At 36.6% G+C, this 60,948-nt stretch overlaps 3 protein-coding genes across 7 annotated transcripts; 2 read left to right on the top strand and 1 right to left on the bottom strand.

Annotated features, from left to right (window-relative positions):
- The first annotated feature begins 4,195 nt into the window (after nt 1-4,195).
- On the top strand, nt 4,196-27,804 carry LOC149846570 (protein RAE1-like). Of its 4 annotated transcripts, none has more exons than XM_089998075.1 (12): nt 4,196-4,234; nt 4,432-4,527; nt 5,138-5,224; nt 5,364-5,432; nt 5,536-5,729; nt 7,184-7,325; nt 11,413-11,493; nt 14,133-14,261; nt 15,432-15,509; nt 17,203-17,274; nt 27,085-27,165; nt 27,396-27,804. In XM_089998075.1, exons 2-12 carry the CDS (start codon nt 4,471-4,473, stop codon nt 27,444-27,446), a joined length of 1,041 nt encoding a protein of 346 aa, XP_089854201.1. In that variant the 5' UTR covers nt 4,196-4,234; nt 4,432-4,470; the 3' UTR covers nt 27,447-27,804. The 4 variants fall into 4 exon arrangements, with proteins under 4 accessions (XP_089854201.1, XP_089854199.1, XP_089854202.1 ...); XM_089998073.1 differs by having other exon boundaries at nt 4,207-4,284; XM_089998076.1 differs by lacking the exon at nt 14,133-14,261 and having other exon boundaries at nt 4,207-4,284.
- A 10,488-nt stretch (nt 27,805-38,292) lies between these two features.
- LOC149846569 (uncharacterized) lies at nt 38,293-42,876 on the top strand. Of its 2 annotated transcripts, XM_089996414.1 has the most exons (6): nt 38,301-38,678; nt 39,629-39,703; nt 39,981-40,120; nt 41,270-41,407; nt 42,086-42,224; nt 42,374-42,476. In XM_089996414.1, the coding sequence occupies exons 1-6, from the start codon at nt 38,402-38,404 to the stop codon at nt 42,376-42,378; spliced, it is 774 nt and encodes a 257-aa protein (XP_089852540.1). In that variant the 5' UTR covers nt 38,301-38,401; the 3' UTR covers nt 42,379-42,476. The 2 variants fall into 2 exon arrangements, with proteins under 2 accessions (XP_089852538.1, XP_089852540.1); XM_089996412.1 differs by lacking the exon at nt 42,086-42,224 and having other exon boundaries at nt 38,293-38,678; nt 42,374-42,876.
- A 3,354-nt stretch (nt 42,877-46,230) lies between these two features.
- On the bottom strand, nt 46,231-56,904 carry LOC149846568 (pentatricopeptide repeat-containing protein At4g39620, chloroplastic-like). The gene is given in 7 exon segments (XM_089991641.1): nt 46,231-46,315; nt 46,317-46,392; nt 46,395-46,666; nt 46,961-47,262; nt 48,237-48,400; nt 54,100-54,155; nt 56,879-56,904. Coding segments are annotated over 7 exon segments (981 nt in total).
- Nucleotides 56,905-60,948: the final 4,044 nt, after the last annotated feature.

The following is a 60,948-nucleotide window of genomic DNA, read 5'->3' as shown; positions in this document are numbered from 1 at the left end:
AGACTTTTGGGCAGAAGCTGCCTTAACTGCCACCTATCTCATTAATAGGATGCCATCTTCTTCGTTACAAAATATCACTCCCATTGAAAAACTTATGAACATTTCTCCAGACTACTCTAGACTAAGAATATTTGGGTGCAAATATTTCATATTTACTGACAAAAATGATAAACTTTCCCCTCGTGCGATTCCCTGTGCCTTTTTAGGATATGCTGAAAACCAGAAAGGTTATAGATGTTTTGACTTCAAAAATAATAAACTATATGTGTCTAGAAATGTTTCCTTTCTTGAAAAGGAGAGCTTCTTTGATTTTAGAAAATTAAAAGACGTCACTGAGTACTCCTTTTTGCTAGATCTAACATCAACATCTGATGAATATGACCTTGACTGTAACTTTGATGATGATCAAAGAATTATTGATCTTAATGTTGAAAATGAAGAAGTTCATAGAGATACTAGTATTCAATATTCCAGGCGACAAGAGTCTAATCCTCCATGTGCACTTGAGAAATATTCTAACATTCCAACTAGACAATCATCCCGAATCTCGAGGCCTCCAGGAAAGTTTGTATCATACGAGTCTTTCTCACCCACATACAGGGCAGTTATTGTATTAATTCACTCATATGAAGAACCATCCACATATTTTCAAGCAAAAAATGATATTAAATGGATAGAAGCCATGAAAGCTGAATTAGATGCACTTGAAAAGGCTTCTACATGGAATATTCAAGATCTTCCTCTAGGGAAGAAAACTATAGGATGTCGATGGGTTTATAAAATTAAAACCAAGAGTGATGGTACTCTTGAAAGATATAAAGCTCGTTTAGTAGCCAAAGGTTATGCCCAAGAATATGGGATTGATTATGAAGAAACCTTTGCTCCGGTGGCTCGTATGACTACTGTCCGAATCTTAATTGCCTTAGCTTCTATCAAAAAATGGTTTATTTTTCAAATGGATGTCAAAAATGTTTTTTTAAATGGAAAGCTAGTTGAAGAAGTATATATGGAACCTCCTCCTGGTCTAAGTATTCCTAAGGGTAAAGTCCTTCGCTTAGAAAAAACTCTTTATGGACTTAAACAAGCACCAAAAGCTTGGTATGATAGGTTTAGTCGTGTTATGATTGATATTGGTTTTCAATTCTGTTTAACTGACACTGCTTTGTTTATTAAGAATTCTGATGCAGGGATCATTGTGCTTCTTCTCTATGTGGATGATATGATCATCACCGGAAGCGATAAACAGGGAGTTGAAACAATCAAAACACTTCTTAAATCTCATTTTGAAATGACTAATTTGGGCTTGTTGAGATATTTTTTAGGCATTGAAGTTGCTTATTCTCCTAGAGGATATTTATTATCTCAGACTAAATTTGCTTTTGATATTGTTTTCAGGTCTGGTATTACTGATGATAAGAAAGTTGACACTCCAGAAGTTGTTAATGTTAAAATGAAGATTGATGATGGAGAACTTCTTGCAGACCCTACTCCTTACAGACAGCTTGTCGGGGCACTTTCCTATCTATCCATTACCAGACCAGATATAGCACATGCTGTTCATACAGCAAGTCAATTTCAACATGCTCCTACTTCTGTTCATATGGGAGCAGTCATGCGTATTATCAGATACATCAAGTCCTCTCTTTCACGAGGACTTTTCTTATCTTCCTCCTCTTCTCTTGATTTAATTGCATATACTGATGCTGATTGGGGAGGTGATCCCAATAACAGACACTCAACCACTGGCTTTTGTGTCTTTTTAGGAGAATCATTAATCTCGTGGAGGTGTAAAAAGCAGCATAAGGTATCTTTCTCATCCACCGAAGCTGAATACAGAGCCATGGCAACCACGACCATGGAAGTAGTTTGGCTCCGACGACTGCTTGCTGACATGGGAGCTGAAGCAACAAAGGCTTCACAAATGTGTTGTGACAACAAAAGTGCGATCTACATTGCCAGTAACAGAACATTCCACGAACGCACCAAACACATCGAAATGGATTGTCACTACGTCAGAGAGGAATATCTACACGGGATAATTGATCTGCCATATGTCACTTCAGAATATCAGTTAGCAGACTTCTTTACAAAGCCTCTCGCTGCTCCCCGATTTCACTTTCTCTTAGACAAACTTTCGCTCATTGTACCGTAAGTTTGAGGGGGAGTGTTAAAATGTAAAATTGTACATATATGTATATATAATAATATTATATTATTATTATATATATATAAATACATTTTTTTATTTCTTTCTTTTCTGTAATTTTTTTCCTTTATTTTTATTTTTTGTCTTTATGTCATCTAGTTCAGTTTGAACTAGAATGACTGTTGCTAGTCAAGTCCTATCCAGACTTGACTAGCAATAGAGCTGTTGGACTGACACATTCCAACAGCTCTAAATAGAGCTGTTGGACTGTGCCCTACAGCTCTATTGAGTCCTCTTTCAGCTGTGTATATAAAGGGGTGCAGCTCCTCTTGTATTTCATTCCAATGCTTCTTAAGCAATTGGTTTTTCATATCAATAAATAAACATTTTTATTTTTATTTTGTTTCCAGTTGTACCCTTTTTAAGGGTTATGCTTTAGTGTCATTCTTGACACTTGCCCTTGTTAATCTAAGCTCGTGTTTCGAAGATCCCCATTTCATTTCATCCAATTCGTCTTTAAAACTTGGATCTTCAGAATGCTATGCATCACCATCCTTGGCGATTCTAAGCATAACAATGCACACTTCAGCCCACCAAATCTGTACTTTCGCATAATCAAGTTCCTATACAATCGAGTTCGACTAAGCTCAATTATGCTCGTAACTTTAGTATAATTTGTAATTAGGTTGCTTAAAAATCCAAGATGAAAGCCTGCCCAAATAGATAGGTTGTTGGGTGTCTATGTGTAAGGGGGTGAATTTGAGTCTTGCTTAATCAAAGTCAAATAAAATCTCTCTGTTTTTCTTTCAAATGAAAGCTCCAGCTCGAGCTGAGCCGGCCTCAAGCTCAGCTCAAGCTTCATCCAAGACTGTTCAAGCTTGGCTCGAGTGTTTTCATTTTTTATGAGCTGAGCTCCTTAAGCCCAAGTCTGAGCTTGGCTTGCCTGATGTAAATCCCTATATGTGCCTTAGTAGATTGGTCACAGTGCTAACTCACAATAGCTCATTGCCCAACTTCACTTGAATGAATGATATTCTTTTCATTTCTTTTGGACCTGGTCAGGTCTGCCTAACCTCAGCTTGCTTACTAAAAAAAAAAAGACGATTTGTATCAGTCCTATTCGATACATTAAGGCTTTTTGAAAAAAATACTGATAAGGATCCGATTCCGGTACTGACAACATTGGGCAAAACCAAAAAATCAAGATATATTCTGTACAAGATAAAAACGGTGTTTTCCTCGAGATTTTTGTATTTCTCGTGAAATTAACTTTTTTGACAAGCTCACTTGTCGCCCTTTGCCTCTTTCTAATTTCCTATGCTTGTCTCGAACCCTTGAGCAGAGGTTGGTGGTGGGTTTGGTGCAGGAGCAAGTGTTTGAGTTGGAGTTGGTGGAGGTGGAGGGATGATTCTTAGTTTATTTTATTTGTTTCACTGATAACATGGGTTGCTATCTCTATCTGCCCTACTTCAAATGCAATACATGCTTTATATATATATATATATATATATATATATATATATATATATAATTTAGGTAGGTGATTAAGCCATTAAGCATGTCTTAGTTTTTGGTTATGCTCTCAATTTTCATAATTTTTTTACAAGTTCCAATGTGTTATATAGTTGACATAAAGCTTGCTGTTTTATCTTATTGATGTAGTTGATAGTTGATACTTGTAGATATGATTATTTGGAGTTCAAAGTAGATTTTAATTTTTTTTCGCATGTAAATTTTAATTGTATAATTACTTTCATTTATTTGTTTTTGTAAATTTTTTATTTTTTGCTTTTTTATATATATATTTTTTAAATTTTAAAGATAAAAACTCGAGAAAAAATATTTTTTAAATCTTAAGAGAAATTTATAGTCGATAAATTGCCGTTTTAAACTTTTGTCATTATGGGCGAAACCCAAACCGGAACCCGACTCAAGTTAACTGCGGAAGAAATACGCTACGCTAAGAGAAACCGCCATAGAGTTCAAAAGCCACATCGCCTATAGCCCCACGCGACGCCACCTCTCTCTCTCTATAAAACGCCCCCTCCCTTCCCTTTGCTCCTTCCTCTCACTCTCAATCAATCAAAAGTAAGAATATCCATATTCACTCTCTACTCTCTCTTTTCCATAATTTCGAGGTATTTTAACCTGATTTCTTGCATGTTTTTGGGCCTTATAATTTCTCTAATCCTTTTTTTCTTTCCCTTCTCGGTCAAAACCGTTTGGTTTTGCGTATTTTGATCTTTAGGTTGAATTTCGTATGAATTGTGGTTTCTCTTGTTTAGGTTTCCTGATTTGATTGGGAGAGTGGGAGATTAGCGGGGATGTCTGCCGGTTTGAGTGCGGGTACTAACCCGAGCAATCCAAACAAGTCGTTCGAGGTAAGATATTTCTCTCTCTCTCTCTCTCCCTTATCTCTCTTTGTATTATTCTGCATTTTTCTTTGGTCATCGATTGATTCCTTTAATTTCATCTTTTACTTATCACTGGTTTTTTATGGAAAAGTACTGGAGGAAAGACAATGTAGTTCGAAGACTGCAATAGGGTTCAGGGTTTGACGAATAGAGACATTATACGATATAGGGAAAAGGGTGTATTCTGGATTTAAATGGGATGCAGGGTTGCATTTTTCTTCGAAGCCTGTTAGAACCTAACAAAAGAAGGAATATGGGTGTTTTATGAAGTACATATGAGCATGATACACTTATTAGCTAACGTTCTTTATGATTTTCGAGTTGGTTGGTGATCACTGGATACTGGAGAGGCAGGCTCCATAAATACTTGGTCAAAATCCTGTTTGTGGCTTCCTTGTTTGTAGTTTTTAGATTTGAAAACCAGCCTGTGTTCCAAACAAATTATCACTGGAAGGACTCTAAAAGTCTTGTTCTCGAAGTTCCTGTCACTTCCAGAGACATTATCGCGGCATATGCTGAAAGTTCATTTATCCAGAACTGTATTTTTTTTTAAATCAATATCTTCTTTCTGTTGCAGGTAGTTCAGCCCCCAACAGATGGTGTTTCCAGCCTTAGCTTCAGTCCTAAGGGCAATTTCCTTGTTGGTACCTCTTGGGACAACCAGGTGTTTCTCTTTTTTTGTTTTTTTTCTCTCCCTCTTTTTTGTTTCATAACTGGTTGAGCCATTGATGTCTTCGTTTGCAAAGCATGTTACGGTGTTCAATTTTTTTTAATGCCTTGGGTTGGCAATGAAAATTTACCAGGTAAGATGTTGGGAGGTAAACACTAGCGGAGGTAGTGTACCAAAAGCATCAATCTCACATGATCATCCGGTATGTTACTCTAAGGAATTTAGTTGATTGGGTGTTGCAAATTTTACATTTATAAGAATGAGCATTATCTTAAATTCTTAATAGTTTTTGGCCTTCATGATAGGTTCTTTGTTCGGCTTGGAAAGACGATGGGACCACTGTGTTTTCAGCAGGTTGTGATAAGCAAGCCAAAATGTGGCCACTCATGGCTGGTGGGCAGGCAACGACAGTTGCCATGCATGATGCTCCTATTAAAGAAATAGCATGGATTCCAGAAATGAATGTTCTTGTTACTGGAAGCTGGGACAAAACTCTCAGGCATGATAAGTTTGTTGGCTTTTCATTTAATAAATGATCATCTGATTGATGTGCTCTTTGTGTTGCTTACGTAACCTACCTTCATTGTTCTATGCTGCAACTTTTTATCCTTTTCATAAGAAACTGCACATAATTGCATTTCATTTACTTCTAATTATGCAGTCTTTAAGGGTTTGCTTTTGTGGCCAATGTAAAAAACAAACTCATGTAAGGTGATCATTTTTCTTGTGTCAATGTTAACAGCTCAAATATTTAAACCAACTCACTACCACCTCCACAAATGATGGCGCCATTTGTCCATATGGTAGTGCTCCATACGGATGAGACGACCATTTGAGCAATGATAATTCTATTTTGGAGATAATGTGCACGACCAACAGCTTCACATTTAAAACAAAGGGTAGTAAAAAAACAGGATGCCATCTATCATCATTTTGATTCATGTACGACAACAACTTTAGAGGCGAACACACCTGCTAATCGCATTTTGCAGGTCTACTTTAAGCTCTTCTCTTTCTTGCACAAGATGAAGAACAGGTAACTCATCTGCTGTTGGAAGACTGTGGCAGCATTTCAAACATCAATAGTAGATATGAAGAATAACAGTTCAGCGATAACCTATGTAGCTTGATCCAATAATATCCAAGAAATAAAACATAAAATTTGAAAGAAGTTTTAAGAAACTAGAAAATTTTAAAAATTACATATCATTGATTTTCTATTTAACACAATGTTAAAAATTAACCTTTTCTACTTGGATGCCACCTCCTACTCATTGCTTCTTCCTCCCAGCGTAAGGCCTACGTTATACAAGCCTGAACGAGAGTGGTGGTTAACCAGGAAGCTAAATGAACAAGGGATTGCCTGCTTCTCTGCTGTGCCTTGAATGAAGCTATCTGTACTTTCCTACCTTCATTCCTTTTGCATTTCTTGATTCAGTTTTGTTTATATTTTCTCTAGTGGCATCAACTTCATCTATACCATTTCACTCTTTTGGCATTTAATCTTTTCTTCTTTTTTTTAACATGATCTGGAAATGCTCATTATATCTGATTAGTTGTTTAAGTTTCTTTTTTCTTTCCCAAAAGAGAAAAGAAAGTCAAGAGTAAAATCTGGGAGCTCTCCTTTGTATTCAGTGAAGGCTTTTGGTTCTTCACTCGTATCCTTTAACCATTTCTGAGATAGTTGGTGTGATATTCCTTTCATTATTATGTACTTTTTTATCTTCTCCTTTTATCTTCTGTGGCTTGGTTGGTGATTTTTTTCTGAATTTCTTGTAGTTATCTACTCCATTTAAATTAGACATGCATATGCTGCCAGATTGAATGTTTAATGTCAACCTTGTTTTTAGTCCATCATTGCTGTTCTTTTTGAGTTTTATGGTTTAAGTTGCTTTCTTGAACTTGTGTTTTTCTGCATCTATTGTTATCATGGTGGTTGTGCTTGTTGATCAGGTATTGGGACACTAGGCAGTCAACTCCTGTGCACACTCAGCAGCTTCCAGACCGCTGCTATGCACTTACAGTTCGACATCCTTTGATGGTCGTTGGTACTGCAGATAGAAATCTTGTCGTTTTCAATTTGCAAAATCCACAGGTGATCTAGTATCTTATAGTTTAGATTTGTGGTGGTGGTAATATTTTGAATAAGGAGGTAGTTTTGTGCAACAAACAGATTTTAGTATCATTTTTTTTCTATGGTTTGAATTTTTTTTGGGTTGTGCTGCTGGATTTTGGGTTTTGCAGTTACTTCAGTTTGCTTATGCCTCATTAGCATTAACTCATGACTGTTCCATACTTTTGCTATTTTTGCTAGGAGACTTGCACCCTCTTTTCTTCTGGCCTCTTCAGGAATTGAATTGTTTTTTATATTTTTTTAATTTGATGAAGTTATCCTCCATTTGTCTATGATCTTGAATTTGAGCTATAACTTTTCAGTAATCATGGTTCTTTCAAGTTTAGTTATGTTTTGTAAGGTTCAAATTAAGAACATGATCACAAAGAGATGTAGGGTCAAAACCTGAAGCACTCTCGGTTATATAATAAATCCCTGCAATCATGGCAGATATAGCAGCTGCTTTTTTACCTATCTGGTTTGCATATGAAAAGCACTCAAATTCTCTACTATTGAGTCTGTTGCAAATTCTGAAGCTAACTTTTATTTTTGTATTTTTTCGTATAACATGAGTTCGTGTACCCAGGTGTGTATCCCTTGCTTCAAAGTTGAAGGCAACAATAACAAAATAGGTCCCAAAAGCACAAGGCCACAAACACAATGCCACTAAGGGTGTGTTTGATTGAGTGTTCAAGATTGGACGGAATAGTGAAGCAGAACAAACAAAACACATGTTTTGTTTGTTTTGTAACAACTGTACTCTGTCCAACATTTGTTTTGATTATACAAGAAGTTGCGTTCTTGTGTCCGACGTTTGATTTACGCAGTGTGGACAACTCATACATTCATTCATTCATTCAAAATGAACCGGCTCATACATTTATTCAAAAATGAACTTGCTCATACATGAGAGCCCCAAATCCAAATACTAATATGCAAGAAAAACAAATTCCACACCTTAGCCCTTTCAAATTGGGCCACAGAGAGGGACACACACACATAGAGAGAGAGAGATCTGTGAAGGTCGTTGGAGGGTCGATGTCAAGGGGAAGCTCGCATAGGAGGGGCAATCGGCATCGTGGGGAGGGAGACAAGCAGAGGAGGGGGAGACAAACATACACAAATGCTAATATGTTTTGTAAGGTTCAAATTAAGAACCTGATCACAAAGAGATGTAGGGTCAAAATCTGAAGCGCTCTACATTCAGTTACATAATAAATCCCTATAATCATGGCAGATATAGCAGCTACTTTTTTACATATCTGGTTTGCATATGAAAAGCAAACAATTTCTACTATTGAGTTTGTTGCAAATTTTAAAGCTAACTTTTATTTTTGTATGTTTTCTTAAAACTTGAGTTCTTATACCCAAGTGTGTATTCCTTGCTTCAAAGTTGAAGCCAACCGTAACAAAATAGCTCCCAAAAGCAGAAGGCTACAAACACAATGCACTAAGGGTGTGTTTGATTGCTTGTCCAGGATTAAACAAAATACTAAAGCAGAACAGGCAAAACACATGTTATGCCTGTTTTGTAACATATGTACTCTGTCCAACATTTGTTTCGACTGGACAAGAAGTTGTGTTCCTTGTATCCAGCATTTGATTTACGCAGTGCGAACAACTCATACATTCATTCAAAAATGAACTTGCTCATACATGAGAGCCCCAAATCTCACTAATATGCAAGAAAAATGAATCCCTAACCCTAGCTCTTCCAAATCGGGCCACAGAGAGGGACACACACACACACACACACACACACACACACACACACACATATATATATATATATATATATATATATATATATATATATAGAGAGAGAGAGAGAGAGAGAGAGAGAGAGAGAGAGAGAGAGAGAGAGAGAGAGACCTGTGAAGGTCGTTGGAGGGAAGCTCACAGAGGAGCAGTCAGCATCGAGGGGAGGCTCATAGAGAGGGGAGGGGGAGACATACAGAGGAGGCAGAGACAAAATGAAGGGTGTCGGGGGGTATTACCCCTGCTCGATAAATTTTTTTTTGAGTATAACTCCTGCCATTGTTCCCATCGTAATAAGGGGGGAACAGTGAAACACCGTTCCACAGATGCAGCGGATGTGTGTTCGCCGTGCCCACTATTTGATGGTGTTGTCGTTCAGCGCGATGCACGGAACACACTATCAACCACACTCTAAGGGCACAAGAGAGCACACACATAAAAATAACAAATTCAAATAATTCATAAAACATGCATAGTGTACAAGAGGGACTCAGTCACTTATACAAAAAGCACTACTAGGCTAGTATAGCTAGCTGTTTGGATGCTCTAACAGCTAGCTGCCAAATTACATTAATGCCTTTAATGGGAAGCAAAAATACACAAAAAAACCCTAGGGTACAACTACAAACTATATATATATATATAGGTTCAATCTTTATTGACTCAATCTAACCATATTGATTTGTTTCCATGGTTTTTTTGCTATGGATCAAACCTTAGATCATATTGCTTCAATCTAAAAATATGATTTTTTGAATCATGAAATTTTAGTGCATTGTGGGCCTTTGATTTTTGAAGCCCTTAAAAGACCTGCTTACATGTTACAATCACATGATTCAAAATTCATCTTCTACTCAATAAACCTTTTAGATCACATCCATAAGATCCAATCTACAAAAAAAGTCTAAACATTATGAAAAAACAGTGATTCATAATAGCTTTGTGTCTTCAATAGCACACACACACATATATATATATATATATATATATATATATATATATATATCACTGTCACCGATATTTTGAATATGTCATGATATTTTCAAAATATCGGCAAATAAAAAATATCACGATATTATTGCGATATTTTTTAGTTTTTTATTTTTTAAAATTTTAAGTTTGCATTTCCTATTTTTTTCTTATATTTTAAAACCTTTAAAACATGTGTCTTTATATTTTGGAAAGAAAAATAATACAAAACTTATTATTTTCTTAGGTTTTTTTTCTTATTTATAATTTTTTCAATTTTTTAAACTCCCGAGATATTTTTATGATTTATCAACTTTTGAAAATCTCTCCGAGAAATTACCTTTAACGACATAGGTGACTATGATATATATAAATATATATATAAAGAGGAAATATAAAATAATGTTTTAACATGAGTATTCATGGAGTTTTGCACTGTATACACCAAAACTGGGCCACAGTCAACGTGGCACCTCTTTGCCCATAACTGAATGTCCGAACTCCAAACCATAGTGGTAGTTTCTCATTATTAAAAAAAATGCTCACACTTAGGACCTGTTTGTTTTTCCCATCTGGGAGTGAGGAAAGAGGACCACTGCTGGAAAAGGCGCACCCCAATTACTATTTGGAGAGCTTTCCATCTCCCATCAGGTCATTCCCACCCACTCGTTGAAACAAACAGGCCCTTAGCTTTCACTTTGTCTTGTAAGAATTTCTGTTAAACATTTTCCCTCTAGCCATTCAAAGTCATTGTGCCCTGATCCTGACCATCTAGTTGTTTCAATTGAGGACCTATATTATCGTGTTTTTATGCATTTACTTAGTCTACCTTGCTTTATTTGAAAATGTTCTTGCCTCAGCTTGATTCGACAGTGGGGATGCTTAGTTCTTTGCTGTAGATGATTTCGTTTGTTGGACTGTTTGGAGTTTGATGTGATTGTAATAATGTCTCACGTACAGACACAGTGACCTTATGTTACAGGAAACAAATTTCATGCATTTATTGGATTTACTAGAATGCCAAAAGAAAAAAACCCTGCAGTTCACTCTGTATATTCAATTTCTTGGCCTATTTCATTTTATTGCAAATGATATTTCATGAGATTCTTTTTATGGGAAAAGATTGTTTTTTCATTTTTTCTTAATATTTTAGGTTTTTTGTTCTCCAAAAAGTTGCAAGAAAATTTCCTGTGGAAATTGATTTTTAAATTTATTTCTCAATTTCATTGTTTGGTTGTTGCCTTGCATGTTCTACATCTTCTTGCAATCTTGGTGTTCCTTTTTCTGTTTTTTCTACTTATGTTCCTTCAGAGAATAATTCTTTTATTTGTATTTTGTGTAGGCTGAATTTAAGAGGATCACATCTCCTCTCAAATATCAAACTAGATGTATTGCTGCATTTCCTGACAAACAAGGATTTTTGGTAATTGTTTTTACTCGTGTGTTTTATTGATTATTATGCAATTTTGTGGTTTGATGGGTGGTGAACTTTTGGTTTGATCGTGTGTGTGTGTGCGTGTGCACAAAGTGTTATAATCTTCTGTACCTGCTGAAACATTTGTTTCATCTGCTACAGCATTCGATTGAGCTTGAAAGCTAGACGGAAGGAAAGGGAGGAGAGACTAGGTTGGGAGCTGTGATATTTTTCACAAATTGAGATAACAGATCTCTTGCTCTTGGTAATCATGATGCACGCCTAGCCATGTTAGGCATGTAGCATTGTCTTATTATATATTTTTGGTGATTACTCAAGACAAGAAAATAATAAATGAATACCTAAGACGAGAAACAAATAAATGGTCACAGGAATGATCTCAGTCCGGATTCTGGCTCAGCCTTTCAAGTTGCAAATTGTCCTTGTATGCATACAAATTGCTGGTAAAAAAATTGGATTGAGCAATTTGTGGATAGAGCGAAGTGTTTTTGTAGAATTTTCAGAAATGGCTAGGCTTGTGCATCTTCGGCAAGAAAGTCCACAACTGACCTGCCATTCCAGTGAGTTCTGCTTCAACTTTCTCGAATTTGGTTCGAGGACATAAAAGTAACCTACGCCACTGAGATATGGCTATTTTGCCTATGTATCCATGCTGAACGGGTCGGTTTGGATATGGGCCCGATACGGGTGGGATACGGTCAAAACCGTATCTGACACGGTTTGACCGTGTCCCACCCATTTTCGTTTCAACCAAATGCAAAAAAAAGATCTATTGAATTAAGGCCATAAATCCCTACTAGTCTATCATCATGTTTGACTTATTTGACCATTTTAGGCCAAATACTCGGTCAAACATAAAGACATCAAACCCCCAAAAAATTTAAATGTGTACATGATCCATGTGGCCAGCAGTAGCTACAAAGCCTACAAAAGTAGGTCTCCTTTTTCTACTGATGAGACTAAAGACAAAAATTAATTTAAAATTTATGCCAAGCCCAAGAGTAGGAGGCACTTTTTGACCAAAAGAACAGTAGGGCCTAATTTTTTATGTAGGGAGCCATTCTCTTGTTCCTATTGATATGGGACTACAAAGAAAAAACTTATGAGGCATCTCTCTTTGCTGTCACCTATTAATATGTGTTTGAAAATCAACAGTTTAACAAATTGAGTGGATCAAATATTATCTAGAATAGATCCAGGCCATCAACATCCACCTATATCCCACATAGAAAAAAATTAACTTGTGTTGTTTGGATTCATAGATAAAGTTTATAACTCCAGTCAAGATCACTTAAATCCATTTCACCTCTATCCTTACCATAAACTTATATATATATATAATGTATATATATATAATGTATATATATATAATGTATATATATATATATATGTACCCGTATCCTCAAGTCATATTTTTTGGAAATTGCCATTCGTACACCCCGTACCCGTTCCATATCTTGTTGCCGTGTCCGTATCCATGTGACATAGGGAATAACACAGTCCCAATCTCTTTTTTGGGTTTTCTTGCAGAGGGAAATCACAATATATCGAATATAGGGCATAAAGTGATAATCTTAATTTAGCATGATTTTCATTGGGATTTTCAATTTCTGATTTTTGACATAGGATCCTACTCTTCTATTCTATCTATAATTTTTGGGTTTTGGCGAAGTGCTTGAAAAACTCATTGATAAATTAAGTCCCCCAAAGTCGTGCTATTTGTTGTGTATTTTTCATTTTGTTTTTCTATGAAAAAATGCACTTTTGTAATGCATAACATCTCATGCTGTCTTTGGACGAGCTTTGTGTAGCTTTCAGCAAGAGACACATGTGGGGACCCTCTAGGTAATGGTAGAAACTAGAGAGAAACAATAAGATAAAAAAAGAAAATGGAAATGGTCTGCCTCCAAAGGGGAACACTGCTTCACCTTTTGAAGATGACATTTATCCTCTTCTACAGAAACATCTTTAGAAAAGGGCTCCTTATCCCTCCAGAATGATGTGTCGCCTCTTGAGATGTTGAGGCGTCTTTCCAGAAGAGTTGGGCCTCAAGCAAGTCCCTTTCGTGGAGCATCTTAATTCTCATATATGCTGGGGGAGTGAGAGAAATGAAGTAAACTAGGAAAACATGCAAGAAAATACATTTAGTGCCCATGTACATGAGACCTGGTACATATCATCCGTATATTAGCATAACATGTAAACTTATTCTATTGCTTGCTCTTATTTTCAAGTGGTTTCCAAGTCTCCATGTTAAAGAAAAAAAATAATGTTTTAAGTGGTTTCAGTCTTTAGTTCAGACATGTGTGATCGGGTTCAAATGTTCACATTTCATATGATTCCAAGTTTTTTCTTTTGCATTATCAATCAAGGAAATCAATTTTCAAAACATCAAGTTCTATGGACTATAATCTGGCAAAGAAAACATTTTTGGACTGAATTTTTGTTAATTAAGTTTTTATGTATATTTTCTTATGTTTCTGTATCTTCCTTATATTTAATTTATGTTAATTGCTTTAGTGTTTCAGCTTTGACGAGTTTATTGGTTTTGCAACTCTGTTTCAAGTGTACCCCATGTAAAAGCACACAACACAGACTATCTTTTCTGAGTTGAAATGTTTTGGTAGATTGGTTCGATTGAAGGAAGGGTAGGCGTTCACCATCTGGATGATGGACAGCAGAGTAAAAACTTTACTTTCAAGTGCCATAGAGAAGGGAATGAAATATACTCCGTGAATTCCTTAAATTTTCACCCAGTAAGTACATAGTTTTTCTTCGTGTAAATTATTTGTTTTTTTAAAGCATTTTATGTGCTTTGATTTTTTGGCTTTTATGCTAAGACAGCTAGTATCCCATCATAATTTCATGGTCTTACTCAAGCCATTGATGCATTCATGATATTTTAGTTGTTTTGTTTATTTTCATTTGGCATGCTGGAACCTGAACATTTGGCCCTAAAAGTTCAGACTGTTATGTGCCTATCTCTTGCTTGACGGTGGGCAATTTAACTGCTACGTTACTGGACTAGGTGTTAGTCCTCCTCACCTATAGGCATTGCTAAAGTACTAATGAGAAAGCAATGTGAATCAGTGCTACTGATAGACTGTACAGCTGGTACCAATAATTTTAAGGGAGAGCTCATAATTCAATAAACCCAATGTCATCTACGGATTTTGGATTTTCCAATTTTTTTTCATACAATTGGTTTCATATGGAGTTGGTGGCAAGTTTTTGTGATATCATCTGAGGACTACTAGAATATGAGAACTACCATGTACACTAAGATTTTCATGGTTTTTTTGTTATTTTCTCTTGAATCTAACTGTACAGATGTGATCTACATGCTTGATCTTATAGGGATCAACTCTTGAATCTCCGATCATGATGCATAAACTTGATTTTTTAAGGCTTGAAAACCAATGGCTCATAATTTTCATAAATATTCAAACATCCAAAAATCATCTTTTTTCATCGCAAGTACACGATTCAGCCATCAATTACTAGCAAATTCACCATGCCAAACACATCTTCATGGTAGGTTTGCAAAAAAAATTGTTGGCAATTCCTACTTCACACAGTAGTTCTCATATTCTAGTAGCCCTATCATCTGATATACACTGGAATGCTTTTGTAGCATACTTGGTACTGCTTGGCTTAGTTTAATGGATGATGACTGGTCATCTCCTTATAACAAGTTGATGCTTATTCTTTTCTTCCTCTTATAAACCAAGGTCCCTTTGTCCTAAATTTGGAAATCGCTTACTCCTATGGTCCATCTTGTTATAGCATTCTAGAATAAAATAGTTATGGTGGAATTGAATTACTGAAATTTATTGGAGGTTCTGCATATGTTGATAATTGATTGTCAATGTTGCTCAGTTTTTTTATTTTGGTTGCTGCTGCTTACATGAGCATGGCTACTGCAGATGCACCATACATTTGCAACTGCTGGATCTGATGGCGCATTCAACTTCTGGGACAAGGACAGCAAACAAAGGCTCAAGGTATATTTCTGACCAGTCCTTATGCTTGGTTTTGCTGGTGTTATTCTCAAAAAAACATTCTTAACCCAATAAATGCACAATCCCACAAGGAAAGAATTACAAACTATATATATATATATATATATATATATATATATATATATATATATATATATATATATATATATAGAGAGAGAGAGAGAGAGAGAGAGAGAGAGAGAGAGAGAGAGAGAGAGAGAGAGAGAGAGAGAGAGAGAGAGGATCCACCATTGCAAGCGCTTTGTTTCTTTAGATTTTTAGGCACTGAATTACAACTGATTATGCACATTATTTTGAACTTCCACTATCATTAACCATCATTTGGATGCTATCTTCATGGTGGAAACATCTTGTGTATCCATAAATCTCTTCCATATTTTTTTCGGCATGCTTCCCCTTTGTGCATTTCTCAATTTTAGCATTAGCATCCATAAAAAAATCATCTTTGAAACCTTTGTTATGATCAAAGTTTGGATTTCTGAGTAGCAAATTGCATGTGTCTGAAATTTTCTCTTCTTCAAATGAGGTGTATTTGGAATACATACATACATACATACATACACACATACACACATACATACGTACGTGCGAGCGTATGTACGTACGTGCGAGCGTATGTACGTACGTGCGTACATATGTACGTGCATGCGTACATGCGTGCATACGTACCTACGTACCTACGTACCTACGTATACAATGTATATTTGTAAATTTACCATCTAAATTTTTTAAAGATTTCGTTCCTCCTTGCAATAGTGAGATACAAAATGTTTTGATAACTGTTTAGCAGGGTATCATTATGCATTATCAGTCTGAAAGATGGATAGGTTGTGGTTAGGCGGTATACAACTACAAATCATTGATTCATTGCAAATTGCAAGTTTAACTATGGCCAATGGGATGATGGAGTTCTTTTTTTTGGGGGGGATAAATTGGCGTCAGTTAATTGTCTGTCTGTGATCACAATTAGCACTTTTGCTGATTATTTTTCACAGAATTGCTACAATGATATATAGATCTCTTGAGTTTCTGAGGATAAACTCCAAAAATCCATCTGGTTGTTGTTGATGTACGCAAAAAAACTTCTGGAATTATCTGTGATAATTGCAAGAGCTATAGGCATGTTTGCTACACCCTGTGATTTTTTGGGTTTTCTCAAGATGCTGTGAATTGCAAATTACAAGCACACCACTTTCTCAAGCTTACTGAAACATAAAAAGCTGTCAGCTGTGATTGTGATTCTCACTTGAGATTGTTCATCCATTGAATCTTGTGAAAGTTGGTCACAAGATTGACCTTGTGACCAACAATCACAACTTCCACTTTCCTTGCTGTTATTGCTCATCCCACCTGTGGCCAAAGCAAACATGTCCTATATCTCTCTTCATTTTCTTGATTTCTATATCTTCCTGTTATCAGTTCCTTTTTTCTTTTTTCCTTATAGAAATGTACCAGGTAGTGCATTTTTGCATTTTAACTGCATCGTGTAGTTCATGCAACCAGTCTATTGATAACAAACATCAGAGGCATTTTTACTATGTTTGGAGTGTCTGTTTCCGTCATGAAAATCCTGTCGAAGCTAAATTAAATAAGTTTTTGCTTGTTGATCCCATAGTGCCAACATGGGTGAAAAATATATATACATGGTGCTCATTTGAGATTGACATTCGTCCAGGCTATGGCAAGGTGCAATCAGCCTATTCCTTGCAGCACTTTCAACAATGACGGCTCAATATTTGCATATTCAGTAAGTAGATATTCCTGCTATAACTTAACTCGCGAATCTATGTGGCATGTCTTGCATTTTGTCTAGATTATCATTTTTTATAGCCATATTGAATTTTAAGCCATATTGGCATCCGTGGTATCTTCAATTTATCTTGTTTATAAAAATTTTCTTGAAGGAAAATAAAACTCCAAATTATCACAATACCTTGATGAAACTTCAATCATTAAAATATCCTTATGTTTTTCTGAAAGCATTTCCCCAATTATCTTCAAGTTTCCATTTTCCACTTATTTTAGAAAACCCGAAGTTTTTCTTGAGAACACTTGCTTTTAAATTGTTAATGGAAAACCCTCGCTGACATTAGTATGAGATATGGATTGATGACTATGATTCAGATTCAGTATTTTTGTACCTTTGGAAATTGGCAGAAAGGTGGGATCTCTAATCGTTTAGGCTGTACCGCTCTATGGTGTTTTAGGCTCTCCATGTTACATTTTCTTGGGTTGTAGTGGGTTGCTCTCATAAATAATTGAAGATTTTATCAGGCATGGTGCATCTTTAATTTAACCATACAATTAGAAGTGCAACATAAATGATGAACCAAGGGAACATTTAACCATGGTAATTAAATGCCTTGTGTAGACTCTATCAATGCCCTTCAGACTCATGATGTCACCTTTAAGAGTTTCTTAGGAGTTTTTAATGCCAGTATTTATGAAAAAAAGTTGTTTATGACCTTAAGTGATAAAGCTGGCTTCATTTGTAGAGTTTTTTTTTCCTAAAAAAAGAAAAACATAATTCCAAGCTGTGTCCTGATGATGCAACTTTGTTCTGGAGCTGGAGCTGCTAATAAAATTTTGTTAGTGATATTTCTTGATACTAGTGATGTCATTTTACTGTAAAGAAACAAGAATCTTTCAATCACACTTAATATGCTTACCAAAGATTCAAAAGAACATGCACAACAAGTGTCCACAAAAGGGCACACTCAATACCAAACCCACACAAGGGGTATTTCACAATAGGGCTGAAAATAAAATATTAATTTATTCATCACCATGCAAGAAGCATACCTTTGAAGAGGGGGTGACCCCTATTTATATACATGAGATGAGAGGGAAAAGGAGACTCAAATAGAGTCGTCCAATGACTCCATTTGCAGCCGTTGGACTAGCTCCAACAACTCCATTAGTTGACTAGTCAACTTATCTAGTTCAAACTGAACTAGATACAAAAAATAATAAAATAAAAATAAGAAATGGAGAAATATATATATATATATATATAATATTATATACATATTTATATATGTACATTTTAACACTCTCCCTCAAACTTATGGTACAATAATCAAAAGTTTGTCTAAAAGAAAATGATATCTAGGAGCAGCGAGAGGTTTGGTGAAAAAACCTGCTAACTGATATTCAAATGTCACATAAGGCAGATCTATAGTCCCACGAAGATACACTTCTTGAACATAGTAACAATCCATTTCAATATGTTTAGTCCGTTCGTGAAAGGTGCGATTGTTGGCAATATAGATCACATTTTTGTTATTACTGCACATGCGTGATGCATTAGTTATTTGAACTCTTATATCAACCAACAACCTTATGAGTCAGACCACCTCTATTGTTTTAGTTGTCATTGCTTGATATTCAACTTCAGTTGATGAAAGCAAAACCTTTTGTTGCTTTTTACATTGTCATGAAATCAACGATTCACCTAAAAACACACAAAAACCCGTGGTTGAGTGTCTGTTGTTGGGATCACCTCTGCAGTCAGCATCAATATAAACAATTAAATCTAGTGAAGATGAAGCAGACAAAAAAATCCTCGAGTTAGTGAATTTTTAATATATCTAATAATACATATAACTTCTCCCATGTGAATAAAAGTAGGAGTGTGCTAAAATTGACTAGCTGTGTGTACAACGTGTGCTATATCAGGTCTAGTAATTGAGAGATAAGAGAGTGCTCCATTGAGTTGTCTGTAAGGAGTAGGATCTTCAAGAGGTTCTCCATCATCAATTTACATTTTGGTGTTGACAATCTCAGGATCAACTTTCTTATCATCCGTGATTCTAGACTTGGAAACAATATCAAAAGCACACTTAGATTGAGATAACTAGTACCCTCTAAGAGAGTAAGCAACTTCAATTCCTAGAAAATATTTCAAGAGTCCTAAATCAGTCATTTCAAAATATTTTTTGAGAATTCTTTTAATATTTTCAACTCCCTGTTTATCTCCTCCGGTGATGATCATATCGTCCATATAAAGAAGTAAGATAATAATATATGCATCAAAAATCTTAACAAACAGGACAATGTCAGTCAAACAAGATCTGAATCCAAAATCAATCATAACACGACTAAACCTGTCATACAAAGCTTTTGGTGCTTGCTTAAGACTATAAAGCGCATTTTTTAGACGAAAAACTTTACCCTTAGGAACATTTATACCAGATGGTGCCTCCATATAGACTTCTTCAACTAAGTTTTCATTAAAAAAATATTTTTGACATCTATTTGAAATATAAGCTATTTTCTAATCGAAGCTAGGGCTATTAGAGCTATAATAGTGGTCATTCTAGTGACTGGAGCAAAGGTTTTCTCGTAATCTATGCCATATTCTTAATAATATTTTTTGACAACTAATCTGGCTTTATATCTTTCAAGAGTTTCATATCTCATGGTTTTAATCTTGTATACCCACCTATAACCTATATGTTTTTTTTCTCTGATTCAAGTATTAGCTTTTTCAAAGCTTCTAACTCTATTCTCATGGCTTCTACCCATTCAAAATGTTCTTTAGCTTGAGTATAAGTTGAAGGTTCTATATACGAATGAATTAATGCCTTATATTTTGGAAAAAAAGTCATACGACACAAACTTTTTAGGTGGTTTAGAAATCCTATATGATCTCCTTGTTTGTATTTCAGGCTGTTCAACATATTTCTCTAGTGCACATTGTTGATTAAGGTCCTTGCGTCTAGAATATTGTAAATAGTTTTTGCTCCTATGGGTTTGCTCTTCAGTAATTATATCATCTTGACCATTATCAAGATCACATTCATCAAGGTCACATTCATAATCACATTTTTCATAACTTGAAATTAGATTAAATAAGAATGAGTAGTCCAGTGACAGCCTGTGTATAACTGTTTAGTTATACACTGCCGGTCCCAAGCCCGGATAAAGGAGGAGGGTTGCGGTAGGCCAGTGACAACCATCATAAAAACTTAGTCATACCTTATGAATATGAACCAATATGAGAATTTCGTTGGGGCGTTCCCTACTGAGCGACGCACTGTACTCTATAGGCCCGGAGGCAGTGATAAATGGGCAAGGGTTGCTAGGTCATCGCCCGGAAGCGACGCGTCACACCGGCGCCCGGGTGTGGTGTCAAATAGGCAAGGGTTCCCTCACTTTGTTGGACGGGTGGGGGTAAAAAAGTTAATCCAAGACCATAAAATTAGGTTAGCCACTTGGAACATAGAGTCTTTAACTGGTAAGTTGGTAGAGTTAGTAGATGTTATGTGTAGGAGAAAGATTGATATTTTATGTCTACAAGAGACCAAATGGGTAGGTGAGAAAACAAAAGTGATAGAACCTTGGGGATATAAGATTTGATATACAAGAATAAATAGGAATAGAAATGGAGTAGGGATTGTTATGAGTTGTGAGTTTATAGATAATGTAGTTGAGATCCGTAGGAAGGGTGATATGATTTTACTTATTAAATTAGTATTAGGTACGGATATTATTAATATTATTAGTGTTTATGCACCTCAAGCAGGTTTAGATGATTCCATTAAGCGTCAATTTTGGGAAGATTTAGATGGAGTAGTACAAGGGATATCTTACGGAGAAAAGCTTTTCATCGGCGATGACCTTAATGGGCATGTAGGCATTAGTAGGGATGGATTTGAGAGTATCCATGGAGGCTATGGTATAGGAGAAAGAAACGAAAGTGGAGAAAGGATTTTAGATTTTGGTTTGTCCTGTGATATGATCTTAGGTAACGTTTAAAAGTGGGGTTAATACGAGTCAGATAGATTTTTTCCTACTTAGAAAGAGAGATAGGGGTTGTTGCATCGATTGTAAGGTTATACAGGAAGAAAGTGTAGCTATACAAAATAGAGTCTTAATTTTAGATCTTAGAATTAGACTCCTTATATACCTTATCCCTCGCGTTTTGAACTACTTCTTTAGCTTCCTTCTTTGCTATCATATACTTCTCCAAATTCTCATTATCAGGACTCTTACTTAGATTTCTATAACACTCTCTTTTAACCTTAATAGCTAATTTGACATCCTCGTTCCACCATGATATATCCTTACCTAGCGGTGCACCGCCTTTAGACTCACCCAATACCTCCTTAGCCACCTTTCTCATGCCACCCTCTATCTTATTCCACATTGATTCTGAATCCTCCTCGAGACACCAATCAGCTTCCTTAACTATCTGCTCTACAAACATACCTTGTTTAGCTCCTTTCAGTGCCCACCACTTAATTTTAGGATCTCATCATGCATGCAGTATATCAACCTAAATATCAAATTATCAATCAAATAAGTAAAGCAATTACATAAATTGACCTAAATATCAATCAAATAAGTATTGCATAAAAGAACTAAATTACATACCAAAGTATATCCTGATGAAGTAATGGATGCTAATAATTTTCTTCTTCATCATCAAATGCATCATTAGAAGGAATACTGGGCTCAGCTAAATCCATGTTTGTTACGTTGAATTCATGTTCTCCCTTGAAGTCACACTCTTCTGGGTTTACATCCCGAAATTTGGATGTTTCTTGTCTGCATTATAAACCCAATTTGAAAATGATAAATACAGTACAAATATATTTAAATGAAAACTAAGAAATAATCAAATAACTAAGAGAGCAAATTAGTACCTGTATTCATCATTGCTTCGCGAAAGTAATCGAAGATTTGAATGAACATATACTAAATCCTCTGCACGCTTGCTGGTGAGTTTGTTTCTCTTCATGTTGTGGATTTAAGAATATGTGCTCTAATTTCTTTCACAATAAGATGAACTAGCAGGCTGCGATAGCAATCTTAATGCAAGACGATGCAGAAGAGGTGTTTCTGATCCAAATGTTGACCACCATGTGATAGGATCTATATTATCCTCTTCTCTCGCGAATAATGCCGGTGCATATAATCTCGAAGATGAAAATTTTCCAAACTCTTGTGTGACTTGATGTAGAAGATATGCTTCTGGAAAAAGTCTTGTCATACACATATTTCTATGTCTTGATAGCTCTGGGTCTAAATTTGGAGGGACACGACCAATACCACCAGCCCACCACTTATTTGCATAATATTTTGGATTAAGAGAATGTGCCATGCAATGCAAATGAGTGTTGCTCTTATCTCATCTTCTGACTAAAATTGAATGAATATGATTAAAAAAATCTGAATCATCCAATGCAGGATTTTTTTCTTCATGCATGAAAACTATAGCTTGTATTTTTTCAATCATATTATCCCACATTTCATAAACTCTGTGAAGCATGGGCTCATCCTTATCAACTTCTCTTAACATTTCCCAAATAGGTTGCGTAAATTGAAGGAAGTATACCACTCTGTCCCAAAACTCATCATCAAGAATGAATTTCTTAATTTCTTGAGCCTTCATATCATCATCAACACGATAGAATGTCCAATTTTCATCAGTCACCATGTTAATCAAAACATTCTTCACTCTTTTAATCATCTTCATCATCACAATGATGGACGCAAAACGTGTTTCAGCGACCTTCAACAATTTCAAATCAGAATGCCTATTAAATATAGCATTAGCACGATGGTGGTTAACAACAAAATTCCTAATGCTTTTGACATTTCTTTCTAAATCTTCAATCCATGAACATAAAGCATATGCTTGTGAATTTTCTTCTTCTTTGGGGTTGCATATGCTCTTTAGGACTAGATTTAAGCTGCGTGCTACACAGGGAGTCCAAAAAATATGAGGTACTCACTCTCCAAACTCAACGCTGCACTTTTACAAACCGGAGCGTTGTCTGTAATGATTTGTACCACTTTCTGATCACCCACTTCTTTTATCACTTCTATAAACAATCCCTTCAAATACTCTGCATTTTTATATTCCCCAGATGCATCAACTGCTTTCAAGAATATTGGGCCACTAAGCGAACAAACAATGAAATTGATTAATGGACGCCTTTGAATATCTGTCCATCCATCAGACACAATGGAAACTCCATTTTGCTCCCATGAATATTTTTTAATTTCTAGCAACCTCTCCACGTTTGCCCTCTCTTCTGCAAGAAGTGTGGTTCGTATTTTTTCTGAACTTGGAGGCATATAACCACTCAAATTACAATTTGCCAAGGATGTTACTAAATCCTTCCAATAAGGATTTCTAGCCGCATTAAATGGGAGTGAACCAGAATAAAAATACCTCCAAACTTTTCTATCCAATTCTTCTCTTCCATATGTATTGAATGCTGCTTGTATCGTTCCTCTACCTCCTAGATTGACTTTTCTTTTTTTTTCAGCATCTTCTTGGTGGCTTGCAAATGGCACACTGACTGCAGAAGAATCGGTCATTGCCTTTCTCTTCTCATATTCTTCTTGTATTTTCTTGTATTGCCTTCGCATTGCCTCATCAACTTTTCTGCAAGCTGAAATGCCATGTCCTGGTATCTTCAACAAATGAGCCTTCACTCTTGTGTAAGACCCAACAAAATCTCTTTCGCAGAGCTTGCATCGAAATCTTTTGTTTCCACCACCTCCTTCTCCAGTTTTTGCAAGTTTATCTACATGTATCCATAGTGGCCCCACATCATCAATCCCACTGCATCTATCAGCAAAACTAGCAGCAGAACTCACATGTTGGGATGAGGATGACGCAAGTCCTTTCCCTTTATCCGTCATTTTTATCCTGAAAACACAAAAAAAAAAATACATTACAATTTTCAAATCAATTCGAAAACACAGGGAGAAGGGGGGGCTCAGCCCCTCCCCTGCCAACCCAACAAGAGAGCGAGAGCGAGGGGGGCTCGGCCCCTCCCCTGTCGACCCAAAAAAAAAAACAGATGGGGGAGGGCTTGGCCCCTCCCCTGTCGACCAAAAATAAAAAAACAGATGGGGCTCGGCCACTCCCCTGTCGACCCAAAGAAAAAAACATATGGGGGAGGGGCTCAGCCCCTCCCCTGTCGACCCAAAAAAAAAAACAGATAGGGGAGGGGCTCGGCCCCTCCCCTGTCGACCCAAAGAAAAACAAAAAACAGATGGGGGAGGGGCTCGGCCCCTCCCCTGTCGACCCGAAAACAAAAAACATAAAGGGGAGGGGCTCGGCCCCTCCCCTGTCGACCCAAAAAAGAAAAACTTAAAGGGGAGGGGCTCGGCCCCTCCTGTGCCGAAAAACGAGGGAGCAGGGGAGGCTCAGCCCCTCCCCTGCCGACCCAACAAGAGACCGAGAGAGGGGGGGTGGTGCTCGGCCCCTCCCCACCCGACCCAAGAAGAGAGTGAGAGACATACCTGCGAAAGGAGAGGAGGAGCCGAGAGGAGGAGCCTGGGAGGCGGAGCTGGGGCAGCGGCGATGGGAGAGCTCGAGCTCAGGGGGAGAGAGAGGAGAGATTAGGGCAAAATTTTTTTTTTGCCCTAATCCTCCTCCTTTTCATCGGGGGAAATTTTTTATTTTTTTTACGCCCAAATTATGGACAAAAATGACCTTGGGTGCGTTGACCGCACCCAGGGTCGTGTTGACCGCACCCGGTGCCGCACCCGCACGCGAACCCGCGTCGCGTCGCGTCGAAGCGGGTGCGGCATCTGTTTTGCCGAGTCCCTGTGACATAGCTTCAAAGGTATCAACAATAGAAGGGATTTCTCCTCTATAAATAAGCACAAATTTAGTGCTTTCAAACTTCGGTCTCAAACCATTTATAACTTGATAAAAATGTTCCTCATCAAGTTGCTTTTGTCGGAGTTCTATATCTTCCGGACAATGCCACTTATGCTAAATGCTAGATACTTCTTCTCAAAGTTTGGATAATTCATTGTAGTATTTCCTAATTCTTTTGTCCGAACTTTGTTTTGCAAATTGCACACATGCGCTATTTTAAGGTAATACATATTCTTAAGGTATTTCCATACTTTGTTGGCATGTTCAGACTTTGCGAGACTAGAGTACTTTTTAATATCTACGCTATTGATTAACCAAGATGTATAATCTTGGCGTGCTCCATTCTCCACGTTTTTCACTTTTTGTCATAAGTGCCTTAGCCTTCTCACCATCCGTAAGAGGCACTTCTTCATTCAGTACCTTTTAATTGACTAGTCAACCTATACAAAAAATACTAAAATAAAAATAAGAAATGGAGAAAAAAATATAATATATATTATTATATACATATTTATATATGCACATTTTAACATTTACTAGCTTGCAAAGTTTTTAGTGCCACTTGCCTATGTTTAGACTGCATAAGTTTCAAGAAGTGAGCTCGTCATATGCATAGTCACTAATAGAAGTGATATTTTGAATAAATCACAAAATTGCCTTGATATTTTGGCAACCCAGTTTTGTAGGCAAAATGTCACTCTTTGGAACTATCTACATTCACAATTTGAAAATATCTTGATGATATTATGGTACCTTAATGATTGTTTAATATACTTTATTGATTTTTCAATTCATATTTACCTTTTTTATTGTGAAATTTTTACTAAAGCTTATCTTTTAATTATTCTAACCTTTCGAAAAATGCTGATATTTTCATGTTCATAAAAAAAACCAAAAATTGTCTTGAGACACTCCTTGTTGAGACTATGTTGTCATTAAAAGTTTCATGTGCAATTTAGTACAAATATTTGAATCTTAAGTATCGTCTTCATGTCCTTTCTATAAAAGTGCCAAAAAGGTGTTAATTCACCATTATATCTGGTTGGTTATTGATTACTGTTTGATGTGATCAGTCACCAGTATCGATCAAGGCAAATTCTCGCTGATGCTTTTTTCTAGAAGTCGTTTTTCTCAAAAAAGTCTCAAAAGTTTTAGAAATTGAAAAAATATAAAAAATAATAAAACAATAAGTTTTGCATTATTTTTCTTGCAAAAATATAAAGAAACAAGTTTTAAAAGTTTTTAAAATACAAAATAAAAAAATAAAAAAATAGGCTCAAAATATGAAAGATAAGATTTTTAAAATATGACAAAAATATCGTGATATTATCAAAATATTTTGAATTCTGGCTCTATGTTGAAGGTATCATGACATTGCCAATAATAAATGCTTATAACACCAACAGTATCATGATATTTTCAAAATATCGGCGATATTGGTGACTATGGATGTGGTGTTCATGTACAGTAAGCACAACTCTCTATGTATGTATGTGATTTCTTTTCCTTTTTCCCAACTGAAGAGAGCAGATATAGCAGTTGGATACCTTGCGAGGTACTTGGTCGGATCAATGGATGCCACACATCCCCAATGTAGAGAGAGAGAGATTTGGCCAAGTAACTTTGCAAGGTACTCTGCAGAGTACTGGATCTTTTAATTGAAGATGGTATATATTATATGAAGCCAAAGAAAAAAAAACTCAAAGGCCGAAATGGTGGGGTTGCATCTGAAACTTGCTACTAAAGCAATTTGGAGTATGTAAATATGTTTTTTGGTTCAATTTACATCATTTTCATTAATCTTAGCATCTAAGACAAATTATCCCATCACTACTATTTTGTTACCCTTTTGTGAGTTGTAGTAGTTACCCTAACCATCTTGGTTGCTAAATGAAAGATGGATGACTAGTTTGATTATGTATACAGGTATGCTATGACTGGAGTAAGGGTGCAGAAAACTACAATCCTTCAACCGCCAAGACATACATTCTTCTCCATATGCCACAAGTATGATTTTTTTTCTTCCTTCTATGCACATTGAAGGTCAACCCTCACAGTTGTGTGTGTGTGTGTGTGTGTGTGTGAGAGAGAGAGAGAGAGAGAGAGAGAGAGAGAGAGACTACCAGGAGATCTGCACATGTATACATGTAAATTTGCACTATTGTCAGTCAGTATGTATTATACAAAGCAGCAGTGATCCTCGGATATGAGATTTATTTTACCTTTTTGGTTTGCAGGAAGCAGAAGTTAAAGGGAAACCACGAGCTGGAACGAGCGGCCGTAGATAGTTCTTTGATGCAGACGTCCAGCATGCAAAATTGTCCAGGAAAATCTATTTGGAAGAAGAGAGGAATAGGCATTTGCATCTTTGCGAGTAGGCTTTTTATGTTTTTTGGTATGCACCATGTGTATTGAACGATTTGTAGTTTTGCTTTGGTTCCAACCTCCTGTGGCAATTCCTGTAAACTGAGGTTTTTCTGTAATGAATCATTATGAGCCCCTTTTTGTATGCTGTAGAAGAGCGAGTGTGCATTTGAGTATGGGTCGCATATAGACCAATATCCCTTGGCTCCGAGGGTCTGAGCACGGATGACCATGTATATCTCCATCTGCATTGGAATTCAAAGATTGCTCAATTTAAAGGTAATTTAACTTTTTATAAGATTGTAGGCTCTGTTTATGACGCCAGTGAGCGTGGTTTTAGAGTTTGGTTCAAGTTGCTCTCTGCAATGCCTTATTATTGAAGTTTTCATTTTTAAACGAGCGTGGATCTCTGACCCTCCCATGTCCAACCATAAATTCTTTGTGTAATCTCAAAGCATCGGATATGCAGTCTATAAGTTGCATTGCAATTTACAAAGAGCCTCCTAACTAGGGGTGTCAACAGGCCTGGTTTGCCTGGACTCGACCAGAACCAAACCCTATAGGGTCTGGGTACGGTGATAAATGATAAGTCCCAATTAAGACCCGGATCTGAACCCGAAGCTTTGATTAATATTTGGATCTGGTTTTAGTTTGTGAAATTTTATACCAGACCCGGACCTGACCCGAGTTTCGATTAAGACCCATAAAATTTCAATGTAAAAATGATAAAAAAAACTGGTTTTACCGGGTATGGTGTGGGTTTGGTTCATGTAGATCTTATCGGGTCCGGTTATGGTTTTTCTTATAGTGAACCTGATATCATACCTGAAAATCTGGTCCAAGTCTGGTTCCACTTGGGTCCAAACCAAACCCGACCTGTTGACACCCCTACTCTTAACTATACAGTTACAAGAGGCCGCCTAATATTTTTGTTATTGCATTTAGCCACCTGCTTTTATAAGTTGTACTTCAATGACACTCTTGGTCTAAAGCCAGTCAGTTGACCCTTGTAGTTAAAAGAGTTTTTGAATGAAAGCAGATCAGGACCTTAGACAGAAAATTGCCCAAGGCACCTTGGATGCCGTCTATCAAGAAAATGTATTGTACTAAAAAAATGTACCAAAAGCTTCATGTTTTAGATGAATTTCTGCTGTCAGTTTCTATGAGATTGATGCCGTTAATCTAGAAAGTGAATGGCATCAAAAACTTTTTTGGGACCCATCTAGATAGGGTTCATCCTATTCAATGTTTTTTTGGTGCTGTTCATTCTTTAGATGGACGGCATCCAAGGTATCTTGGACACTTTCTATGCAGAAAATGACCCTACTATCCACAAAATTTGGTATGTTCATGCAAATGCCTACTAATTTGTCAAAATTCTCTACATCCAAAAACAATGTTTCTCAATTTTTCTTGGATCGTTTTTACCCTTCGCAGGTGTTTTAGGCATACCTGAGACATTCACACTAGCACTCTGCACATCCCCTACCTAAAGTGGATTTACATTTTCATGAGGAATACTAACGGACGTATGAAGCATATATTTAGTGTGCATCTCCTTTACGAGATTTGCAGCTTGTTTCAATTAATGTTATATGTTGCACAGATAATGTTTTAGTACTTGCGAGTCTATTCTCCGAAGGTCAGTAAGTACGCGCAAAGTAAATATGAATCTCCTTTGCAAACATGCATGATCTCATTCTTTATATATCGGTCAGTGTATATTTAGTGCACATTTGTCTTAAGATATTCACAACTTATTTTAGCTGATGTTACATGTGAAGATAATGTTTCAGTACTAGTGAGCCTTTTCTTGATAAGGTTTTAGCGTGAATGTCAGTAGGTATGCGCAAAGTAATTGTGAATCTCCTTTAATCTGGGCAAATATTATTCTTTAATTCATGTATGTCAATTATTTGCATGATATTTTGAGCAAATATCTAGGCTTTCATGTAAATTCGTTGAAGATTTTTCCATCTCTCATCATCTCCCCTTCCTCCTTTTATTCTTTTTTTTTTCGTGAATTGCTCACCATCGTCTGAGTTTCTTGAATATTCTGCAGCCTCAAGAAGTAGTGCAATGATAGGGTCGTACATCGCGTCACACGTCTCTTCGTGTTCTGACAAAAAGATAAGTAGCTTCATATTCTGACGAGACACTTTATCAAGAGACAGAACACAATATGGAGTGGTCCTTTCGCTGAAGCTCTCCTTGGTTATCCTTCCTTCATTGTTCTCCTCAATGCTCCTCCATCAATTTGTGTTCCATCAACCATAGATTTCATCCCAACCCCCTCCGACTCAAGATCAAGATTCAATAAATTCATCATAAAGATCCTGGCAGGATCTGTCTTACACTCAATGTGACTATGCAATGATCAACATCTCATCTCAGTACTATTTTGAGTGTGAGAAGGGTTTCTAATTTCAACTGGTTGTCCATTGGTCAGTCATATTCTTGGACCAAAAGATCCTTAAAGGACTGAGGAGAGGATTTAACAACTGAGAGTTATTTGATCTGCAGAAAGACAACCCCTGTAAAACCCATGAATTTTGAATGAATTTTCAGTGAAATAAAAATGTAAAATATTACTGAATTCGGGGTGGTTCACACGAATCCAATAAAAAAACTCGGATTTGGATTCAGATTTGGACTCTAAGGAGATCCAAAGATCTAACCCAATTCACGAAGGTATCTTGAGAAATTCTAACACTCCAAGGCTCTGGTGTGAGATCCGAAGTATATTAAATAGAAGTTAATACAAAGATAAGAAGAATCGGGAAAGCCCACGTGAAAATTAGAAAATCCGTCGAATAAGGAAACGTCAAGCGTAAGTTTATATAAATTAATTCTGTCAAAACAAACAATGAAAGAGAGTGCGGTGTAGTGGTGAGGCTCGTTACCTTTTGGAGTTTGACATAGGATCAAAAGCCACCATGCACACATGCGTGTTATGAAGAAATACATTTTCCTTTTTGACAAAAAAAAAATCTCGAAATAGGCCTAGACGAGTTTAAAGAAAAAAATCACATCATTTGTAACGAAATGTGAATTGACGCAGTGGTGGGGTTCGTTGGCCCTTTAGGGATCGACCCCGGTTTAAAACCCCTACTGTACACAACTTTTTGCACAAGTCGACTGGAATTTTCCTTTTTGAAAAAAGTGAAAACGTGGAGCTAAAAGCTTCTACGTTTTAGCCAATTCAAAAAAGCAAGTGGTAACGTGGGAAGTTACCACTTGCTGAAAGTCTTGAGAAGATATTTGTTCCTTTTCCCTTTTCCACATTTTTAGGAGAAACCCCACCACAAGAGAAGGGATCGTGGGTGAGGGGACAGTTTCATTTTCTTCAAAAAGATTTGAAACCAACCTACTTTGAGGGAGATAAAATAGGGGAGAAGCCTCTTGGAAAATCGTGAATCCACGATTTCTCTCTCTCTCTCTCTATTCCCTCTCCAAACCCACCATTATTGACATGGGGACTCCTCTTCCTCACCTTACGTGGAGCTCCAACCGAGAAGAAGTAACGCCATTTTTACGGGCTCTATCTTTCAAATAAGGTAAGGGCTATTATGTTCGTGTGTGTGTGCTAGGTGCTCTGTAACACAAATACGATGCAGCCTTTTTCGACTCTATCTTTTACGACACATCTACACTTGCTGGTATTTAGTGTCATGGGGCACACTCGCATATGTGCCGAACCATCTATTCGCCTATACGATGATACATGGAGGTTCAACCAACAACCCTCACCATGATTGATGCAGGGGTCACGTGTTGCTTCTACAAGTATGCACGTGATCTTGTGTTAAGCTGCTTAAAAAAAAGAACGTTAATGGTGGAGGTGAGAGTGGGTCATTTGTGGTACCATGATCAACAAGTTGGTACTTGCAATGATCAAATCACATACCGGAGGATGCAGTTTTTCCCTTAAACCGAATATTGCAGGCATCTCTCCGATGATCATACCATGCTCGGTAGATCATGTAGGTTTAGTTCCTCAGAAACAAAGTCGTGGAGATAGGAATTTCTTGTCTTCGATGCATGTCTTAAACTGCATCTAAACATGTTCAGTTGCACCTGCTAGTATGTTTGCATACACAATTCGTTAAAAAAACAAAACAAAAATCATGAGATATGATGTTCTTGTCTTTGACACCTATTTTTGAAATGAATCTAAACATGCTATTGCACATGCTAATATTATAGTATATAGCTTTCCCATGTAGTTATTTTAGAAAATGTATAGGAAAAACGTTAATTCAAATCTGGTCCAGAAGAGGCATCATGCTATGTTTGATCTGTTATCATTACTAGACCAGTTAATGTGTACAAGGTTGCTATTGAGTTTCAAATTTTTTTTAAATTGATATGCCTTGCAATGAAAAAAAAAAAGATAGATAATATATTTGAAACAGATGCCTATCACATGTGAGAATATTGCAAGATTTGATACTCTAGTTATGGATGTAACCCCAACGTATGTGCATGATTGGATAGTATGGTTATTTAGTGTATACACTGTGGAATTAACATTTTAATAATTCAGAACCTGTGCAAATAGAAAGCAAGTAGTCATTATTGAGACATATTTTGGTTTCCATTTTTTTTATATAGAAAAAAAAAACTGGTCCAGACTAGGCATCATGCTATGTTCGATCTGTTATCATTACTAGATCAGTTAATGTGTACAAGGATGCTATTGTGTTTCAATTTTTTTAAATGGACATGTCTTGCAATGAAAAAAAATAGATAATATATTGAAAACGAATGCTTATCACATGTGAGAATATTGCAAGATTTGATACTCTAGTTATAGATGTAACCTCACCTGTGGTGGGTGCCACAGTTGGAGATTTGGTCAAACGAGATAAGAATGGTTATTTTATTGTCCTGCCCAGCATGCTATTTGAAATGAGTGTAGAGATGTGTGTTTGCAAACCAATGCAAATGTTATTACATGCCTATGAAAAGAATGTTATACTATTATTGAGCTTGGGAAAGCATAGAATATCATTTATGATGTTCATTTCATTTCTAATCTTGTATACATTATCCTAATTCACCTGGAAATATTACAATCTTGTCTGGTGTATGGACTGCCTATTGTTAAATGTATAGTTTTGTTACAATTGCACAATTAAGACAAATAATAGGAGGTATGATGGTACAAGATTGATATTGACATTCAAAACCCTTCATAGTGCCATATGGGCACTTATGAAAAGTTATACGTGAGACATGCCATGTGGGTGCATGATCTGTGGGGTACGAAAATGTACACCCTAGCTTGAAAATGAAATACTGCAAGCATAAGTATAGGGCTCAAATGTGAGTTGGTGACTTTGAAAAAAATATTGTTGGTGCCGAGTTATGCACTAGGACAGTAATGTGTATACAAGGCGATTTAACCCAGGGTATGGGTTTGAAAATTTTAAAAATCCCTTGTGGTGCAATGACTTGCATAAATAAATAAATAAATAAAAGATTAATGTATGCACATATAACTAAGTTACGAGACTCTGGGTATACCTGAAAGACGATATATGTTATCGGATTCTCAGGGTTCTGGGTACACCTGAAAGACGGTGTATGTTACCGGACCCGTGGCCTACCTTGGAGAGGATAGATGGTATAAGTTTCATGGGACAATTGAGTTCTTGTGAGAGCTAGGTGTCTCACCCGGTCCCCAGTCCACGGAGTTAGGGGGCCAAGACTACCAGTGCATTGTAGGTGGTAGATCCAAGTCTTCTGCAGAAGTTACATGGTGCATCTTAATTCTTGTTTTAGCCACTGGGGAGTTCTCTCTCGGTCACAGACAGTCTCCTTTGAATATTCGTACGGTTAGTCATACAAGTTATTAAATAATAGACCTCTGTATGGTATTGGTCCGATACAATGTCGAATGCCTGTGCGTACTCACAGAGTAAGTGAAAGATAAACATAAAAGTTTTACCTTGTTCTCGTAGAAGTTTTTGAGTAAATATTGTAATCCTTGTATTGGATCTTAGAAATGGTAGAAACAAGTAATGACTATAAGAATGAGCATGTATCTGGTACTTTTTCCTTTTTTCAGCGTAAAATAGAAAGCATGCCTGTCTCAATAGAAATTTTCTTCTTAGCAAGTTATGTTGCATGAAATTTTATGAGTTTAATAATTGCAAATGTTGTATATGTTTGTACACAGGACACTGAGCACACCATATAAATATAATGCTTCTTACGCAGACAGGGGAGTCTGACCCTTCTGCATTAAATTTTTTCAGGAAGCGAATGAATGAAGCAATCGTGGGTGTCGCAACAGAAGTAGCCATGAGATCTCAACTTTTAGTATTCATGTTTAGACTCTGATTAGTTAGATTTATGTTTTAATTATGAGATGTAATTAATGATATTAATACTTTAATTAATGAATGAAATGCTTTTTAGTACTTCTCTGTTTTACTTTGTAATTTGCCCGACATCTGGACTATTTCAAAAAAAAAATCCAAATTTTTCCATCCAAATTGTTGGGGTGTTACAACCCCAACATCAATGTTATCTATGTCTTATTTGAATAGATAAATGACATGAGGAAAGTGAAGGATCCAGTGTTTATAGTCAACAATATCGTGTTCCTATTCAAGGACAAAGCGTAGAAGTTTGTCTCCACCATTTCTCATTTTACGTGGGTTTGGGTTGATCTTGAGAGTAAATTTTAGAAAGATGACATTTTTAAGCAACTTGGATGTGTCATTAGTGGGAAATACCTCTTTCACAATCATGACTGTATTGACAAGAAGAATGGGTGCTAGGGTGCGTTTCGACCTTGAGCCCCCTCTCTATTTCTTTTATTGCAAATTGTAGAATAAGTGTCAGTTTCACCAACTTTTCATTATAGGCAGAGGAGGGGGACTCAACAACCATTTAAGGGAGACCCGTCCATGAAAAATAGCCACCTTTGCTCTCCAATCACGATTTGCAAGGCAACAACCAACCAGACCAAGGGGTCATGGGCAGAAGAATAAGAAAGAGGAGGAAAATGAGGAAGAGGAGGAGGAGGACATAGGTAGTCGAATGGATGTAGATGACTAATCTTCATTGCCCCCACCCGTCGTAGGGAAAACGTTATATGTTTGGGAAGACCAGTTCCCAAACCACCTCTCCTAACTCCAGTTCGGGTTACAGTCATTAATAGTCGCTACCCTCTACACAAGTAAGAATAAAAAATAATTTGTAAAGTTTTGTTTTGTGTTTCTTATGTGTCTTTAAGTTTTTAATTTGTAAAGTTTGTGTTTTTTAAGTATTTTAGTTTTGTAGCTGTTTGTATGTGTTTTGTTGTTGACTTGTTCTGCAAATTCAAAAATTGTCTTAATTAAGAGATATCTTCAAGAAAGTGTTTCGCCAAACAACATGCACAACAAAACCCTAGCCAATCGCAAATGTCCAAAAACACCCAAAATGAAACTTTAAATATATTAGATTCGAGGATATGGTAAAATTGGATCCAACAAAAATTTGAACAAAAAAAGCTATTTACATGTAAAAATACATTCAAGTCTGATATTGATTCAGATCAACCACATATCTAACTTAAAATGCTGCACCAAATAGGTCTCAAATACAAAAGTGATATGATTGAATAGAAAGTTAGCAATTAATAAACACATACATGAGGAGATCTACATCTATTAGTCTCATATGTAATGGTATTTAATAGGAGATTAGTGAAATCATTGGATCATTCTAAATTCACCCACTCGTTCATATAAGGTTAACAACTATTAAACGTGTAGCCTAGAAAACACACATTTGTTAGTCTTGAATGTGATTTTTCTCGTATAGGAGGTTAGCAAAAATATTAGATCATTTTGAATTTACTTACTAGTTAATAGGTATTTAGCAACTATTAAATGTGTACTTGAGGAGATCTGCATCTATTCATCTCGAATGTGATGGTATTTAATAGGTTAGTTCCCAAAATGAAAATTTCAATTTCATATGAATCCAAACCTAAAATTCAAACAATAAATGGCAATATTAGATTCAGAAAAAATTAAAACAAAAGAAGTTATTTACATGTAAAAAAATGCATTAAGGTTGGATATTGATTCAAATCATCCCTAGATTTGCATTTAAATGTATAACCAAATTCATCCTGAATTCGAAAGTGATCCGATTGAACAAATCTGAATCTACATTCAAATTTTACATAAAAAAACTATATAAAAATAAATAAGTCGGTTTTGAATCCGAATCCACATTAGGATTTTATTAAAAGAAACCATATCCTAAAAGAACTCTCATTGGTGGTTCTTTTTTTTATGTGTCTCGATCGCTAAAAAAACCTTAAAACCCTAGCCCTAACTAACATTGTTCTCATCTTATACCATGCGGCCTTTCACTAACAAGGATTCCTCTTTTAGGTGACCATACAAGAACTTTGGATGCACAAAGCATTAGGCCAAAATTTGTGTTTATTATATTCACCTAATAATGTAATGAAGGTGTTGGTAGCACAAGGGAATTGGTAAGGAAGAGGGGTGTTGGCTCTCTCTCTCTCTCTCTCTCTCTCTAGGTGAGATCTTAGTAAGTGGATTTGGAAGTGAGAATCTTAAGTGGTTAGTTTAATTCTTTTGAGTAGGGTACACTCCCAAAAAAGAATTTACAAGGGAATGCTCTCCAAATTGCATTAAGCAATCAAATAAAAAATGATATAGAATGACTCAAGTGACTTCGGTTGGGTAGTTAGGAAAGGTCCGGCCTATACTAGGCCGGACCTTTCCTAACTACCCTTACATTAGGTGTGAATTACAATCATGGCATCCCAACCCGTACAAGTACATAATTACCAAAAAAACAAAGAAAACAACAAGGATGATGACATTCCACCCAGTAGTCGACCCAAATATGCTAACCGACTAAGTTTGGGTGGGTGCTTGGGCATGTATCATTCCACTTTCTTTTAAGAATTACATAGTCCTCAAGGCAAATAGTCTGGATATCTAATCATCATGTCCTCTTATCGCTCCCAAGTGGTTGCATCAGAGCCGAAATCACTTCAAAATCATAACATTTGATATTAATAGATGCACATCTCTTTAGTTACGCATTTAATAGTTGTTGACTTCTTATGAACAAGTGAGTAATGAAATTTAATGACTACTGACCTTTTAACGAACAAGTGAGTGAATTGAGAACGATTTAATGAGTCCGTTAACCTTCTATTAAATACTATCATATCTGAAACTAATACATGTAGACTTCTTCCTACATGCGATTTATTAGTTGCAGAAATGAATTCTGAACAATCTAATAACCCACTAACCTCTTATTAAATACCAACATCCGAGACTAATAGATAAATATCTCTAGTGTATTAAAAGAAGTTATGAATCTCATAAGGAGATGCACATATATGTATACCTCTAGACATCCGCTAGTATTCTTTGTAAAAATGTGAATCCACTTTGGGTAGAATACTTGCCAAAGGTAAAATGGTTCAAAGAAAGTTGGGAATCAATGTTTTTGGATAAACAAAGAATTTTGGCAAATTAGTAGGTATTTGCGATCTTATGGATAGTTCAATCATTTTATGTTTTATTTGGACATGATTCTGTCTCTCTCTCTCTCTCTCTCTTTTTTTAAATGCTCACATTGTTGATCTGTTTAAACGAAAGGTCATAATATATGATAAGATGACTTGCTTATGAAAAGAATAAAAATCATGTGGGTATTTTGTCAGATAAAATAGGCAGTTGAATGTAATGACTCAAATGCTTGTAAATAGCAGATAAGTTAAGGGGTTTCTCGTAAATTACTCAAAACTTGTATTTAGGCAACGTTGCTCTTGTATATGTGAACCAAAGTCCAAATGCCTACCGTTGCTACCCTTTTTAGCTTAAGGCAAATGAAGCCGGTTTGGATCACGTATTCGGTATTGGTTGGGTCACTATTTGACCTCATAGTATCTTAACCATCAGACTGGGGATGTCAATTCATAGGATTTTATCCAATATTCAGCCTAATTCAAGCTCCGTTTAGTTGAATTTGGTAAGCCAAAAGTATAATTTGACGTGGATATGGTTTTGTTTTTTTAATATCAAATCCGATAAAAAATCCAATTTGACTGATATCTAAATTTAGGCAACATCCAAATATGGTATTGGCCAAATCCGATCCGAGTCCAAGCTGATCAGTCCTTGAAAAAACAATTAGTTACCTAAGATTTAGGTAAACGGATTCTGGTGCATCCAATTTATGCATGACCCCGGATTTAATCCACTAGCATTCCCAAATAGCCAGAAAAGAAAGAAGGCTAAAAACTAATGTAGACGGTACTTTTGGATCTTGTAAAAGAAGGCAAAAAACTAAATATTATATATGGATGAGACTTGACCCAGATTCAATAGGATCTGACATAAAATACCGATCCGTAATCTGATTAAATGAATCTGAATCGCACGCTCGGATCTTATTTAAGGATATGTATGATGTATCGAAAGATAATGTTTGATTCGGAACAAACCGATCCAATTCCACTCCTACCCATTCCCAAAATGGGGAAAGAAAAAAGACGAGATAGTTACGTTGCAACACAAAATATACGTACATCAAGCCCATCGATTCCTAACGTAGAAGGAGTGTTTTTGACACGCACAAAATAATAATTACACGTGGCAGAAGAAGAGCCGAGAATCTGGTTTTTAAAATTGAACATAATATCAGGGGCTCATTTTTCCAAACTAAAACCACATTTTCATATGTTGGGCTCCATTTTTCCTGGTTTTGCTTGTACCGTTCTCTCTGCACGACTCCTTTGCATTCGAATGAAGAAGAAGGAGCCGTAGCGTAGAGCAACCACCCACCACCAATCTCTCTCTCTCTCTCTCTCTCTCTCAATATGAACAACCTGAGGGCGGTTTGTCGCCCCCACATGGTGTCTTCCTTCATAAGTTGGAAGGGAGACTCAAACCAGCTGAGGTCGTCAGCCTTCTTCTCTCGATTCCCAAACTCCTCCGATTCTTCGACGTCTCGCATCTCCTTCTTCGACTCCCTCTTTCTTTCCCAACATGGTCATCCACGGAGGGTCGAGCTGTCGTGTCGCTCCCGCTATCGGCGGACCTTCGTTAGTAGAGCCACCAAGTGGGATTCCGACAAGTCCCCCTATCAAACTCTCGGTAAAATTTCGGACCCTCTCTCTCTCTTCTTCTTCTTTTGGTTGGTTTTGGTTCGTGTATGTTTGGGTTCGTGGAATCGGATGGAAATCGATTTTATCTCCATCAATTCATCAAAATCCTCGTAGTCTTTAATGCAATCCTTGATTCCAATCCCACCCAATTCTTCCATGGATCCAAGCGCACCCTAGCTGATCAATCGCCTATTTGTTTGTGTAAAACTGTCGCGCCAAAGGGAAGAAACGCCGAAAATCCTGAAAGAAGTGTCATAGAGATGCAAATCCAATGTTTTAAGTTGTGCGAAATTGTTTGAAAATAGTTGATACATGGGAAAAACTGGCAAACCAGGGAGGAAAACTTGGGGTGAACCTTGACAAAATTTTGTGGGGAATGCGTTGGATGGGATTTTGATCCCCATATCCGAAAATGAAGAATAGGATCGACAATTATGATGAATCTTTAGCATCTTCTACGTGATGTTCTTGAGCCAGGTTATCTAATGGTTGACAGATTCATAGGATACGTATGCAGAATTCGTGAAGATAGAAAAATATTAGAGCATATCTGAGATTAGCAGGTATGAAATTTTGAAAAATCTGGGAATTGATGAGATTAATAAGCGTTGAACATCATGAAGTGAAGTATGTAGTTGCCTAAATGGATAGCTGAGGCAAGCTTATGCCTTGAGAGAAAGATGGCCCTATTAATGAACCATGTTTGGTCGTTGAATCCAGGAAATGAACATGATAGTTGGGACCTTTACTCTTGATGAATATCATTATCCTTGATATGCTGCACTTATGCAATCTCTTGTTGATTTAACCTCTAAACTTCAGGTTTTAACCGTAAAATTCTTGTGCCCATCATCTACTGGTTTTCTATGTAGATATTACAACTGTTTATATATTAGTTATGACAATGACTGAATGACACTTTGTATTCTTGATTTACAGAACTGGAAAGGGATGCTGATGAGGAGAAGATAAAGTTTGCTTACCGACGATTAGCAAAATACTACCACCCTGATGGTCTCTCTCTCTCTCTCTCTCTCTCCTTGTGTGTGTGTGTGTGTGTGTGTGTGTGGAGCGGGGGGTGTTGATCATGTTCAATTTCGAACTGTTTGGTTCATATGGATGACTTTCTAAATGAAACATTGTATTGATTAACTCAATCATCTCTCTCTCTCTCTCTCTCTCACACACACACACACACACACACACACGTGTGAGGGTGTGTTGTCTGTTTCAGAATATGTTTTTGCATTGTTGCTGGATAATATGTAATTTTATCTTTTTTTATCCGTAGTTTATGATGGTAGAGGAACACTAGAAGAAGGGGAAACTGCTGAAGCTCGCTTCATTAAGATTCAAGCAGCATATGAGTTGCTCATTGATGAGAAGAAGCGCCAAGAATACGATAATGAACACCGAGTGAATCCCATGAAGGTACGGGTTTCTGTTTACTGCAATATAAACTGTAAAGTTCTTCTGTGTCTGAATTTCCTTTGATGAATCACCTTCAAGCAAATTCTGCCAAACTGTCGGGTTAAATGAGAACAAACTCAACTATAAAAGTGATAAAGACATGGTAAAGAAAACATAAGTTTTTTAGTTGGCTGTGTTTCTGCATCTATCTTGGGGCTATCAATTTTGGTTTGACTCTTAGGATTCATTCTTGAAACAATAAACAAAATTGTGGTTTCAAATTGATGAATATGATGATAATCTTCAAATCTTAGAAGTAGCTAAAAGAGCTGGGCAATGTTTATGGTTGGAAAATTAAATTTCCAGAGTATGGTTAACCATCATTAGATGGGTAGTTGGAAACAAAGAAGGGGCAAAGAGTTCAAATGATCAGCTGATTAAGTGCTGGATGGGTGAATCAGCCTTAAGGGGCCTTTTATCTCTCAAAAAAAGAAAAAAGAGAAATCAGTGCAACTTAAGTTGCCCGGATTGCATATTGTGTGATATGCTCTGTATCGAGGTGTATCGTTTGATACACACTCATATCGCGGTAGGGTATCGTTTTTCTTAGGCCTCGTTTGTTTCATTTTCATGTATAGGAAAGGCTTTACATGGGAATGAGCACATAGTTCTAAGAAAACCTGCCAGCTCAGCCTTCCCATGTGAGCTTTCATAAGGGGGTGGTATGAAAGGATTTACACATAAAAAGTGGTAGGTGATGGAAAAAAATGGAGCCCGCTTGTACCATCATCACACTTTTCCTCCATGATGATTTGATGTTATTTCATTCATAGTGGAAAAGGATTACTTCAGGGTTGCCAGCTCAGCACTTTTCCATTTAAGTTGCATGAAACAAACAAGGCCTTATGATATGTATCCTAGTGTATCATATGATATGGTATGATATTTACAACATGGATTTAAACTATTATGACACATCCATATGTAAATAACATATTATGGTTTGTTCCTTTTTGACTTTCTCACAAGCTGGATCTAATGAAGGATAAACAATATGGAAGAAAGTTGATAAACTTTTCTCTGCTGGAATAATCACATATCTGACATTCCTTTCCATATTCCGTGATTGGAGTTCTTTTATCCCTTTTTTCTGATGATCACACTTGTCAGGCTTCTCAAGCATGGATGGAATGGCTGATGAAGAAGAGGAAGGCATTTGACCAACGTGGTGATATGGCGATTGCAGCTTGGGCAGAGCAGCAACAACGTGAACTGAATCTCCGTGCTCGTCGTCTTTCACGTTCAAAGGTGAGACAACATTCCTAATTGACCATTCCTGGACTAGGCCTTCTTTACACTTTCAGTTAAAGATCTACTTAATGTTCAAAATATTTGATTATTGGAAGGCAATCTTATTATTTATCATGCTATGCATTATTCTGGCTGTGAACTTTTGTGGTTTGAAAGCTATCAGCTGGAAATTTTGTCCTTGTGTTCCAAAAGAAATGCCAAGATTTTGAGAAGATATTCCACTCAGTAGCTTGATGGGTTGTGGGTGCTTGGCTCAGGCTTGAGCCTGATTGACATGGCCTTCGGCTTGGCCAGATAAACCACTGGGCTAGAATGAAACCTATGGTTCAGCTTCTTTTACTGTGGGCTGTGTGCAGCCCAGTTACATATTGGTCTCAAACTCCCTGTAAGGTCCTGAAGCTGGCCTGGACTGGTCCTAGGATAAGCTAGTGGATGTGCCCACCTATTTTTCTATGGCACATTGTGCCTGTGTGGTCGAAAGCAAGACCAATCCTGCCTGTTCTGCTGTCTAGTGGATGTGCCTGCCTACTTTTGCCTGGCACATTGTACCTTTGTGGTCGAATTCAAGACCTATCCTGCCTGTTCTGCTTTCCATTCCCTCACCATGCTTTCTCATATTCATGGAAAATAAAACTTACATACTGCATCTTATTGCTGTTTTCGTTGAACTCTAAGATTATATATGTTGAACTTGAACATCAACTAGCGACAAGCATTGCAACTGCATATGGAATCATTGGGCAACCACAGATTTTAGTAGCAGCAGCTAGAATACAAATCATCTATGATCACAAACATTTTCCAGAAGTGCAAGGTGCATATATTAACCATTTTTGTGTAATTTCAATGGTGATAATCACTGAAATGCAGCTATGTAAACTAAAACTAATATCAAAATATGCTTAGAAAAATGATGTTTGGCAATACATTCACTGAGATGAATAAACTGTGGTACTTTTTCAGATTGATCCAGAGGAGGAGAGAAGGATATTGGCAAAAGAAAAGAAAGCGTCCATGGAGAACTTCACAAATACTCTTAAAAGACATACACTTGTGTTGAAGAAAAGGGATTTAATGCGGAAGAAGGCGGAGGAAGAGAAGAAGAAAGTTATAGACCGCCTTCTAGCAGCTGAGGGCCTTGAGCTTGAAAGCGAGGATGATGATGAACTTTGAATCACATTCTTTTCTAGAAGGAAATGAAGAGATCTCAACAACATGCTTTCCCTGTAAATGCGCTGTTTATTTATTGAAGTGTGTCATTGGTTCTATTTGCTTCAAGTTTAGACTGTACATATATTTCAATTTGTGATATTCATATAAAGGAGAAAGAAAGAAGGAAAAGAAAGGAAAGAACGGAAAGGCAGCTTTGTCATTGATGTTCATGGTGCCTCATTCGTTTGTATTAGATGGTAGAAGCATATGCCTTCACAAAAGTAGAAATGATAAAACCAAAATAAGTTTATTGCATTCGCTTGCTTCTGATGGAAGATTTGGTTGGTTTAGTGATTAATTGTTTCGACCATATGCTACACTGATGACTGCTGAGGACATATTTTTGTCTTTTATTTTCTGGAAAGCCATCGTTTTTGTTAATGATCATAAAGTTGCTAGCTTCAGTCAGGAAGCAACTAACGTTTAAATATACGTGCAAACAATGTCCATTGGTGAAAAAAAAAGATTTTTCTTTTCAAAGACAAGCTGGGGTTAGGCAGACCCCACCAGTTATTTATTCAACGTACCACTGGGTTTTGAACCTGCAATGTCCCACCATAAGGAGACATGCACTGACAGCTCCTAGCAACCACATGGAGCCCTTGTTGGTAAAAAAAAAAGAAATTTTAAGGATCTGATTGACAATCAGATTTGGATTCAGTACACAGTTTTGTGCTCGTCTAAATCCAACAGATAATACAACCGGATTACAGATAAAAGTATCCAATTAGCTAATGGACCTAGATTCAGTATGACCTTTCCCATCCCACTCTGAATCTGATTAGGTCAGATTCAGGGAAGCAGATCAGGTCATGCTGAACATGAGCATTTTTGCTCATGCGGACATCGTGGCCGTTGGTTTGCATTTTGGATGAATGCCACAGTTTTGTTGACTTTTGAACTTTTTAAAATGCAAATAGGATGGCCACGATGTCAGCATGAGCAAAAACGCTCATGTTCAGCATGACCTGATCTGCTTCCCAGATTCAGTAGTGCCAGATCTGAACTGAATCCAACTGATTTATATCCCTAGTGAAAGCTGGGGGATTTCTGTATCTACTGTAATTCAAACGCCACATGATAGACTCCATGGAATTGGCTTCCAGCCTATGATCCAGCCAAGATAAAAAGTGTGCGCATCCGTGCATGATCAAAGACAACTTGAAAGAAAAAGGAACCATGTGATACCTGGTGCAATATAACCAATAACAATACCAAAGACCAACACATGCAGTCATATTGTCCCCTTGTGAATAATCATGGCGAAGATATTCCATTGCGCAAGCTACATTTCTCATAAGTCTATCAAAGAGTAACTCCCTTTGAGGATTCAATTCTGAAGTGGGTTTAATTAACCACAAAATGAAGAATTGAAACTCCCTCTCTCTGTCCATCCTAAAGGGTGCATGATTTCCTCAAGACCCAGCTTTAAGGTTAGCAAAAGCTAATAGCAGGGAATCTCTCCTAATCTATTGAATGAAATCCCTTCAAATTACCCCGTAACCCAATGCGATCTAAGTCAGATGAACATCTAAAACTTGGACTCTTTGACCCTATCATCTTGAGACCTTAATATCTGAAATGTGAACTGCCACACTCGCTACCAAAAGCATCCAAATCCTCTTCAAATAAAAGAGCCTACCTTCCTATTAACATGGTGTTTTGGTGGTGGTGTGGTAGTGATTGTTGAAAACCATAAGACTCAATCAAAATCAAGGGACCTGTCACCTGCAGAAAACAAGAGAAAAGACATGCATACAAGTGAAGGCAACAAAGCAGATGGTTCCAGAGTCGAATGAGAGAGCTGGACGGTGAGGTTGAACTATCATAACCAAGGGGTCTCAGTTCGAATCCACAGGGGTTATCCTCCAGATTGCCAATCACAAAAAGAAAAAAAAGGAGCAGTTGTTCTATATTAAAATGCCAGTCATTTCATATACATTCCCATACACGAGTTCTGCAAAAAATATCCATTTTGAGAATTCCGAAATTTTCCATTGTCATACAGATGTTCTTTCTCCATTTTTCATGCAGTCAGGCAATGCAATTGAATCATACAACATAGTAAAAGCAAAAGTCAACTCAATGCCAAACATATGAAAGCTTGATCACAGCATATGGATATTGTGACAACATTTCCAGAACTAGAGAAATATTTTCTGAAATGATGAATTCTGGTAAGGAGATGCATGTTTCAACGCTGAATGTCATGGTTGATGTCTACTGTAATAATGGTTTACCAACCGAAGCAGACTTGCTCTTGGAATATGCCCGTACAAAAGGTTTGCTTCCTAATGCTTCAACATATAAACTTCTTTATAAAGCTTACACAAAGGCCAACATGAAAGATCTTCTGCAGAAATTGCTTAAGCAGATGGATAGTGACGGTGTTATTCCAAATAAGTTCTCTCTAGAGGCATTGGGAGCCTTAACATCTTCAGAGACTGCTTCTCTCTCTGATAAGGATGTACAGAATTCAAGCTCATTAGAACCGAGTAGTCAAAAGGACTTGACTGTACTATGTGAACTGCAAATTTAGCATGCTGTAATGGATGAGTTCGAATGATTTTCTTGTTTTAAAGTTAAAGAATAATATCCTGCTTAAAGGAGTGGAGCAGAAACTCAGTCCATACTGGACACTGAGAAATGGAAACAACAGCCTATCTAGGATATTACTTCTCAATGGTCTACATCATGATGCAAGGTGATGAAGTGGATCATCATCTAGTTTCAGGTTGTATTTTACTTTTGTGATTTCGTTATGAGAGAATATCTACTTCATTAATTGTAATACATAATTTTCAGCTTCTCAATCGATTTAGAGGAAATTTCTTTTCCTTGTTCTCCAGGGCTCACAGGCACTGCTCTTTGATAAATTTCATCTTTTTTGCTTTGTCACTTGCAAAATAAAGGGTGTCTCGATATTGAATTACTTTTGCTTAAAGCTGAAACTAGTGCATGCGTTTAATAATCTTGTTTCCCTGACAAATGATAAACTAGGTGATGTCTTGAACAAGCACTGTGAATATTCAACACAGTTTCTTTACTTAAGTCATTTATTTTCCTTTAGAGGAAAGAAAATACAATAGAAGAGGTTCACTTCTCATATTCACTTAAATGTTTCAATGGCTTCGGGAGTACTAGGTTATACATTGAAAGTATTAAAAATTGTTCCTAATGCAAATGGCCTTGCATCTTTTCACTATCGTTTCTCATTTATTTCTTCTTAAATATTCAAATTACATGAGGATTTTAGCTTCTTGGAGATGAAGGTTGCATCTCCAGGCAATTTGATGCTTGGTATTAATATAATTTATAGTACAGTTTCCAAATAAATAGCCAGTTGGATATTGCTTCCTAATAATATGATGCATCATAACTTGTTATTAAATGAATATAAGCAAATCTCATTATTATAATTACATGACTCCATCAGATTGTCAATTAAAAGCCATATTACAATGGCATGTTAAACTTGGAGGAAGTACTAAAGTGGTCCATGTGATTCTATTACATTTTGCCATGGAAGTATAAGCAATTCCATTACCATATCAGGGGCCCTTTTCCCCATCAATTATGCTGCTGCTTTTTACTATTGCTCCCTTCTTTTATTGCTTCTCTCCTTTATCACCCTGTATATTTATATAACTGGGTGCATACCCTAGTTCTGCCATCTTCTTGAGGTTGTACTCTACTTTGTCTCAGCCGAGATTTTCCATAATTGATTACCATCGAGTTGAAAGTAGGCAGTGTGGGCTTCTCTTTCGACGCAGTAGGCGCTTAAAGACTTGCTCCATCTTGTCAAAAACTTGCCTCTTTCCATGAGAATCAATAAGTAAATTATATGTGATTATATCTGGTCTAGATTCGTGGCTCTTCATACGTTTTAATACAGCCTCCATTTCTGTAATCATTCCATTTTTCCAGTAAGCATCCATAATACCATTGTAGGTATAAACATCATCTGAAACAATACTTCCCTCAAGATCTTTAAACAAGGCATCCACTTTATTAACATCCCCAGACTGAGCATATTGTTGGATCCTGGTATGGATCCAATGTGGCCAAATGGGTCTCATATGGAATCCAATGACCCACTTAAGTGGGCCATTGAGATAGAAACCAGCAGGGTAGTGGTAGCCCTACTCGTCCTTGAATTTCCAGCAAGTTTCGGAATCTAATGAAGTTGGTTATGGCTGGGTAACTACCCTTCTGTAGAAAATGATGAAGACAACTCGATGATCAATCAAGAAATCCCCCCAAAGCAGGCCGTTAATCTATTTCTCATTTCTCTTCTCCTCTTGTTTTCACTGTCCACACCACGATCCAAGTTCCTACACATATGCCCTCAAGAGAATGTTGTAAGTTACAACATTGGGCCTGCACCTTTCCATGCCCTTTATCTTTTCAAAGTATCCATAAGCCTTTGCCAGAGCCTTCGTTTTATCCCTGGAATGTAAATGTGCGGTAATCAGTGCATTATATACAGAAGTATCGGGCCGACAACCACTACTACGCATCTCAGAGAACAGCCACATTGCCATTCTGGTCTGGCCTTTCTTCCCCATTACAGATATCAACTTGGAGTAAACCCCGTTATCTGCAATATACCATCTCTGCTTTCGCATCCACCTTAACACCTGGGAGCAGCTGAGAAACATCATCATACAACCACCAAAATACTGCTTACAAAGAAACGAGAAAACTGTTCTTGATCGAATTTCTGATAAAGCTCAGAGTAAGTCAAACAAAAAGGATCCTAGATTTCCACATACTTGGGACCTGTTTGGATGCAAATCTAGAAATCTAATTTTCTGGCCTTTCGCATTTTTGTGTTTCTAAAACTACATTTTTTTTTAAATCTGAAAATTTTCCTGTTTTCACTCTTCAAACTATTAGATGAATTTAATGTTGCCAGGGTTTTTTAAAGTTCTGCAAATTCTGCATATCTCATTTTACTGACCAATCAACAGAAAATTAAAATTCTAGAACTTCTGTTTTTCAATATCCAATTTATACAGATAAATAGGCCTAACCAAAACAGGCACTTCAAGTCAATTTATGTTTCTACGGTTATTCAGAAGAGTTGTCGCACAAAAGCCTTTCTTTTCAAATAGAAAACAGAAACTGACTTGCTTGGTTCACCTACTTGCCCAGATAAATGGGACAAGTTGGGATATCTCATTCTAGATAAGTGGGTGCACCCAAAATGTAGACACCCCAAACAATCAACATAAAATTGCCCAAAAGACAATTGCTTCAACTGAAATTATAGTCTAGTGGCAACTAATCAACAAAAGAATCTATAGAGAAACGCACTGACCAACAAAGCTAAAAGCCTCTAAGCAGGCAGTTTAGGTTCCAATCCCTAGGAGCAAAGGTAAGCCCACGAAGTTTTAAGCTGCCAGGACAGTGACCACTAGTACGGCAAGCTAGGTCTCTCATCCTAAAGGCGGTTTCTCCGTGTCAATATCTATACAAAAAAAGGTAAAAAAAACCGTAAAAGATAACAGTAACGAGATTTAAGACCAAAAAAAAGACTAATCAAAGAGAAGAAGAAAAGAGGGGGACAATAATGAAGAAAAGAGAAGAACCAACAGGATGGACACTTTACCTCGAGGCACTGAATCCATTTATCACTCTTTCCGAGTTCTTCGAACAGCAGGAAGCAGTGCTCGGTCCGAATGAGCTTGACATACTTCTGCAACACAGAGAGGAGGGGCTTCTCCCCATTGAAGTTCTTTAGCAGGATCTGAACGAGGCCTTCTGCTTCTGATTCTAGTTTTGGGTGTCTTTGCAGCCCTCCGCTTTGCTCTGGTGTGCGCGCAATCGATTCTTTTCTTGATGGGTGGTGGCAGAAACACGTTAGGAGAAGGTGGGCAGTGAAGGGGTACCACTGTGACCGTTCTGTGTGGCCTTAGGAAGGATGGCGTTGGAAGGGGAGTGAGGTGCTGTGGGGTGGTGAGAAGGAGGGTTAGATTTGGAGGCACTTTGGTGGGTTTCTCTGTGCGTAGGGGAATCGATAGAGCTCGTTCGGTTTCTTTACTTGGCTGAGGAAATTATTTTCCGGATGAGAAAATGGCCAAAAAAGACAGAAAATTCGAAGAAAAAATCGTCGAACCAGGTTTTGAACCCAACGTGATCGAACACGCGACCTTCTGAACTGGAGTCAGACGCGTTACCATTGCGCAACAGATCCTCTTGGATAATATTTAGCCTAAATCTTTTTTGTTTGTTCATAAATTCTATGTTGGCGAGTGATGTTTTGTGTTCAGCATGAACAATCAATGTTCACCAATGGGGAGGCTCTGCTTGTCTGGTAGGAGCAGCTAGTGCACGTCACCTTGTGTTGGAACTTTTCAAGTTCAAATCCCAATGATATCTTTGTATCTGGTAGGGTTTGCCTAACCCTAGCTTGCCTTAAAAAAAAACGTCTTCCCTCAACGGCTATCCTGAGATGAGTTGCACACTTTGAGTGTCTTGTCAGCTGTGTTGCCCAATAGAAGATGGAAGGCAGATAATGTGAACGGCACACTAAATTGTACAATATGATTGCACCTTATCTGCCTTCACTATCTTGATAGGTCTTTGTTAGATTCAACCTTCGTATCCTAAGTCACCAAATAGGAAATTGGATCATTTAATTGGGTCTTGCTTAGGTCCCCGGTCACATGGGTCTATGAGGTCCAATCATAGTGACAAAAGTTTAAAATGGCAAAATATCACAGCCAAAAACTTACTAGAATTTGATTTTTTTTTTAAATCTTGATTTTTTTCATAAAAAATCTCGGCAATAAAAAATAAATAGAAAATGAAAAATAAATTTTATAAGAAAAAATAAAATAAACAATATTTAAAAATAAATTTCATAACGGTTTTTCAAGATAAATAGCTGATAAAAACATAAATATTGTGTTTAAAATTACGAGATTTGTCACTATGGGTCCAATCCAGTGGAAGTACCAATAGGAACAGCACATTGGATTTGGATGGTTAACTGCCTCCCCAAGTGGAATTTTGTTTTTCCTTACCAAGAACATGAAGACCTTGGATTTTGAAAACGTGGAGTAGAAATCCAATAGCTGAGAACTGTCGATGACCCAAAAATGCAGGCTAACTAGCAGAAGTAATGAACGCACAGAGAAGCAGCAGCCATGTCATCCCCAAGAATACCTCCAATAAAAAAAGAAGAGGGAATGTGCTCCATACCACAGTCACCTGATCTATTTTTGTAACGCCCCAAACTTTTGGACCTTTTACATATATGATTATTCAATTAAATATGAGCCTTTGCATTAGAATTGGCATTTAATATTAATGAATATTGGGTCATCGTCAAAAATGGATCTTAAAATGAATGAATTAGGGTCCGGGTCGGATCCATTTAGATTTAGGGATATAGTGGTTATTTTTTAAGAAAGTTAAGGAATATTTAGGGCAAAGGATGGGATCAAAAATTCTAGAAGAGGTGAAGGGTAACTTTGTCAAGGGATAAGTAAGAAATTTGTGTAAAAACTCTTTGTTTTATGGGTAATGTCACAATTGAAAATTGAGGAGCAATTAAGGGCAATTTTGGTAAAAGAAGAGTATGATGGAACATTTTATTGGCAATAAAGGTATTTTGGTACTTAAGCCGGAGCAGCTATCATTTAAACAACTCATGCCCCACTCATTTATTTAGTTTTAGCATGTATTAAAGGTAATGATTTGGGTTTAAATTGATTTTTACTTAAAAACTAATCTCTCCCTTTTCATTTTCTCATCTCCTTCGATACTCTACACACTCTCCCTACTCTCTCACCCACATTTTCTCTCTTTTCTGGCGTTGGACCCCATCTCTTGCATGCGCCTAAGTGAAAGGTGCGGAGAGTGGAGCTGATTTTTGGTGGAGGGCGTTTCTATGAATGAAGAAAATATAGGAGCCTAATACCGGCTAAATTTTGAAAATTTGAGGTTTGATTTGTGGCAGAATCCGATTTATTAGGTGAATTGCTTGGTTTTCTTTCGTATAGAGTTGTGATCCTTTTACTCCATGAACCTCTGGAGGCAAGCTAGCATGTAGATGAATTTGTATTGTAAACCATGTTAGTTTAATTGATTTTTTGCATGTTTTGGTAGGTTGTTTTAAGTGCAATTCATGAATGTTTTTATGCTGAGAAAAAATCGTGATATGCTACCTGATTTTAAGAAGTTAACAAACCATGTTTAGATTTGAACTCTGAAAATTTAGCATGTCCATGATTGTTTAATGTTTAGAAATGGTGTTTTCAAAGAATACATGTGTGTTTAAGTGGGTATGAGTTTTAATTGCAATTTTAAACACGTTTCTCATGTAAATTAATGATAGAAGTGTTCATCTCATGTTTTGTAATGAAAATCCATGAAATTTATTGTTGGAAATGCTATTTTAAAGCTTGGATTTTTGGTTCAGCATTGTTAGGGATCTATTCCTGCAAATCAAGAGTTGACTCCCTCATGTTATGCATTCATTTTTGTTCATGAAAGCTGACTTTTTTTTGCTGAGAGTCGACTCCTAAACTCATGTTCCAGGTTTTTGTCCTATGTTTTTAGGACAAAGAGTCCACTCTTGTATCAGGAGAGGTGACTCTTGCAACCCTGTTTAGATTTATTTTTGTACTGAGTTGACTCATATAGATCTAGAATTGACTCTGCAGGAGATGAGTCGACTCAAGAACTCAGGAACCAACCTGAAACAATTGTGTATGGATTGGTGGGACCAATATTTGTTGATTTTGATCGATCTTTATGTAATGAAGCACTCACTTGATTTCGGTTGGTCCAAGAGGAACCCAGTTCATGCATAGATGCATATTTCTTATTATATGATGTGTATTTCATGTGAATGTGGAGTCCAATTAATTCCAGTAATGAGTTTTACGAGGAAGGTAATACCAATGAGAAGAAAGAGACATGTATATACATAGTTGGAATTTGAGGGTTGGTGTGAGTCAGTCATGTATAGACCAGAATGCATGAGTTCCTTGCCCCTCGAGTTGATGACAGGCTGACTAAGAAGGCTCTCTTCGTTGCGCCTGCTCAAGGCCTCAACCAACTGTCTCATTTGAGTCTCTAGCTTGGCTATTGATTGTGTGTGAGAATTGAAGTTGACTTTTATGTCAGAAAAGACCTCAAAGAGCTTCTCTTAAAATGATGAGCTCGATGTGGGTTCTTGGAGAGAAGACAAACTAAGTTGTGAAGGGGCCTGTGGGAATGTAGGTTTTGAGTAACCTTGTTAAAAGTTATCCAATTTGGCCTGTGGCTGAAAAGTCATATGGGGCGAGTCTTGTGGATTTCTCCACCCAAGTTGGGGTGGTTTCACCAACTTGGATTATAGGTTGGGGCATATGGATCATGCATCAGTCTGGCAAAACTTTGGGCAGCCTTCACTTGCTCCTGAACGAATTCAGGATAAAGTGGTGTTGTTGGATAGTCAGAAACATAGTATGCAGAGCTAGCACATAGCTCGCACACTTTACTCACTTGATTTATTAAAGTTGAGTTGTCTAAAAGTTGATCCACTTTTCTAGTCAACTAGTCTACTATGATTTACAATTCTTGGTTTGACCCAACTTCAAAAATCTCTTCATTTTTAGGTCCACTAAGAGCATATGTGGTCCTATCAAATCTCGAGGACAGGGCAGGGTGCATAGAGTTTTCACTCAATATTTTGAATAGAGCCCATGCCTTATCCTCGCTCTTGAGCATGAACGTGCTCCTATACAAAGAATCAACCATTTGCTTGTCTTTCTCAGTCAGACCATCATTGAAGTATTGCATCAGTTGTCATCGGAGCATCTTGTGATGGAGACACTTTTAGAAAAGATCTTTCATCCTCTCTCACGTCTCATAAAATTGTTCTCCCTCAATTTGAGAAAAACTGGTGATGGCTTTTCGAAACTAGTTCATCTTACCAATTGGAAAGTATTTATTGAGAAACTTTCTCTGTATTTATTCCTAAGCGGTAATCTGAACTGTATTTAAAGACTTAATCCAGTGCTTAGCTTTATCCTTGAGAGAGAACGAAAACAAGGTTAACCTCAACGTATCATTTCCAAAATTGTTGATTCGCACCATAGAGCAGATCTCAAAAAACTTGTCGAGATGACGGTAGGGGTCTTCGTTGCTAAGGCCATAAAATAAGGGTAACATCTGGATGATACTGCCCTTGATCTCGAACTCGTTCGCTCCTACAACGGGTCTAGCGATGCAGGAGGCAGGAGTGTATTCATTGGGAATGAAATACTCTCAGAGTAGACGGGTCAACTGCTGATCCTATGCCATGGGGCCGAATCGACGAGCTCTCTTAATGATAAACTCGGGGTCCTCTACTAGCTCACAAGCTCAGGGTTAAGCGAGCATCACCCTTGCATACACCTGAGGGTAGACCGGTGTAACAACCGTTCAAAATAAGAGTTTTCTACCTACATAATATACAAACGTGATCAAACCACAACAACCAATGATGCAACTCGAGGTCTTGTACTAGCTCAACGAGCTCGGGGTCAAGCGAGCGTCGCCCTTACATACATCTGAGGGTAGACCGGTGTAACAACCATCCTAAAAAAGTATTTTCTACCTACCTAATGCACAAACGTGATCAAACCACACTAAACCACGATGCGGGCAAAATAAAATAAATAAGTAAAGCAGGAAACAATAAACATGCACCACACACTTGTACTCAAGTAGATATTTTGCAGAAAGCAAACTATGTGCAAGGTACCAATCGTGCAGAGTCACCTACTAAGGGGATAACCTACTAGGTGGGTCGTGCAAGAAAAGTAAACTGGTCTTTAGGGCTCGCAAGCAACGTGATTCTATAAATCCTAATTACAAAAATAAACTAACATTCGTAATTAATGAGCAGGAAAATAAACTAGCAATCCTAAATAAATAACAGAAATGAAACTAATAGTCCTAAATAAAACGTCAACAACCACGAGGCAATAAAGTGAATACTCATTTTTCGATCGTCGTTCCCCGACAACGACGCTAAAAATTTGGTGAGTTTTATGAAATAGATTTTTAAAGAGATATTTTTGATAAAAATGTTTTGTGAAAGACAAACACTAAATAATAAAAACTGGCTCACACTAAGGTGAGATCTGTGTCAAACTCAGAGAACAGAAGAATAAACTTTGTATTCCACACAAATTGCAAGCTTTATTGCCTTAAAAATAAATAAATAAATGTAACTAGCTACTACAATAAATTCTCTTCTTGTAGAGGGCTAAAAATTAATAAATGGCCTTATTACAAACCCAAATTAATAAAATAAATAAACCTAATCTAAAAGAAAGGAAAAAAGGCCTTCGGTTACTTGAGTTTTAGTCCCTTTGATCTTTACTGCTTCCCTTTAATTCAAGAGCCATTAAAGTCTTCTACTTTTCACTATTAAAAGGTCATGGCTCTTCTGAGGGACCTTTTAGGGCTCTTCTGAGGGACCTTTTAGGGACCTCTGAGAGCTCTCTGAGGGTACTTTTGAGGGCTTATTGTATAGGCAAACGCTTTCCTGCAAAACAAAAAGACAAAACAAAAACAAAAAACAAAGAAAACTATGCCAAAATCTAAGGTTAGTTTGAAGAAAAATCAAGAAAACACGATTCTAACAAACTAATCTAACAAACTATAACAAACTAACATACAACCAATAAGAAACTAACATGTAACAAATAAACTAACTAAGTAACAAACTAAATAACAAACTAACTAACTAGAAACAAGAAAGAAACTAACTAATCATGAAAAAACTAAAACTAACTAACTAAATAAAAACAAGAAAAACGTAAATCTAAACCAGACGAATTTTAACAATCAAATAACTACTTAGCAAACTAATTATAAAACAAAGAAAATGTGAACACCACTAATTTAACTAAAACAAATTAATAATTCTAATTCAAGAAACACATGAACTAAAAAAATAATCTAAATAACTTCTAACTAGCTAAATAACAACCAAATCAAATCATAACTAGACTAACTAGTTATGCAATATTAACTTAACAATTAACTAAGAAAAATGTTATAACTAATTAACTACCCAAAATTGTAACTCAACAAAGTAAATTCTGATTGAAACTAATTAATCTAAAACAAAATAATTAAAATGATTCTACTTAATTAATGCTGTAATATCAACGAACCACAAAAATGTGTAGTCTACTACTAATTGCCGAAAGGGTTAACAAAAAAAAAGATTTCTAAACTAACTAAAAAATTTAAAACAAACTTTATTAAATCACTAACGCAGTTGGATCAAACAATGTTGGATTAAAGGAATTGATCTGTGTTAATCATGCTGAAATATGATTAACGCTGATAGCGGATGTTTCACGCAATCTGCTAGGAAAAACAAATATGCATGCTGAGCCAAAAAAATTTCATGATCAATCGGTCACGTTGATTAGTTTATGCATGCTCAACAAATATATGAACTGAATCACGTGATCTGTAAATCACGCTAATCAACGTGTTTGCAGAGGATGCTATTTTCTGAACTAGTTAACACAATTCACGACTTGCATGAAGTAAGAGCTTTATGAGGTCGATTAATATGTAGATCATGCAAATCAGTGCTCTGGCCTTCAAAAAGTTATAAACTATGTTGCGTCTTCTACAAAAATAAAAACAACAAAAATGAATCTATGGTGCACTATATTTCTAATCTACCATGCAAAAAACGAGAATATGAAATCAACTATCCTAAATGAAATACTATTGCTGAAAATAAAATACGATGCATGCACTAAATCTAAATTGCGTATGAATTAAATAAAGAGATTGGAAAGAAGAAGCAAACCTCGCAACCACTTTCGATAGAGGGGTTGAGAAGAAAAACACGGTCTTTCTTCAGGCTGCATGAACCTTCGACGATGGGGATAAGAAAAAGCCAACGATAGCAGAGGTTACATGCAAGATGAAACAAGGGAGGAAAAGAAGAAACGAGGGAGGAACTGGCCAAGATCAAAATGGGGAAAGAAGAGAAGAGAAGGAGGAAGGCAAAGGGCATGAAATCCACGGAAAAGATGCCCCTCTCTTCTGAAAAAGGGTTTTTATACTAAAATTTTAGGTTACATGTTTTTTCCTGAAATTGAGCACTTTTAAAAAAATGTGTTTTCAGAAAAGAACACTTCTAAACCAACTAAAATATTAGTTGACAATTCCTAAACTAATTAAAATACAAATTAAAAAGTCCTAAACTAATCAAAACACTAAAAAACGTAGGGAAGACTTGAAAATTAGCGATTTTACCTTTATTTTGATTTTAAAGCAGTTTCTTAAAAATATTGATAAGAATGAGTTTTTAATGCCTTTTTTTATGGATCATGAATATATATATATATAATACAAAATTTATGCATGATCAAGGGTGATGACCCTAGATGTATCTTATTATAAGAGTACATTTTGCGTGTTGACCTAGGGTACCAAGAGGATATGTTGAGAGATTATTTAATGCATATGGTTATGCTTATGTTCATTTATTTCAGTTAATGTATTTGAAATGTGGCAATATGTAGATGTGAATGCATGTGATGCTATTGTTTGCGCGTATTGCAAGTGGAACAATACGTGTTCATGAAAGTTTGTTGTTATATATGGCATTACGTAGTCTGAGTATGCATGAGAATTAGTTTGTTTGAGGTTCATATTGCAAGTGTGGCAATACGTAAGTGTGGTGCTTATGTGAGCACAAATTTTTTAGATTATATTGCAAGGTTGGTAATACACAGAGGATTGCATAAGACATGAGCATGAATGTCATATTTGGGGTATTGACCTCGAGTATGGCTTGTGTGGGCATTTACTCATGGTATCGATATGGTACTGTTTGATGTGTAAGCATTGAAAATAAATAATAACAAGCTACACTAAATGATTGTTTCAGCTCACTAATGCTTGTGACTTGAGTTAGCTTGTCAGATGTGAACAAGCATGCATCAACCTTGTGGGAGTTAGACAATTGAATGAGCTTTTATCTTTTGGATCCTAGGAATCTATTTTCCACTACCATGGCTTAGGAAACACTGAACTTCGATACTTGAGGTGGAGGTAGAGTTACTGTAGTATGCTTAGTAATGCACGACATTGACCACAAGAAGAGAGACAAGGTATCCCAAACGCTGAGTCCTAAAGAATGGGATGACCTTGACGAAGGATCCTAGACTCTGGTGCAACTGTCCTGAAGTCCTATAAAGGTTAAAAGACACAAAGAAATGAATAAATGAATACCTCTTGGATGCACCGGAGATGCCCATAGTTGCCAAGAGAGTGGTGCCCCTATGATGTTAATCAAGATCATAATAATAAATGTGTGCAGAGTATATCATGTAATACAACAATAAATAAATGAAAATTTTAGTAAAATATTCATGCATGTAAGTAGACATGCGATCATGCATATATTTTACATTTTATTCATCTTATTTTATGCATGATCCATAGAAAAATTGTATTAAAAACCTATTTTTATCATTAGTTTTAAGAAACCGCATTGAAATAAAAATTATCAGAAACTCGCCAATTTCAAAGCTTGACCTATGTTTTTCAGTATTTTATTTAATTTAGAAGTTTTAATTTATAGTTTAATTAGATTAGGAGAGTAGTTACTAATTTTAATTAGTTTAGGAAAAACGACTTTTGAAAAACACGTTTTTGAGGAAGACTTGTTTTGAAATTTCTAAAAAAAAAATGGACTTTCATAGAAAATAGTGTTTTGACCTAATTTTTAATATACATGGAAGTGTTGAGGTTTGAGAAAATCATTTTTTCTCCTTTGTACCCTGCGCCCCCCTCTCTCTCTCCTCTCTGCCTCCCTTTCTTCCTTTCTCCCCATTGTTCGATCGACCGGTTGCCTACCCTGTTCTTTATGCTTCTTATGCTTTTCAATCTTTTTTCTAATCCCTATCATCGCCGGTTCCTCACATCCCCTCTATCGGAGAGAGAGCGAAGTTCATTTGATTGCAGTGAGAAAGACCACCTTCTTCTTCTCAATCCATCTGTCAGAGGTAAATCGTATGGTTTGCTTCTTCTTCCTCATTTCACCGTAGTTTTAGTTTTTGCATCTCATAAATCATGTTATTGCATCATCTGTATATTTAGTTAGATTAGTTTTAGATTCAACATCTGAAAAATAAAAATAAAAAAAATAATATATTTCGTTGTAATCTAGTTTAGCCATTTTCTTGATTTGTACATAGAATAACCCTAATTTAGGTAAATTAATAGTTTTAACATAGCGTTTTCTTGTATGCTTTTGATTTTTCATTAAGTTTAGATTAGATTTAGGTTAGGGTTAGTTCGTATCAGAGTTTTAATATTCATTTTTCTTTTTAGATCTCGTGAATAGTCTATTTTACTATTAGCCGATTTACTCTTTATTCCAATTATAATTTTTTCTTTAATAGTCTAGTTAATATTAAATTTCTTTTAATCATGTTTTCTATAGTTAATATCAGTCTTGACTCATTAGTTAGCTTCAGTTTTAGAGAATTATGTTAAATTAGTTTAGTTTTTAAATTGAATCCAGTATTTATATTAGAATAATTAGTCAAATAATAACAGTTGATTATGGTATTTATTTATATTCATAGATAATTAGACTAGATAATTTAATTCAATTCTTTATTATTTACAAAATTCATTATTTAGTTTAGATTCAGTTTTTAGTTTATTCATGCAAGTTTTAGTTAAATTTAATTTCAATCTGGTAAATAGCTTAGAGTAGTTAAAGAATTAGTTGCCGATATCCTGTTTTTAATTTTTATTCATTGTTATTCGGTTAGTATAAATTAGTTAAATAGTTCTTGATTGTTTAGATTAGTTTAGTTTTTGTTTTAAAATCCGTACAATATCTTCCATTATATGTCATTTGGTTGTTAGTTAGTTTTCCTTCTTGCATTTAGTTTAATAACTATTTTTAATTGATTTTGGTTAGTCGATTAGCATGTATTAGTAGTTAATTTTCTTGCTTTAGTTCTTGTTAACGTTTATTAACTTGTTGATGCTAGATTAATTAACTAGTTAGGCAGCCATATTCAACTGATTGCTTTCTGGATCTTTAGGTTTAATTTGTTTCTTGATTTCTTGAATTAGTTAATCAGTAGTTTATTACAGTTTAATTCCTGATAGTTAATTAGTTTGTTTTGCTATTTTGTCTTTTAGTGTAGGGTTAGTTACATGTAGATAGTTTATTTCAAGTTAGTTTATTTCATATTTTTGTGACTTTTAGCTAAAACTAACCTTGAATTTTTGTGAGTTTTTGTGTTTTGTTTTGTATTATCTTTTATTCTTGCAAGGAAGCATTCTGACGTGCGATGAGCCCTCAAAAGCATCCCCAAAGAGCCCTCTGAGGCCCCTAAAATGTCCCCTCAAAAGGCCTTTCAGGCCCTCAGAGAGCAAAAGTTCAAGAAAACAAGCATAACCTCAAGGGGACTAAAGACTCGAAGCACTAAAAACTTTTCTCTTCTTTTTAGATTAGGTTTTATTTAATTTCATTAATTGGGTTTGTAATAAGGCCACTATTATTTTTTTTGTTTCAACTCTCCACAGAGGACCGCACACTCTCTCATTTATTTAATTAATTCTTTTTGTTTTTAAGGCAATCATGAGTAGCTTAGTTATTTATTGAATACAAAGTATTTTTTTCGTTCCTTGAGTTTGACCCGAACTTCACCACTAGTGTGAATTGGATTTTATTATTTGATGCATGAATTGCATAAATATTTTTATTGAAAATATATTTTAAAAATACTCTATTAAAAAAGTTATATCAAATTTTTGGAAAAAAAGAATGTGGGGTTAGACTTTTGGATTTCTTCATGAGAAATTGGGATGTTTACACCAACCTGGGTTATAGGTATTGGAAAATGGGTTAGGTGCGGGTTTGGAGAAACCTTGTACCATCTAACCTTGCTCCTGAATAAACTCAGGGTACTGTGGCGCCATGGGGCAGTCAAAGACATGGTGTGTTGTGCTAGCACACAACACACACACCTATATGGCTGGGAAGGGATTCAACAACAGCTGATCCATTTTCTGGGCCAGCAGGTCGATCTTGTTATGCAACTCAAGGTTCATCCCTAACTCAAAGATACCAACCTTCTTGGCTCCAATAGGGGCAGATATAGCCCTCTTAGATCGCGAGGCGGAAGCGTGGTGCATTGAATTCTCACTCAGGGTCTCAAACAGGGCTCACGCCTCATCCTCACTCTTCAGCATAAAAATGCCCCCACAAGCAGCATCAACCATTTGACGGTTCTTCTCAGTTAACCCGTCATAAAAATATTGCACCAGTTGCTAACGGGGCACCTAATGATGGGGATATTTTCAGAGAAGATCTTTCATCTTCTTCCATGTCTCATGAAACATTTCTCCCTCAATTTGTGAAAAGCTGGTGATGGCTTTTCGATATTGGTTCGTCTTACCAATCGAGAAATATTTCTTAAGAAACTCTATTTGCATATGTTCTCAAGTGGTAATCTAAACTGTATCTAGAGCCTTCAGCCAGTGCTTGGCTTTGTCTTTGAGGGAGAAAGAAAACAACCTCAACCTTAATGCGTCATCCTCAAAATTATTGATCTGCATTGTAGAGCAGATCTTGAAGAACTCATCGAGATGACAGTAGGGGTCTTCGTTGCTTAGGACATAAAAGGATGGTAGCATTTGAATGACATTGGCCTTCATCTCAAAATGGTTGGCTCTTACATCAACATGACTTGAGTTTGTGGGTTTGGTGCATTTGGACACCTGAGGGTCGACTTGGCCTAAGTTGACAATTGACACCTCAGAGTTTACTCTATTGTGTGGTTGTTACTGGGATTTGAGGTTGACACCTTGGTGAAGGGTCAAGTCCCAGTGTGTTCAGTTTGGCTTAAGGGTCGACCCCTGAATTAGGTAGATCGACACCTCTTTGATTCAGTTTAGTGGTTTTGTTAGGTTGAGGGTCGACTCCTCTTCAGTTTTGTGTTATATTTTGTTATGAGGATCAACCCCTGCAAGTGCAGGGTTGACTCCTCCTTGTTTTTTTAGAGAGGTTTAACCTTGTTGAGGGTCAAGTTTTGAGACTGTGGCATCAACATCTCCATGGTTTTCTTTGTTTTGCCTTTTTAGTTGAGGGTCGACCTCTGGGTCAGTAGGGTCTACTCCTCCATTATATTCTTAGTTTGTTGGGTCCTTTTATAAGTCAACCCCTGGATTAGAAGAGTCGACTCATGAGTTACCTAAGCATGGTTTCTTGGTGATTTGAGAACCTAGAAATGAGGTGTAGATGGACATTAGAACCAATCCTTGTTGAGATATGT

The sequence above is a fragment of the Nuphar pumila genome, chromosome 2, assembly GCF_984573655.1.
Source record: "Nuphar pumila chromosome 2, dmNupPumi1.hap1.1, whole genome shotgun sequence".
NCBI classification, from domain to species: domain Eukaryota; kingdom Viridiplantae; phylum Streptophyta; class Magnoliopsida; order Nymphaeales; family Nymphaeaceae; genus Nuphar; species Nuphar pumila.
Note: the sequence above shows the minus strand (reverse complement) of the source record. Positions and strands in the feature narration are given on the sequence as shown.

Coding starts and splice junctions, on each gene's coding strand:
- LOC149846570 (XM_089998075.1), top strand. CDS start 4,471: ATGTCTGCCGGTTTGAGTGCGGGTACTAACCCGAGCAATCCAAACAAG. Junction 15,510..17,202: donor ACAGCAAACAAAGGCTCAAG/GTATATTTCTGA, acceptor ACATTCGTCCAG/GCTATGGCAAGGTGCAATCA. Junction 27,166..27,395: donor TTCTTCTCCATATGCCACAA/GTATGATTTTTT, acceptor TTTGGTTTGCAG/GAAGCAGAAGTTAAAGGGAA.
- LOC149846569 (XM_089996412.1), top strand. CDS start 38,402: ATGAACAACCTGAGGGCGGTTTGTCGCCCCCACATGGTGTCTTCCTTC. Junction 39,704..39,980: donor AAAATACTACCACCCTGATG/GTCTCTCTCTCT, acceptor TTTTATCCGTAG/TTTATGATGGTAGAGGAACA. Junction 41,408..42,373: donor GTCGTCTTTCACGTTCAAAG/GTGAGACAACAT, acceptor GTACTTTTTCAG/ATTGATCCAGAGGAGGAGAG.